Source organism: Dama dama, chromosome 6, assembly GCF_033118175.1.
Source record: "Dama dama isolate Ldn47 chromosome 6, ASM3311817v1, whole genome shotgun sequence".
NCBI classification, from domain to species: domain Eukaryota; kingdom Metazoa; phylum Chordata; class Mammalia; order Artiodactyla; family Cervidae; genus Dama; species Dama dama.
In genome coordinates, this window is record NC_083686.1 from 32,577,004 (window position 1) to 32,649,092 (window position 72,089).

General features: G+C 36.3%; 2 protein-coding genes across 3 annotated transcripts in view; both read left to right on the plus strand.

Moving 5' to 3' along the window:
* Nucleotides 1-2,471: 2,471 nt before the first annotated feature.
* Nucleotides 2,472-58,463, plus strand: LOC133058712 (transmembrane protease serine 11C-like). The gene is made up of 10 exons (XM_061145583.1): nucleotides 2,472-2,523; nucleotides 11,696-11,858; nucleotides 13,647-13,779; nucleotides 27,579-27,646; nucleotides 29,038-29,201; nucleotides 43,513-43,551; nucleotides 48,296-48,467; nucleotides 49,711-49,970; nucleotides 51,015-51,157; nucleotides 58,302-58,463. The coding sequence occupies exons 1-10, from the start codon at nucleotides 2,472-2,474 to the stop codon at nucleotides 58,461-58,463; spliced, it is 1,356 nt and encodes a 451-aa protein (XP_061001566.1).
* Nucleotides 58,464-63,272: 4,809 nt separating this feature from the next.
* The window catches only part of GNRHR (gonadotropin releasing hormone receptor), a 17,202-nt gene continuing 8,385 nt past the window's right edge, over nucleotides 63,273-72,089 (plus strand). For both annotated transcript variants that reach the window (XM_061145263.1, XM_061145264.1), the window contains exon 1: nucleotides 63,273-63,788. In XM_061145263.1, the coding sequence (XP_061001246.1) occupies nucleotides 63,273-63,788 (516 nt within the window). The remainder of the gene's footprint in view (nucleotides 63,789-72,089) is intronic.

The following is a 72,089-nucleotide window of genomic DNA, read 5'->3' on the forward strand; positions in this document are numbered from 1 at the left end:
ATTTAAATAGTTAAAGTGAGTTTTCTTTTTAAGTAAAAGGAAATATCTAAAAAGCTTAAAATTTGGACATTTATCTGTACCAGGGATCTAGTAAATATTTCTCCAGGGAATATTACCTTTCAGGGAATGACTGTTAACTAACTAAAAAATAAATTTCTGATAGATACTTGACTCTATTTACAAATTAAAAATCAAATTAATATGAATGCTTTTAAACTAATGAAAATTTAGTATAGTCATTTTAATGTATATATTTCAATGACATATATCAGCAATGTCTTTCACACATACAAGCATACCTGGAATATTATACATGTGGCTATATATAAAATATGAAATGTATAATAGAAATTAAAATGTATATTATATTATCAATATAAGTATGAAGTGTTTTATTTTCTTAAGTAGAACATTCTACAGCACAACTGACCCAATAACTTCAATAAGTCAATGTCACAAAAAATTTAAAAAGGAAAGCAGGATGTGAAAGGTAATCTTGATTAAAAGAGATGTAAGCAAAATAATAAACAAATGCAATGTGAGGGTTTTGATCTGATTTTTGTTCAACAACAAAAAAATGTAAAATATATCTTGAGGAATATGAACTCAATATTACAGTATATTAAAAAATATTACTAATTTTATTAGAAATGATGATTGTTTTTAAATGCCCTTATTTTTTATATAGAAAAAAATTTTAAATTTCTTTTCCATTGTTAATGTCATGATGCAATTATTTTCTATAATTATTGCTTTCTGTAACTAATACTTCAGAAAAATAGATGAAAACTTACAAAATGTTTTTAAATCTATGTGATGGATAAATTGAGGTTTATTAATCTATTTTCTATACTTTTATGTATATATTAAAATTTTCCATAACAAAATAAAACTTTTCTTGATCCTGTTTTCTTCACTATGTATATATTCCCATTTCTTTACTCCCTTTTTCAGCAAAATCTTTGAAAGTGTGGTCAGTGCTTACTGTCTCTAGTTCCTCTATTTACATTCTCTCTCAAACCATCTCCAGCTACTATCATACCCATTCTATTCCTAAAATTTCTTGCCTCAAGGTCACCAATAACCTCATAATGGTAAACCAATGATCAATTTTCAGCACTCATCAATTTTATGAGCCATTGGCAATCATCTGACACAGTTGATCCCCTACGCAATCCTTGATACACTTCTGTTGTCTCCCAGGACATCAATTTTCTTGGTTTTCCTCCTACCCGCATTGGTGGCTTCCTCTCCGTCTCCTTTGCTTGGTTGTCGTCTTCTCCCTGATCTCTTAAAATGGGAGTGTCCCAGTGATCATCTCTGGATCTTTTTCCATAGTTACACTAGCTCCTTTGGTAATTCCATCTAGTCCCAGAGCCTAATCTCTATGTTGAGGAGTGCCAAATGTATATCACCAACCCAGACCTCTATTCAAATCTCCAGACTTGTATATCCCACCTGCATCTTCACTTGGATGACTAGTGAACATCTAAAGCATAAAACTGAAATAATAATCATCTCCTCAAAAACCTGCTATAGCAATAGCCTTCCCCTCTCAGATGTAGACAACTCCCTCCCTCAAGCTCTCAAGCTAAAGAACTGGAAACAATCTTTCACATCTCTTTTCCATCCACTCCACCAGTTCACTGGAAACTTGTATCAACTCTGTATTCAGAATATATCCAACTCAAACCTTTTTCATTTTCTCCACCTCTAGCACTCTGGTCCAAGTCAACATCATATTGTGCCCCAATTATTATCATTTCTTATCTTGTCACTCTGCTTCCGCCCTTGCCATGTATACTTTCCACAAAGCAGTCAGAGGGATCTCATTAAGAAATTAGGCCAAATCATCATAGTCTTCCATTCAAAGACTTCCAAAGTTCACACTTAACTCAGAGGGAAAAAGAAAATTATTACAATGACCCACTTTCCCTATATGACCTGGACCCTGGTACCACTAAGAATTACTCTTACAACTTTCCCCCTCATTCACATTCCTGACGTAGCTCTACTTTTCCTACAGTACTTATTATCTTTTTACCAGTTATGTATCTTATTTACTAAATATACTCTATTGTCTATATCCCCTTAGTAAAATGTAATCTTTATAAGGAAAGAGGTTTTTATTCCTACAACTATGCCTAGTAGGCTATCTATAAATATTTGCTGAATGAAGTAAGTTTGATTTTAGTAATACATTGTTTATATGTGCTGAAAAATTAGCAGGTCAATATTAATTCACTAGTTCTACATATTGTTCCCCAAGCTCAGCAGTCTACTGAGTCCATAATTAATGTAAAACAGTGCACTTTTACATTTTACATCAAAGTCCATGTTTATTTCTGAGAGTATCCTATACTTTATTCATATTAACACTTGCTTCCCTATCCTTACTGCTCAAAAGAATGGATTCAAACACAAAAATGAACATCATAAGGTGTGGAAAAATTGCCCTGGGTATCTTAACGATGGTCATCGCCGCACTAGTCATCGGACTCATTGTCTGTTTTGTCACTTATGGTGAGTACTCAATATGTCTGACTTTCCGATCATACAGAATTATTGGTCCCATTATTGGGAAAAAGGAATTTTGAGAATGAGGGAAGGAAAGCAGTCCAATAAGATTACTAGACAGAGAGAATTTCCTGTGGTTAATAACATTTAATGAGATTGTTCTTTAGCAAACTTTGGTTTAGGGCATTCTGCATCTAAAGATTTGATGTGGTGGTTTCTGGGTAAAGATTTATGCTCTCAATTCAATGTATTATTGAATCAAGTAGTCAGAACCCCTACCTTTGCTGAACATAGAACTTTCTGAAGAGAAAGTCAGTGAGTTAACAAATAAACATAAGTCTATAACATGGGATTCTAAGCTTTCTTATCCCAAGGTCTGTAATTTTTTCTCTATACTAAGTTTTCTTCTCATAAAATTCTTACTTAAAAGTAGAATTTTCCCCATTTCTGAGGAATAAAATTTAAAAGGTCAGTACAATATTTCTCTATATTTTGCATACTATAGAAAAAAATGTGGAGTCATCCTGGGGGCTTTCCTGGTGGCTCAGATGGTAAAGAATCTGCATGCAAAGCAGGAGACCCAAGTTCGATCCCTGGGTTAGGAAGATCCCCTGGAGGAGGGCATGGCAAGCCACTCCAGTATTCTTGCCTGGAGAATCCCATGGACAGAGGAGCCTGGAAGGCTACCATCCATGGGGTCACAAAGAGTAGGACACAGCTCAGTTACTAATGCTTTACTTCCAGGATGTTTTTCTTAAAAACAGCTTTTTGTGCCAAGTTTTCTGTTCTATTCTTGTTACTGTCTTTAACCCACTCTTTCCTAACCTTTTTAAGAATAAGGACTTTTTATAGGGAAATTTTTTTCCTATGTTCCCTCAAGAGAATAAATACTTCTTGAATTAAAAAAGGCATAAACAATATAAATTTAGTAATGCTTTTAGTTAACCTGTTTAATTACATCTATATATGTTTGAAAATGACTGATATATATAAGAATCATTTTTTATTAAGTATAGAAAAAAATGCCTGGTGTATATATGTATATATATGTGTGTGTATTTTCTCCAGAATCATTTCTGCTGCCAACTTACCTCTACCCTGTATAATTCATGGCTTACAGGATGGAAACAACTGCTATAAAGCATAGCAGTATTTTCTTTAAAAGTATATTTAGAAAGAGGCTTTCTGGCTAAGTAAACATTCATTTCAGTTTATAAGAGGACAAGAACTTGGATAAAGAGAAATTGAGTTCTGTGTATAAATAAAGAGGAATAAAGAGGCCATCTCCCCAGTAACTGTGTGTTTTACTACCATATGTTTCATCTTCCAGAGACAGACACAATTGTGTGAACACCATCATTAGGTAGGTTATAATGCCAGCAGCTACCACAGCCAAAACAAGAGTCATAGTCATGGTACATGCCCGCAAACCTTTGAGTAAGAGGTGCTCACTCGAGACAGACTCGTTGCCTTTCATCAAGTGTGTGAAAGTGCCAGAAACTGCCAGATAAGGGAAGGATATTTGAATAGGTTATCTTTAGAGATAGGTGTGCTATAATTTCCCATACAACTACAACCACCCTGATATGTGAAGAACAGGTGATATATTTCCCTTTACATCAAGCTGAGAGAAGGAGTTTGAAAGAGACCAATGAGACCCTAAGAAGACTTGCAGATCCAAGAAGAGAGTGGACTGGACTCTGACTCACACGTGGACATTCTAAAAGGCAAGAGACGTGGTGCTTGTTTAGCAGAGTGACGAGAAGACAGTACCCTTGGGCCGTTTGAACAGCTTGCCTTTGAGACAGATAATGCATAATATGTTTCCTGTGAAACAGATATAGACCACCCCCAAAAAAAAGCCCCATCAGCTTAGGTCCTTTTCAAGAGCACACCTGGAGGGGTAATCAGATCTTCAGTTAAAGAATGGGAAATATCTCCAGCTACTTAAATGCTAAGGAATGAGTAAAGTCAAGCTGGAATTATGACATTTGTTTGCGTAAAGGAACTGTAGTTGAAACATCACCAGTAATGAGTAGAAAAATGAATGTCAAAATTCAGGGGGAAAAATACTAGAAAGAAGTTAATTTTAAATACAAACTAAGTTCCTAGAGCACAAGAGCTAGATGTCAAATTCTCAGCCTTTCAAGTAGGTACCTACAGGAGTCCAAATCCTGTAAATTAAGTGGAAAGGGAGGAATAGCCAGACTTAGTGGGTAAAGAAGTTGGGAAGGAAACTATCTCAACTTTAAATTAAGTTCAAGTTTTCATTATTAAATGGGCCTGGATATCTTACTTTCTGAATCGAGATCCTATTTTGTGTTTATAGTGACTGTAAGACTTTTTAATACTAAAGAATTAAATCAAATTTTTATGGTTACATCCTATAAAATATACTTGTTTGAAATACCAGTCTATATACATGTGTATATAGTACAAATATATGCATCATGTTGCATATAATGTATATATGAAAGTGAAAGCATTAGTTGCTTAGTCGTGTCTGACTCTTTGTGACCCCATGGACTGTAGCCCACCAAGCTACTTTGTCCATGGAATTCTCCAGGCAAGAATACTGCAGTGGTTAGCCATTTCCTGCTCCAGGGGATTTTCCTGATCCAGAGATTGAACCCAGGTCTCCTGCACTGCAGGCAGATTCTTTACCATCTGCGCCATTGGGGTAGCCCAATGTATATATAATACACATAGTTTATACATTATATGCATACGATATGCATATTGTATACATAATCACCACTTGCCATTTATTCTAAAACAATTAAATACAGATAATTTCAGTGGGCCAGGAAGAAACTACTCATGGGAGAAATCAGTATGAATTCTAATATATTTAAGATACACTCTTGGAGTTAGTCTTAGTAATACCTATTTCCCAGAAATTATAAAAGTTAATGGCTTATAAAAACTTCCACAAAGGAGAAAATCCAAAGTTAAATATCTTTGTATGAAAATAATAAGTAATTTTTTTTCATAATGTAAGTTTTCTCAAGTCATAGTACACCTGTAAAAACAAGAATAGAATATACTGATACTATGTAAAGTACTTTGATAGAGTTTCCAAAGTCCTAGATTTTATTTCTTTGTTTTTTTAAAGACCATTGGTTTTTAATTTTAGGCCACCTACCTGATTCCACAATACCTTGTATGAACTAAAAAATTAAGTCAGAAAGACCCTTTTAAGAATCTACCTGTTTGTCACTAAATAAACAAAATCTCAATCTGATTAAACAAATTTTATACTTTTTATCCAGATGTTTTGGTATCATTTAAAGGCAGTCTCTTAAATAAGGCTTCCATCACCATTTTAAGATCTTCTAGTTCACTATTCCAGATACCAAATCTGGAAGTAACTACCCATCTCCTCTCAATAAGGACTCATTCCCTTGGGCCAATGACCAGTTAAACAAGGACAGCTGGACAAACCAAAGCTCAGCACAGACATTAACTCCAAAAACCTACCTTTTTCTACTTGACATGACTCTATGCAATGATAATGCTGTGTTGTCTATTTGGTTAACTTTGTAAGAGATGATACACAGAGTGCCGCCTTCTTTCTCTCATTATATCTGAAGTCTTAGTCACTCAGTCGTATCTGACTCTGCGACCCCATGGACTATAAGCCCACCAGGCTCCTCTGGCCATGGGGATTCTCCAGGTAAGAATACTGGAATGGGTAGCCAATCCCTTCTCCAGGGAATCTTCCCAACCCAAAGATCAAACCCAGGTCTCTTGCATTGCAGGCAGATTTTTTTTTACTATCTGAGACACCAGGGAAGCCCATATATCTGAAACTGGATACAAATTCAACACAACAAGCCACTCACTAGGTGACTGGTGGTGGTGGTTTTAGTCACTAAGTTGTGTCCAACTCTTGCAACCCCACAGACAGTAGCCCACCAGGCTCTTCTGTCCCAAGGAATTCCCAGGCAAGAATATTGGAGTGGGTTGCCATTTCCTTCTCTAGGGAATCTTCCCAACCCAGGTCTCCAGTGTTACAGGCAATCCCTGCATTGCAGGCCAATTCTTTACCAAGTGAACCACCAGAGAAGCCCCACTGGGAGACTACTATGTACTTAATGCACATAGTAGGGTGGGTGCTCTAAAGGGAGCATACCAGAGTGGAGGAGAGTTTCTAGAATATCACATTAGTCCTTTCCCTAAAGTGCTCAGCTTCTAGTACAGGGTCAGCACCCTTTCCCTGTGAAGGGTAAGACAGTATACAATTCCCTCTCTGTAGGTGATAATAGTCTATCACAACTCGAGTCTAATGTTGTAGTTCTACTGTAGCCAATATGTAAATAAGTGGACATAGCTAATTTCCAATAAAGTTTTAATCATGGACATTGAAATTTGAATTTCAGGTAATTATCACATGACATAAAATATTATTTTCACTTTTTTCAACGTTTAAAAAATGTAAAAACCTTCTTAGCTCATTTGCTATGTTCAGTACCTCAACCATGTCCGACCCTTTGTGATCCCATGGACTGCAGCACACTAGGCTTCCCTGTCCTTCACCATCCCCCAGAGTTTACTCAAACTCAAGTCCATTGAGTCGGTGATGCCATCCAACAAGCTCATCTTCTGTCGTCCCCTTCTCCACCTGCCTTCAATCCTTCCCAGCATCAATATCTTTTCTAATGAGTCAGCTCTTAGCATCAGGTGGCCAAAGTATTAGAGTTTCAGCTTCAGCATCAGTCCTTCCAATGAATTTTCAGGGTTGATTTCCTTTCTGATTTTGGGTTTGATCTTCTTGCTTTCCAAGGGACTCTCAAGAGTCTTCTCCAGCACCATGGTTCGAAAGCATCAGTTCTTCAGCACTCAGCCTTTTTTACTGTCCAGCTCTCACATCCATACATAACTACTGTAAAAACCACATCTTTGACTATAGGGACTTTTGTAGGCAAAGTAACATCTCTGCTTTTTATTATGCTGTCTAGATTTGCCATTGCTTCTCTTCCAAGGAGCAAGTGCCTTTTAATTTCATGGCTGCAGTCACCATCCACAGTAATTTTGGAGCCAAAGAAAATAGTCTATGAGTCTTAGCTCATAGGCCATACAAAACTCAGCAGCAGGCTAAATTTCATAGTTTGCTCATCCCTGATCTAGAGTAATAAATTTTAGCCTTGACTGAACCTTAGAATCACCTGGAAAGCTTTTTAAAAGAACACTAATACAAAAGCCCAACTCAAAAATGCTGTCTGGAATGGAAATTTTAACTTTAAAAGCTCCCCAGATGGTTCTAATGTTCGGCCAGAGTCAGAACTACTGATCTGGAAGGTGACAGATAGTAGATTCAGATAGTAGAAGATTCAGAAGTACAAATAAGATATAAATAAGTTTAGAGGTCAGTGACCCAGGTTCAGTTTGTCACTTCAAGATTTCAGGGAGCCAATCTTGCTATGCTACCATAAGCTACATTGTCCAGACCTTAATGTTCAAAGTGATGGTGTCAGTTCTGACCATTAAGTTCTCATTCCAGCCAGACAGAAGGCAGAGTAGGAAGGAGATGAGCATGCTTTCTATCAATAAGAAAACATCTCAGGAGCTGCACATACCATTTTCCCTTTCATTCCATTTTTCAGAACCTAAGTGCACTCCATCACTCCTAGGTGGAATAAACAAGGGCAGAAAAATATAGATTTTTATTTTTGGATAGAATCTCCTCAGTTAAAAATCACAAACTATATTGCCATCGGAAAAGAGAAGGTAGAATATCAAGAAGTAGCACCTAATGTCTTCCTCAGGAAGTTAAAATTCTATCTAGGTTAGGCTGTGAGTAATTGATGAGGAAAGGAGCAGATGAAATTTCCAGGGAAGTTTCGGAATATGTCTGGATGATTTTCTCACTACTGGTAATTCAGGAAATTTCAAATATTCCTGTGCCAACTGTAAATGGAAACTGTTAATACCAAAACAGCAATCTCACTTTCAAGGAATAGGAAAAGAAAGGGAAAACAGAGTCAAAGCAAAAATTATTCCTCCTTGAACTGAAATTTATTTTCTTTGTTTTTGCTTTTGCTTCTTAGCAAAGAACAAAATGATATTAATAAATATGTGAGGTACTTTTCCTAGACTTTCTCTTCAGGGCTAAGTTTAATGTTAACTAGTAGGCTTTGGAAAAAAGCATTTCTTTGACTCTCCAGATCCTAGTCTAGAGAACTACTTTTAACAAGTCCTAAACATTGAGAACAGAAACCAAGGACCAAGCTGGTAGTATTTCAGGTGATTCATTTTTTAAGATAATAGCAGCCAAAAATGGGAGCAATTGGTGGCCACTGGAATCCAGTTTTGAGCAAGTAAGTCACCATGCGTGAGAATGAGCTAGGGATGGAAAATTCAAGGACAAGTACACAAATGCTGTTATCAGTTAAATTATAAGCCCACAGTATATGTATGGTCCTGACCACTGAAAGAATTCTATTTATCATAGGACAAGTAGAAAATTCAACATAAATCTATTTCCTTGAACAGAATTTTTTATTACTTCTCAGTAGTTTTGGAAAGATACAAAGAGTAGGGGAGAAATCTGGCCCGTGGACCAAGTGAATAACATCAGCTCTAATGGGACACTGATATCAGATGCCTAATATTTGCTGAAGGACATATAACTGTTGTGATATTTACTGGCAGAAAAATAAGCAAATCATAATCTAAATCTAGTCATAAAAAACATCAGTCTTATTCAAATGTCAAGTCACATAGAACTCCCACATTCTTTCTTTAGAATTCTAGACAGGCTGTGTCTCATAATTACTCTTCTTTTTTAGAAAAGTCTATGCTATTCTGGACCATTAATGCCATCCTCTGTAGATGTGCATTTTCTTAATCTTGGTCTACACAGAACTGATGGAGCATCCATACAGGAACTAAACATTTCCCTTCACTGATAATCCCAGGCCCCCACTTCATCCCACATAAGAATCTTAGCTATTACTAACTTCCCAAGTGATCTAGCACAAAGGGAAAAGTTTCTGTAGTTGCAAGTCATTAATTTGTGATGGGAGTTGCTAAAGGCCCATCAGAAATCTGAACAGAGAAAGAAAAGAAGAATGTGGGATATAGGAGAGAAGTAGTATAAAGACTTAACCTAATCACAGGAAAGAAGAAAATAAGTTGAAAAAAAACTTGCTAGGCAGGAACACCAGATGTACAAAAGTAAAATTTTTCAGTTGTAAAACCATGGCATTTCAAGAAGTAAGGGGGACATAACCCCTAACAGGACATTTACCTGAGAACCTGCTATGTCTTCCGCTTCTGCTTCCTCCTCTAGGTTTCTTCCTCAAGTGAAATAATGTGGAGAAATCACAGCAGCATCTTCAGAATATGCCTTTAAAGGCTTCAGCACAGACCCTTACCTGCTACCTACATGGCCACAGGCAGAAGGGCCTGGAAATTCAGGGACATCTATCCTTCCCTGTCTAGGGAGAGATTCAGGAAAGATGACTCCTACATGAAGAACAGACTTTGAGCTTCTCCTTCTCTGTCTTTGAGGACCCTCCCTTTCCACAGATGTCCCAAATTTTGCTACACAGTGACTAATGTGGGCTGCATCACTCTGCCTCTACCAAACCCATGCAGAACAGACCCTGTTATCTACCCTAGGACCAAAGGCTGAACCCAACCCTCATAAATATGCTCGGGAGCCCAGATACTTAACCCTGGCCTCAGAATCATCTAGAGCTCTTAATTAAAACAACATTCATGTTCCCACCAAGCCCAATAAACAGATCTGTAGGAGAGGACACAAAGAATGATAGTTCTTCAAAGTCCACATATGATCTTAATTGAAAGCGTGGGCTTAGAGCCACTTATCTAACCCTGCTTTTCAAGCTTTAATGTACATAAAAATCACTTGGAAGGATGTTAACTAGACTTATTATGGTGATCATTTTTCAATATGTATGTATAATTGAATCATTATGTTGTACACATGAAACTCTGTTAGCTCAGTTGGTAAAGAATCTGCCTGCAGGTGCAATCCCTGGGTCGGGAAGATTCCCCGGAGAAGGAAATGGCAACCCACTCCAGTATTCTTGCCTGGAAAATCCCACGGACAGAGGAGCCTGGTGGGCTATAGTCCATGGGGACATGGCTTAGAGACTAAACTACCACCACCACACATGAAACTAATATAATGTTGTATGTCAATTACATCTCAGTTTTAAAAACCACTTGGAAATCAAATAAAAATAAATAAAGACACAGAGAGAAAAACTGGTCAGGATAATAGTCCTCCCTGAAGCTCTTAACCCTAGCCCAGAATGTGACCTGGAACCTGAAAAATATGACTCTTTTAGGAAGGAAAAACCAATCAAAATAATACTTAGATCATAGACCATAGTTTTTCTTGCTCAATGTCTAGGTTACATTTGAAGGACAGAAGCTAATCCTTTAATATAATAGTCTGATAGTTCCTTTGAATGCCAACTGTGGCACTCAATTTACCACTTTACCTTCTAATTCAGGACTCAGAGCTCTAACAGGATAACAGACCCAGGGAATGGCTTTCCTTTCAGTGTTTAAAATTCTTTTAGTAGTTCAACATATTAATAAAGCCTAATACTGTCTTAATGGCCTAGATTTTCAACTCTGATATCCTAATGGAAAATTAAGAAGTCATACAGTATTTACGAATAAAAATATATAATGATAAAAATACTATGTTCCTTTGAAACTTTCTTTTTCCAGCTTTACTTAAATATAATTGACATATGATGTTAATGTCAGTGGAAGGTATATAACAAGTTGATTTGATATACTTATATATTGCAAAATGGTTGCTACTATACACTTATATATTACAAAAGATTATCACAATATGCTTATACATTATTTCAGATGTTTCATTGTTAGTGTACAGAAATACAACTGATTTTGTATCCAACAACTTTACTGACTCAATTAGTTCTAACAGTTTTTTGGCAGAGTCTATAGGACTTTCTAGGGCTTCCCTGGTGGCTCAGACGGTAAAAGCATCTGCCTACAATACGGGAGACCCAGGTTCGATCCCTGGGTCGGGAAGATGCCCTGGAGAAAGAAATGACAGTAGGACTTTCTGTGTATAAGATCATCCATGTGCAAATCACAATTTTCCTTCTTCCTTTCTAATTTTGATGCCTTTTATTTCTCTCTCTTACTTGATTGCTCTGGCTAGGATTTCTAGAACTATGTCGAATAGGAGTAGTGAGAGTGGGCACCCTTATCGTGTTCCTGACATTTCAACCTTACATCCTAGATTATCATGCTGACCGTGGATTTGTCATGTATCACCTTCGTTATGTTGAGGCTTGCTCCCTTAGGTTTTTACAGTGTGAAAGGTTGTATTTTGTCAAATGCTTTTTCTGCCTCAATTGAGATGATCAGTGATTTTTATGTCATTCTATTAGTATGGTGTGTCAAATTTATTGATTTGGGTATACTGAACTATCCTTCAGCTCCAGGGATACATCTCAATTGTGGTGTATGGTCCTTTTAATGTGTATTAATAGTTACATTCAGTCTGCTATCATTTCATTGAGGATTTTTGTACCATATTCATTAGGGATTTTATTGCAGTGTCCTAATCTGGTTTTGATATTAGGGTAATACTGGCCTTGTAAAGTGAGTTTTAGCTTCCCTGGTGGTTCAGTGGTAAAGAATCCACCTGCCAATGCAGAAGACTTCAGCTCAATCCGTGGGTTGAAATATACCCTGGAGAAGGAAATGACAACCCACTCCAGTATTCTTGCCTGGGAGATCACAAAACAGAGGAGCCTGGCAGGCTGCAATCCATGGGGTTGCAAAGAGTCAGACATGACTTAGCAACTAAAGAACAACAAAATGAATTTAGAAGTGTTCCTTTCTCTTCTATTTTATAGGTGATTTTGAGAAGGATTAACATTAATTCCTTAAATGTTTTGTAGAATTCATTGGAGAAACAGTCTGGCCCTGGGTTTTCCCCTTTGGGGAAGTTTCTGATTATTGGTTCAAACTCCTAACTCATTGTTGGTCCATTCAGATTTTCTGTTTCTTCATGATTCAGTCTTGGCAGGTTGTATGTTTCTAAAAATTTATCTATCTCTTCTAGGTTAATCAACTTTTTGGTGCATAATTTTTCATAGTAGTCTCATGATCCTTTGTATTTCTGTAGTATCAGTTACAAAGTTTTCTCTGTAATTTCTGATTTTGAATCTTCTCTCTGTTTTTCTCAGGCTATCTAAAGTTTTATTGATCTTGTTTAAAGTTTCAAGAAACTTTGATCTTTGCTTCACATTATTTCTGCTCTGATTTTGTTATTTTCTTGCTTCTGGTAACTATGGGGCTTACCCAATTGCTCAGTGGGTAAAGAATCCAACTGCAATGCAGGAGATGAAGGAGAAAAGGGTTTGATCCATGGGTCATGAAGATTCCCAGAGAAGGGCATGGCAACCCACTCCAGTATTCTTGCCTGGAGAATCCCATGAACAGAGGAACCTGGGAGGCTATAGTCCACAGGGTCACAAACAGCTGGACACAACTGAAGTGACTACACACACACATACACACACACACACTATTATTATATCATTGTCTTTTTCTCCCTTTAGATCTACCAGTATTTACTTGATGTATTTAGGTGCTCTGATGTTGGGTGCATATGTATTTAAAATTTTTATGTCTTCTTAATGAATTGACCCCATCATTACATATATTATTATGTTATGATCTTATTTGTCTCTTATTATTCAATACTATTTTTAGCTTAAAATCTATTTTATCTAAGTATAGGCACTTCAGTTTGAGTATTATTATTTTTGTCACTTTTGCCAATACAATTCAAGAAAAATGCTATCTCATTTTACTTTGCTTTTTTTTTTTACTGTTAGTGAGTATATAAGAAAGATCTTTTAAAATAATTAGCTGCAGTCACTCATATGAAGAATTTTATTAGAATGCTAAAATGTGACTTACATTCTTTGACAAGGTTAAATTTAAGATACATGTCAAAGTCATTTCAACAATCACTAGGAACTAATACTATTTAAATGTCAAGTTACCTGAAATTTCATAGGAGTGTTCTATTTCACAACATTTTTCTTAATAATGAAAGCAGTTACACAATGAGCAAAATAAAAACTTTTTTCTTTTTTCTCCTTCTCAGGAAAGACATATTTCTACCATCATATCAGCTTTAAAGTCACTAATATTGACTATGACAGCAAGTTTGCAAAACCATATTCACAGGAATATACGGACCTAAATAATAAGATAGTATCTTTGGTAAGTTGAAACTCTTTTCTTAGCATTGTTTTTTTTTTTTAATGCTATCCTCCTTTAAATGCCTGACTCCTAGCGGTCACCTTCCAAGTTGAAAATGATTTATAATTTTATATTATTTCTTGCCACTACCTCAGTTCTAGATGAACATAGCCAGCCCTTTCAGAAAATCAGTTAGAAAACATGCATGGGAGGAAACATGTAAGAGAGACATATTTTGAGAACACCTGACAAACACCTAACTTGTGATAGACACTCAAAGAAGGTTTTTAAAATTAAAAATTAAATGAATGAGACTTATTCTATATCCAAGATACCTGATGAAGGCCATGCTGTTTCTCCTTCTAATTTAAAGTTATTCAGGGAAGAGAAATGGCCAGTGTAGAAAAGAACATACAACCCCAAATAAAGATCTTCTTGTTAAACCTCAGTGTATGTAAACATCATTGTCTACTTAAGAGCATGTTGCGTTATGTGCGCTGTGCTATGCGTAGTCGCTCAGTCGTGTCCGACTCTTGCGACCCCATAGACTATAGCCCGCCAGGCTCCTCTGTTCATGGGATTCTCCAGGCAAGAATACTGGAGTGGGTTGCCATTTCCTTCTCCAGTATTTTGCTATAAGTTAAACCTAATGAAGAGTCTTAACTACCCCTTTAACATTAGCTTCCTTTATCATAGATGCCACTTTAACTCATAATTTTATCTACCAAACCAAATTCTGCAAGAATAGTGGTGGCATCATTCATCTCCCAATTCCCTGAGCAGATTCTTGACAGCACATTTTCAGACCTAACTCTCTCTGACAAAAGCTTGTAGTTTTTCTACAGAATTTCAGTACCTCCCAGTTTCTAATAAATCCAAAGACTTTAAGAGTCTTGGTATACTTTTACCATTATACTGAGTTAGTATATTAAAAAATGAAAGAAAATTCCTGCTTTTAGTTTAGCTTTATGATAAAGGAGGAAATTACATGAAAGTAATCAATATAACTCACTGATTAATAAATAGGTTTTGGACTCAGAGTCCTTGTTCAATTCTAAGTTTAACCATTTACTCACTGTATGACTTAAGACAAGTTATTTCATCTTCCCACACCTCAGTTTCTTCAACTAACAATGAGATGGCAAACATAGATACAATACCATGGGAGTGTTCTTGGCATGACACAAGGTTAAATATGTCATAATCTTAGCAGAAGTTCTATTAATCTGTAAGCCCTTAGAATTGGAATAATGGCTAAAGTGAGTACCATTAATAGATAATAAGTTATAAGTACATAACAAAGCTAATGTATAACTTTAAAATAACTCCAAATATGCCTGCACTAAGAAATTCACCTTTTATGCTATAAATTCAAATCAAGATATTCAAATAAATTAACCTATGTTTACTTCACAAATGAATATTCCAAAACTATCAGTCTGATCTATTATTATATCATCTTGGTTAATCAAACACTAAGATGCCCTGACATCTTGTTTCAGGCTTCTTTTGCAACCCTCATTCCCAGTTTCTAACTACCTGTATTAAGACAATCATCAAATATTTCCCATACTTTTCCATTTGCCTGGGTCAGGATGCCTGCTGTTACATGCCACTCTCTCTATTTTCATTTAATCCAATATTCTTTGTATTATAAGTATTACCATATACACAACATCCATAAGTACACTAGTAACAAATGGAGACAGAATGTACCAAATGGAGTTCTGAACATTCATCAAACTTGGCTATTAGTCACAATTACAATGTACACAGCCTGTTTTTCTTCTGATTTCCATTAAATAATTCTTGTGATGCTTCAATCTAAAAGAAGAAAAGGAATAAAGAGAGATGTTGCTTTACTATGAATGATAGTCTTTTAGTTTTTACTACCGAGAATAAATGTTCCTTCATACAGAACATTTTCATGTTTTAGATATATGGTTTTCCAGTGGGAAACTTAAGAAATATTTGTAATTTCTTATTTTTTGTAGCTCCCCAGCAGATATGATGCCCAACTATAGTGAATATAAATTCTAAAATTTAGGAGTGAGGTAGTACCTTAACAAAAATTAACTTTACTAATTGTCCATACTGATCTAAGCACTTTATGTATTAACTTATTTGATTCTCCTGACATTCTCATTTTCTATATGAAAAAACTGAGGCACAAAGAGGTCAATTTACCTAAAGTTATACTGCAAGTATACCTGCATCTTCTTTATGATGTATTGCCCTATAATTAATGAGCCTGTGAACATTATAAAATGTCAAGCGCACTTCAGATTACATCACCTTTCATATGACCAGTCATATATTCCAAAATGTTTAAGCAACTCTCATGTAGTTTTCACACATAAATGCAGTGGATTATAGGTGACCAAAATGATACCTAGCATGTGTAAGGTGTCTAAGATAATACATAGGAAACAGGTCAGCCAAACTTACATCAAACCACTTACCAGAGTATCCAAGAGCAGAGAGCATCTTTGGTCATTATATAACTATAGCATTTGTCAAATAACAAATATTCGGCTGAGCTAACCTAAACCTGGTATGAGCATATACACCTTTATGCTTATGACTCTTCTTGCAGTCTACCAAATGATAGATTATCTATGGAATTCATCAAACTTAGAAGTATGTGATTTTTGAAAGGTAGCAAAGTGAAGGATAATATCCAGGATTCCTGTTCCATCTAATACAGATTAGCAATGTCTCAGGTTGAGTAAAAATTAGGTTAGTGTTCATTCAGTTTTATGACCCTCAACACTTAAAAGTTTTATGTACTCTCCAGTATAAGCTATTGAGAAAAGTGCTAATCTGATATATTGAATGAAAATCATTGTGCATTAAGTTTCTAACATGAAGGAACTGAGATGATCCAAGGTTTATCAAAAATGCAACCAATATTACAGACATTATTCATATTTCAAATGGTATGAAGAAAACTTACAAAACTTACTGATGCACTAGCTTTCTTTTGTGCGATTGGAACATAAGGAAAGAAGAAATAAGTACTAGATGCTCAGGGCAGGATGTCTGCAGACATGGTTGCAGGGGTAAGGGGTGATAATGACCACTAACATAAGTTAGTGAGAAACTAAGTGAGTTTCTGAAGCTTGGCATTTGGTTTCAGGTCAAATATCTAACAACCTTTTTCCTACAGGGTGTGCCAAGAGTCTGAGGCTCTTAAAAATAGGAATTGTGTGACTGTTACTGGGGAAACTCTCATAAATCCACCTTACAGCTTCTTGGAACACCCCAAGCCTAAAGTTACTATTCACTCGAAGGATGGGTCTACATCACCCATCTATACACACCTTATTAAACAAATATTATACGCTAAGCTTGGGTGTCTGAGTTCATTCTGAAGCGATTTTTTAAAGGATCATTTAGTAGGCATCATTTCTGATCTTGAGTCTAGCCTCTTTCCATAGTTTTAATTCATGGTATTCCCATTCTCAGACTCACCTAGCCCCCATATCTTAAGGTCAATTTTGACCTCTCCTTCTCCATTATCTAACCATTCACTACATTTCATTACTTATTCCTTCAAAGTGTTTCTAGCCTGACTTCCAAAGCAAAATTGCTGAATAAAAAGTGAGAATTTATCCCTCTCTCTCCTCAAACTTCACTAAAATGGCAGAAAACAAATAAAAACAATGTGTCTTATAATGAAAGAAGTGTTGCCACCAAAAGAGTGAGGAGTTTTTGGAAGATAAAAACTAGAGAGTAAAACCTCAGCATCACAGTTGCTGACAAATAACTCCCTGGAGATAAAAATACTGGCCTCCAAGAAAGTGAGCTGTCCATCAGAAACTTGGAATAACCTTGAGATCAGAGAAAGCAAAGGTTATGAAAGAAAGTCACGGTAGATAGCTAATTAATTAACCAATGTAAGGTATTAAGTATTTCTACAGGAAATAATATATTGTCAATTAATTAAAGGACTGAATCAAATATTCTACTAGAAATCTATTCCAATGCAATTAGAAAAAGGAAAGGAAGTAATATGTGTACGTTAAAAAGAATGAAGGAAAAGGTCATTATTTACTGATAATGTTGTTGTTAAGACACTAAGTCGTGTCCAACTCTTCTGAGATGCCATGGACTGTAGCCCACCAGCCTCCTCTATCCATGAGTTTTCCTAGGCAAGAATACTGGACTGGGTTGCCATTTCTTTCTCCAGGGGATCTTCCTGACCTAGGGATTGAACCCGTGGCTCCTGCATTAGCAAGCGGATCCTTTACCGTTAAGCCACCAGGGTTAATACTCAAAAGACTTAGCTGAAAAACTATTAGAATCAGCAGTAGAGTTTTGTAAGGTGGCCAATTACCAGGCCAACATCTAAAAAGTAATATTTTTCTTAATTACCAAAAGTAACAAAATATAACATTATTTTTAAATTCCACTTAATAGCAACAAAGTCTATATGATATTCATGAATGAAACTAACACAAATTATAAACAATCCATATGAATAAAAATATGAAATCTTGCTAAACAATGTGAAAGAATAAATAAGGGGAAAAAACATGTAACTTTATGTTAATTATGTCAATCCTGTGCAAATTAATCACAAATTCAGTAAAATCCTTTAGTTTATGACAAAGATGTTATTTCAAATTCAGTATTGTTAGGACAATCAGCTAGCCATCTGGAAAATATAGGAAGTAATATAGCTTGCATTTCTGGCATAATCACTCCATTACATAAGTAGTTAGCGTGGGCAAGATTCTGTTTACTTGTTTGAAGAACAGGACCAGTTAAGATTAAGGCAGTTTATAGATTTAAATTTCATGAATCTGTGGATTTATTACTATCAATTCTAGGATGCTATTAACTAACCACTCCAACTCAAAATGTTGTCTGCCATCTCTGAATATCTACAGAAATCACAATCTGTGGTATGAATTTTGTCACTGTGTCTTTTCTTTGTAGCTACAGGTATGCTCCCCGTACAATTGCCCTGAAACGTTCCCTCATATTCAAATAATATTTGGGGAAATAGGAAAATAAAAAGTCAGGAGGAAGGGGGTTAGGAAGGAGTGAGAGAAGAAAAATAATGAAATAGCTCAAGTAGATCAGCAGAAATATTTCTGCAGCCTAGGAAAGCTGACAACAGGTGCATTATTCTGAGTATATAAGTAGTTGCATTATTCCCTCTTTTCATAGGATTTTCTTTTGTGGCTCATTTGGTAAAGAATCCACCAGCAATGCAGGAGACCTAGGCTCGATTCTTGGGTTGGGAAGATCCCCTGGAGAAGGGAAAGGCTACCCACTCCAGTATTCTGGCCTGGAGAATTCCATGGACTGTATAGTCCACGGGGTAGCAAAGAGTCAGACACGACTGAGCGGCTTTCACTTTCACTTTCTTTTCTACGGGAAACAAGATACTGCTCTTCCAGAGTGCAGTACAGTATTTCATGGTCTTTTCTTCAGAGATATCAGTAGCTAGCTCACACACCCTCTTCTAAAAATGTTGCTCTTGACTCTGTGTTCTCCTCCAGCAGCAGTTTCCTGCTCCTCTTCTCAGTAAAATTTTGTTGAAAAAATTAGATTCGTGTGCTGTTTCCACCTCCTTGTCACCTGTTCTCACTTTAACCCTGTCCAGTTAGAATTTCTTTCTCTCTACCCCATTCAATTACTCTTACAGAGGTCACCAAAGACCTCACTGTTGCCAAACCTGATGGTCACTTCTTACTTGAGCTTAGCCCCATGATTATCTTCGTCCTTCTTCCTTTTCTCTTTTTGGTGTCCAAGACACTTCCTTCTTCATTTTTCCTTCTTCTTCACTAGCTGCTTTTCCCAGCAGCCTTGAGTGGTTCCTTATCATCTGTAGGGCTTCCCAGGTGATGCTAGTGGCAAAGAACCCACCTGCCAGTGTAGGAGTTGTAAGAGATGTGGGTTCAATCCCTGGGTCGGGAAGACGCCCTGGAGGAGGGCATGGCAACCCACTCCAGTATTCTTGCCTGGAGAATCTCATGGACAGAGGAGCCTGGTGGGCTACAGTCCACGGGGTCACAAAGAATTGGACATAACTGAAGTGACTCATCATGCACGCACACTATCATCTGTAGATCTCTAAATATAGGTGGTCCCCTCTGCATTTTCCAGAGAATCCCCACCTCCTCCCTTCTCTTTCTTACCTCTTCCTTTCATCTTCTCCTGTCTTCTCTTTCTGTACTCCCTCTAACTTCCTCATCCAAACTTTCTGTTTAAAAGCCAACAACACTGATGACTCCAAAAAAGGAACTCTAGATCTTTACCCCAAGACCTGTTTCTCCTCCTGCCTTATACTTCTCAGTAAATAACACCAAATCAACCCAAACACTTAACAAAGAAATGCTTTTCTCAATCAACAAATTAGTACATTCTATTGACTCCACCACCAAAACACAACTTAACAAAACAACAAAACAAAACATAACATGTATTTTTCTCCTTAATTGCAGCCCCTATTATTTTTCTTGCCTAACTCCTACACTTGCCTCCTAACTGGCTTCTTTGCTTTCATATAATCTCCCTACAATCCATCCTTCACACAGGAGCTAAAGGGATCCTTTAAAAATGAAAATCAAATCACATCACTTACCAGCTTTAAAACCCTCCAAAGATGTTCAAGTTCATTCATATTTATATAAAGATGTAAACATAAAAAATAAAATTAAGACTTATGTAAATGGAAGGAGAGGGTAAAACACATAAATGGATTTTTTTTTTTTAAGTTCAATCTTCCTTTTGCTTTTTTCCCTATTTTTTCCCACTCCTTCCTCTCCCTCTACATATATCCCCAAACTCTACCTCCGAGTAATTCATATCGACAAAATGGCATATATCCTTTCTTATTCTCCTCCTTGATTAATTAGCCTACATAGAAAAGAAAATCCATAGGAGTGTTTATCAGTATTTTACTGAAGAGGGTTTATATTATACACAATCTTCTGAAATTTGTTTGCTTTTCTAAGCAATATCTCACAGATATTCTCCAAGTCAATGTAAAGATTTAACCTTTTCTGTGACTGCATAATATTCATCAATATGGATGTAGCACAGTATATTCAATTTTCACCATATTTTTAGTTATTTACTTTGTTTTCAGGTTTTGACTAATATAACCAACATTGCAAAAATTGTCCTTCTATATACATCCTTATATTTATAAACATTTGATAGGTTTCTAGATTGAGAGTTCTTAATCAAATGAGAATTTTTAATTTTAAGAAACATTGCCAGATTGTTTTCTAAAAGATTGAAATAATTCACACTTCACTAGTTGTGTATTTGACTACTCTTCCTCTGCCAAACCCCCCACCCCACCCCAGCAACAGATACACAGTTTTCACTTTGTGCTAATTTGATAAGTATATGTTATTGTGAATTTAATTTGCATTTTCTCTAACTAGTGATGGGATTGAGAATCTTTTTCTCTACATGGTGACCATTTGGGCTTTCTCATGTGTGAATTTCCTGTTCACTTTCTTTGCCCAGTTTTTCTAATGTGTCGTTTGCTTATCCTTGTTAATCTGTAAATATCTCTGTAAATTATAGATGTTAAAACTTTCCTTACTATTCACATGCAAATATCTTCCCAAATGTACTTTTTACCATCTGACTATATATGTGGTCTTATGCTGACTTTATTTTAATTTTTTGAATTTTTGGTCTTGATTCAAATGGACTTCACAGCCCATGAAAAGAAGTGTATCCAATTTCCTTGGGAGTTTTCCCCCCCTACTTTTAAGTCTTTATTCACACAGAAATAATTTAGTACAAGGTGATGCTTAGTCACTTCAGCCGTGTCCAACTCTTTTCGACCCCATGGACTGCAGCCCACCAGGCTCCTCTGTCCATGGCATTCTCCAGACAAGAATACTGGAGTGGGTTGCCATTTCCCCTTCCAGAATTAGTACAATGTAGGAGCCCCAATTTTTTTTTTCAAGTATAGAGAGCCAGTTGAGTTGGCAGTACTTATTAAATAATTCACCCTATTCCTGTGATTTAAAATGCTATCCTTTCATAAGAAGAAGCACAACATTCTTCCTTCACCAAAGCAATCACTGGTGTTTCCACTGCTTCATTAAAAAAAGAAAAAATTCTACAGAATGAAGTATAAGAAAGAGGCAGGAGAGATTTATTTGCCAGGCTCTATCCCTAATCCTGGGTTTTCCCAATGGCTCAGTGGTAAAGAACCCACCTGCAATGCAGAAGATAAAGGAGACAGGTTCTATGCCTGGGTTGAAGATCCCCTGGAGGAGGGCATAGCAATACACTGCAATATTCTTGCCTGCAGAATCCCATGGACAGAGGAGACTGTAGGCTGTAGTCCATAGGGTTACAAAAAGCTGGACATGACTAAAGGGACTGAGCAGGCACACATACCTAATCCTACTTCTCTATAGGATTCTCCAGAACCCAACAAGATGGTCTTCTGGCACTTTTGTTTCAACTGGGATCTATGTCCTGAACCAAATCAAATTTCCTTCTACTTCACATTTTGCATGTATCTCTGGGTGTTTATTTATTTATTGCTCCAGATCTTTGCCTTTTGACCCTTTGGTATTTGATCTAACTTTGTCATCCCATATCTGATGCTTGATGCGTGTTTTCAAATTCTAAACTCTGGCTTTCCAGTACTCAACCCTTAGTTTTATTTAACAAGCCCTTATACAGCTTTTTTTTTTTTTTTAAGAACAGTGTCTGTCACTGTTTTAAGCATAATCATCATAACAATTCATAAGCTACATATAATTACTAGCCCATTCACAAAATGCTTGACGTATGAAATACTGCCAACACCCACAGTGAATCTCATACAAGTCTTAGGGCATCTAGTGTAATTGCTGGGGGACAGTCACCAGTCGCATAAGCATGGAGTGGCCACATGACTGACCTTAACTATTTAGTCTATAGGCCCTCCAGAGGTGAAACTGATATACCCTGACCAGGGCCCCAGGCAAACAAAAGCAAGCATCCCGCACAGATCACTGTGTTAACTTGAAGTCTGGTGTGGCCCAAAGCCTCAGATTTACAAGACACTTCTCAGGCAGGATAATCCAAGGTTCAAAGGTTATCTTTCAGTAACCGCTCAAGGGTCTCTCTTTTCCTTCGGCATGTACAAAGTTCCTATGCCAACTGAGTTTACTCTTTACTGCACAGATAGCTTCTAGAACTTACGCATCTCATAGGAAAATTAACACTGTTATATGAGGAAGAGGGTCAGGGCCCTAAAATGATGATGAATGCATCGTCAACATCAACACTAGAAGTACGTGGCAGAGGAGGATAAATTAGTCTTGGTATTATGGAATCAGAATCCAGTATGTAGAAAATTTTTCCAGTCATTAGACATGCAAAGTTTTTAAAGGTTTCAGTTCTTTCTTTTTTTTAGATGTAACTGATATTTAACACTTTCAACATTGTGTTGGTTCCAGGTACATAACATGATTCTATGTATATATATATTGTGAAATGATCACCGCAATAGGTCTGTTTAAGATCCATCAGTATTTATACATATTTCATTTACACATATTTCAGTAAATGGTCAAATGGAAGTTCCCTTGTACTTGGAACATATTTGATAAGGCTGTATATAAAATCATAAATATACCATTACATTTTTTCTCTTATAGTGGAAATCACACAAAATAAACTATATAAGAATTTCTGTGTTTTAGAACTCAAACCTGTGGTCTTTAAACAGTGAGTACACAGGTACAAACATGAAATAAATCTAGATCTTCCCTAATTTAAACTACATTTTTCCAAATAAAATTTTAATGTTAATTTGAAAAATAAATAAAATAAAATGCCATCCTTGTTGTATCCTAAGTCCCTATATAACCTGGGATCTATTTTTGGATTCTATATTGTGTGCCACATTAGTTGTATAGCATCTCTTTCTCATAGCTTCTTTTCAACAGTCTTTTATCCCTTTATTTACAAGTATGATTCTTTTTAACTAATAGATAACTAGGTTTTAATTTTGAATGCAATTTGATAGATTCTTTAATAACAAAGCTTTATTCTCATTAATTGTAGCAGGTAATATACCTGATTTCATTTTTTCAGTTGACTTTAAGTAAATAATGTATTGTTTTTTGTCTCTTTTCCTTATCCTTGCTGATTTTCATTCTTTTTCATTCTATGTTTTTCTTCTTGAAAATTTCAATGTACTTAGTTAATAGTTATCTTTCCTGAAACTCAGTTAGATGAATATTTGTCTATTATTAAAAAAATTACTAGCCCTAACAAGACATTATTTTCCTTACCTAAACCCTAATGCAAGAATAGGAGGCCTTTGACATACTTTCACGTTTCTTCTCTCTTCACATTCCTGTTTCCCACTGATAGGGCTTTGAAGCATTGCTTCCTCTCCTCTTCTGCCCTCCTTTCCTATTCCTAGTAAGTAGGTTTGCTGAGGTAGCACCACAACTGCTGAAGTATTGTCAGCCTGTTTCTTAAAGTACGCTGTCTCTGGTGCAAGCATTTCAATTTTAAATTCATTGTATTTCACACACACCCCTCAGGTTTCACTGCTGAATTTGTTCCCTCTCCTCTTCATCTCTCCCCCATAAAGACCCCAATTCTGGCTTAGATTTTACTTTCCTAGAACCCTTAGTCATATATTTTTCTCTATTGAGATATGTGAAAGCTATACTACTGGATTTTCAAGTATCCATAGATATCTTTCTTTTACTCTAAAGAGAGAGTATGTCCTCATTAGGAATAGGATTGTTGAATAGTCAGTTTTTTCTCTCAGGTATGAGGCTATTATTCCACCAGCTTCTATCTTCAAATGTTACAGATGAAATTGATTCTGTTTCTTCTATTAATATATTTTAACTGTCGCAATGACAAGGAAGAAAAGAGGAATGAGTTGTTTTCTTTCCTTTCCCTGGAATCAAAGAAAATAAAGAGAACAGTGAGCAGGCCAGAACATTCCTAGTTTTTTTATTTTTTATTTTTTTTACTTGAACTTCTCCTAACTTTGCAAGTCTGTAACTAAATTAGCTTTTCTGCCTCCTAACTTTGCAGGCGCTACACTTCACACCTATTTTCCTTTGACTCTGTGCTAAACACAGCCTATATCTGCTGTTTACCCTTACAACACCCTTCCTCTTGCAGTTACATATCAGAAAGTAGGCCACAGAGCCAGTGAACTGCCAGATTCAATTACAGGGTTACTGACACAAGCCTGTGACTGTTTTTGACAAGATCTTAACACATTTGTTCCTCATCACTGACTCCTGACTGTGAGCCTTCAACTAATATAAGCCCCTCGACTCCTCATGGATCGGGGCACAGTTGAGGCATGAGCTTACCGTATTCCCCTCTCGGCCAGCTGAGAATTAAAGCCCCTTTTCTATTTCCTACAAACCCTGTCTCCATATTTTTTTATCCAGCTTCAGTGGGCAAATAAGCCAAGATTTTGGCCAAGAACATAGCTTCAACATGGAAGTTGGTAGAAGTGTTTCTTTGTATCTAAAATTTGAAAATATTCCTCTGATATATCTAATCTGCCTGAAACTCAGTCTCTCTCTTTGAATATGCAGATTTTGATCTTTCTTTAATTCAGAACCTCTTTGTCCTACTATTTGTATTACTATAATTTTTTCTTTCTTCAAGATTCTATTATTCATATCCGCTTTTGGAATCATGATCTAAGTGTTTTGTTTTGTTTCTCTTTGTTTTCTTCTTTTTAAATTTTACTATTTTAAAGTAGAGTATATATTATTTTTGGCCTTATAGGCCACGTATTTGTATCTCAAGAATGACACTCACCTTTTAAAATTGACTTACCAAATATTTTAACTTGAAAAGTGTGCTTCTTAATACTATATTGTCTTTTTTTTACCTACCTGAATGTTGGCATGTGTGCTTTTTTTGTCATTGTTGTTTAGGTTGCTGTTTCCTCCAGAAGTTCTGTTTTGATGAGCACCTAATCTGTTATTTCCTTTCTCTGGCTTCTGGGTTTCCTTATGTGTGTTATCATTTTTCCTTGTTGGTGTATTCAGGCCACTGCCTTGTTGTTGGAGACAATCCTACAAGATAGAAGGTGAGATGTTCTTAAATCCCGTAGGCTGAAGTTGGGGCAGCAGGCCTCCTGCCTCACCAAGGGCCCAGGAGGAAGTCTTCCAGCTTCCCACTTTCTACCCAGTACTCTCCCAGCATCAGGAGCAAAAAAACTTCAGCCCCCTTCCCAGTTGCTTCTTGACCTCTGTTGGTCCATAGAAACACACTCTCACGGTCCAGTGTCAAAATTATCCCTGGATATTCACAAACCTCTGTCAGCCAAGATCTTCCCAGGGCCTGTTATGATTCTCTCCTTGCACAGGACTCTCAGATGATTCTCTAGGTTCTTCCCTGACTCATGGAAAACAAAGTTTCTCATCACCTTCCTGTTTGTAGGACTTCTATAAAACCCAATCCCACCTGCCCTCCCCCCATTTTCCCCGGAGTGGCAGACTGGAATAGAGAATTGAAGAAAAGTACAGGATAGTTTAGTTCCCATGTTGTCAGGATTCCTCCATTTATTATATTTAGGAATAACATCCAAATTTATTACCAAATCCAAATTTATCCCAATAGGCTCTCTGTAATGGCATTGCTATTTTCCAGGGCAACCTCAGCTTACACACTCTCCCTCAAATACTAATCTCATTTTTATCTGGGATTATATCACCTGCTGTTCACTCCATCTAGAATATTCTTCTCCCCTTGCTTATCAACTTTGCATCTTTCAAGTCTCAATCCAATCTCTTAAAAACTATCTTATTTTATCATTCAAATAGTAGCCCCTGAATCACTCCATTATGTTATTTTGCATTTTCAATATCACCTAACCCTATCTCAAGTCATCATATTTATATATTGATTTCTTTGTAAGCTTATTATCTCTCTCCTTCATTGAATCTCCTAGAAAGTATGGATCTATCTAATTAATTTGTACTTTTATTTCAATAGATATTATTGAATAAATGAATACTTCCAATTGCTTTGGAGCCAGAGAAAAAAGACATATTAAATCTCTGCAATTCCAATAATAAGTGATTGTTTTTGAAGGACTATCTTTGCCAAAATAAAAGCTATGGACAGTGCAAATTTTGTACTCTGTGAAGACCCTGTTGTAAATAATTATCCATTAGGTTAAATCCAGAACAGATGAGAAAATGACTCTTACATAAAATTTCTCTGAGAGATTTGAACCCACCAGTAGCACATAACTGAAAGATCAGGGAAAATGGTTTGCAGTCCAGATGTGAAGAAAGAGCTTCCAAAGTAAAAATAAATTAGAAACATTTCCTCCTTCTGGGAACACTTCTGTTTGGTGGCACTGATGTTCACAAGAAGTCTGAACATGGAAGATAAACTCTATCAGGTGAACCTTTGAATTTACTTCTCCAAAATAAGAGAAAAATATTCTTTCCTTTCATACTGTTAGGGAGGAAGCAAATATTTTTGCCTCACTGTCACACAATTTATTGATTTAAGAATATTCATGAATTAGTTGAGTCAGTATAAAGGTAATTCTTTTAAAAAATACATGTTTAACACACATTACATCTCTTTTTTAAATGAGATCCTGAGAAATTTGAACACTATGTATTTTTTATGATATTAAGTAATTGTTTAATTCCTAGGATGTGGGTAGTAGTAAAATTAAACTGATTTAGTCATTTATTTATTGATATTTGGTGAAGCTGACTAGTGGGTACATCAGGTTCATTTTTCTTTCTATACTTTCACATATATTTGAAGTTCTCCACAATGAAAATTTAAAAATAAGTTACTATTCATTTTACTTTTAACAGATAAATGAAACATTTCATGGGTCCAGACTGAGAAGACAGTATGTCAAATCCCAAGTTGTCCAAGTAAGGTATGTAAAACAGCCTGAAATGCACAAAAAATAAAGTTTTCCTTTGCCTTCCTATCTTATATTTAACAGACTATCTTTCTATAGTATATAATCAAAAGGTTAAATCTAGGTCTTCAAAACCACTAGCAGTTTCAAATGTAAAAAATATATTCAAAGTCTGCTGGAAAATTATTAAACCGGAACCAAGAGTTCCAACTCATGGAGAGTATCAGGTTAAATGGATTTGTTTTTCATTTGAAGGTACAAAGCCAAAGAGCAAATTTTAAATGAGGTGATTATTTCAATACAAGGAAGAACAGATAAGATAAGAGAACCAGGAACAGAATGTCTGACACAGGAGTAGCTAATATCTCAAAAATATACATCATCTGACCTGATATGACCTGGCTTCTCTCTGACTTCATCTCGTACCCTCATCCTCATATAACACTTGATATCCACGCAGATCTGCTGTTATTCCTCCAATAAACATGCCAAAATTGTTCCCATCACAGGGCTGTCAAAGCACAAATTACACCGGACAAAACTGAACAGACAGGGAAGACAATGTTCAAGTTTTTTGCAACAGAGAAGAGAAGCCAGAACTGTTTTAACTTCCCTGAAACAAAGCACCATAGGGTTTTTAAAGGCTGGGGTGAGAAAGAGACCTCAGGCCATCTGTGTTTGTGATTGGCTTTGCCCAAAGAAAAGTAAGCTTTTCACATATTCACAGGAAGAGAACTTGACCCAGTCTTGCAATTGTGCCTCCACCAATAAAGAAAAAAAAACAAAACTATAAATGATTCTCTCATCTTTACCTGTTACATTTCATTTCATTATTTGCTATTGGCTCTTCCTACAAGGTCCATAGTGCATTTATGAAACATAGATACATTTATGTTAGTAAATAATTGTCCCATAACATTCTGAGATTTTTCCAAAACACCTTCATATACATTATCTTATGTGGTGTTTACAATAACCCAGTAAATGAAATTATCATCACCATTAGAGAGATGGAGAAGGAAACAGCAACCCACTCCAGTATTCTTGCCTGGAAAATTCCATGGACAGCGGAGCCAGGCAGGCTACAGTCCATGGGATCACAAAGAGTCCGACACAACTGAACGACCAAGCATGTACACGTTATAGAGATGAACAATATGGAGTACAGTACTCCTTGCTATAATCAATGAACTGGCAAATGATAGATCTAGAATATAAAGTCATTCCCATGAGTCTAAATCACTCTTTCTTTACTGCTCACCATGCCAAAAAAGTACCATTTTCACTCCCTTTAAAGGAACTGGAAAACTGCCAGGAACTCTGCTAACCAAAGAATAGAATAACTCCACTAAAAACGAGAGACTCCATAATAAAGTATAATTTCTTTGTCTTTTTCTGTTTTGCAGCCGAGCCAAAGGAAAAGTGATAATACACACCGTGCTTAAGTTTAAATCTTATTATACAAATACTTCTGCAAAATTTCGAGATAAGATCGAAACCATTTTACATCAGAAGCTAAAGGGCGAAACTGGGTCTTTATGTATAGATTATTCTTCATTCAGATTTTCAGGTAAGTCTTTCTATTGTACCGGCCAGAATAATTTTCATCTTTTAATTTGAGTGTGGTTCTTTGTTGTGCAATTGAAAACAATACTGCTCTCTTTAATTATCATTTAATAGATAATGGTTATTACTTTTAACCACTGTTAAAGTAATTAAGGTTTATGTTACCAGTTTTTAATATAATATCATTCCTGTGTTCTTGAAATCAAACTTTACTTAACAATAGATTAAAAAAAAAAAAAACTATCATAGTCCCAAATTATCATGGTCCCAAATATGGGTCCCAAGTTTTCTTTGCATGGAGCCAAATATCAGGGTGCCAAATAGTACTGTTTCTTTACTATGTGAGCTCATGTTTTTAGCAGATGAGTTTCCAAATATATATTCTTGGTGGTGAATTTTCTATAAGCTAGAGACCTGCTTTATTTCTTTGTGGTTTTGTTTTTGAGATCATCAAAGGTTGGATAAGCTACATGAGAAGGAAGGCTCTATGACAGAGCATCTAATAGTACCCAAGGAGAGTCACATTGGGTCCCAAGTTTTCTTTGCAAAACAAGACAATCTTAAACTCGAACTCTTACGGCTTGTTCTGTGGGTCATGATTTCTCCATAAGTTCTTTTGGATGTCTCAAGAATCTAGACTCCCAAATTCCAGAAATTGAGTTTAAATCTCCTTAACAGCAAATTTATTCCTTGATAGGCCTTTAATGGACTTCATTTCTTTCACTCCTATATATAATCTAATTCTTATTCTTGGTCATGTGACAATATTGTGGAAGACAGCTTCTAAAAGACAGGGACACACATTCTCCATTCCCAGGATGATCAGTGTTTCTCTGGTCTTGATGAAAGTACAGCCAATGCCTGGCACATCTAAGCTAGGCTTTCAGTTCTCCACTACAACTAATATGATCAAGGGAAAAAAAGTATCCCTAGCCTACAGGAAGGACTAAATGTTTGTGGAAAAAAATCTACTCCAAGTGTTCATTTGTCTGGAATAGCAAAAGGATCAAAAAGCAAAACCTGAATATGCTTCTCCTGAATAAAAAGCTGTCATGTTGTTGAAATGTGACTCTCCTCAGGTTATATTAAATGCTCTGTTGTAGAGCCTTCCTTCTCATATAGCTTATCCAACCTCTGATGACCTCAAAAAAAAAAAAATCACAGAGAAATAAAGCAGTTCTCCAATTTATAGAGAATTCACCACCAAGGATATATTTTTGGAAAGTCATCTGCTAAAAGCATGAGCTCACGTAGTAAAGAAACAGCATTATATTCCTGGTATTCCTCCAGACTTTAAAAACATTACATAGGATCCCAGGAAAATGAACTTGCTGAAGGTATTTTCTAGGTTTATGGCTTTTCTCTGTAGTTTTATTTATTACAGTGCATCCTACAAGTTTCTGAAGAATAGTGAATGGTAAGGGCAATACACTTAAGTACATATGGTGCTTTGGTACTGTCTTAGCCTCCACCTGTTGCCTAGAAACTCCCTCTCTCTCCTCCATCACCTCTCATCAGAAGCTAGATGTCTCATGAAACTGACTGGGCGTTCACAGGTGCAGGATCAAACTCAGAAGCTAACTGGGCTAGGCCTCCAAAATCACAATGAAGTGACTTAACACAAAGCTCACATTCAAGACAGTTCTTACTTAAAGAGATTATGAATATTCACTGGTCACCACATAAATTGGTCTCTGGTTTAGGGATTTATGAAAGCTTATTTAGGTGCCAAGGTTGCTGTCATAGCATCTTACTGAATAACCTGACCTTATTGCTGCCTGCTTAGTTGGGTTGCTTAGCACCCACTAAGTATGTCAAGGTTGTGGATTTCATTTTCATACAAGCTGCTAACATAGAGGAAAAAGACATCACTGACCAGTGCTCTAAGCTACAATGAATTGCTGAATACAGCTTCCAGTGTTCCTATATTATTATGCTTAGAAGAGTACATGTAGAATAACAATATGCATAAACTCTGAATCATCTGGATTATATTTTAGGTGCATAAAAGTTTCATCAAAACAAAAGCCACATAGGATTTTTGAGCTTAATCCCCTTCCAGAACCCCAATTGAGAAAGGATGATGGCAAGTTTGGCACATATACACTCTAGCAAACATTGTTATCCCCAGATTTAAGATGTAAAGAATGCCTTAATTGCTAAGAACTGTGAGCATAACATGTAATTTAATTTCCCACTCACTCATGAATTCCAAGAAAATGACACTTGCAACTACTGTCCTAGGTACTAACAGTATTTATGTGTATTCTTCAGTGAGAGATCAACATTTTCTCCATCAATTATAAACTCACTAGATCAGAGGATTTTTCAAATTGACCAGTGAGCATAAAACCTAGAAAACAACATATAGTTTTCTGAAAAATCTCTCATGTGGGTTCAATGGTAAAAGACTTTAAGCATTCCCAAACCCCTAAATTTATATTCACTTATGCTTTATGCTTAAACAATATTACATTCTTTTAAAAATAGAGATGTTAACCTCAATAGTTATAATTAGTTAACACAATTTTTCTTTTATAATGTCCTTTATAAATTATAAGGTCATGGTTACATGATCTTGTTATTTCATAGCTTAAGAATCAAAATAGAGCATACATATGATATTTCAGTTCAGTTCGGTTCAGTTGGTCAGTCGCGTCCGACTCTTTGCGACCCCATGAATCGCAGCCAGGCCTCCCTGTCCATCACCAACTCCCGGAGTTTACTCAAACTCATGTCCATCGAGTCGGTGATGCCATCCAGCCATCTCATCCTCTGTCGTCCCCTTCTCCTCCTGCTCCCAATCCCTCCCAGCATCAGGGTCTTTTCCAATCAGTCAACTCTTCACATGAGGTGGCCAAAGTATTGGAGTTTCAGCTTCAGCATCAGTCCTTCCAATGAACACCCAGGACTGATCTCTTTTAGGATGGACTGGTTGGATCTCCTTGCAGTCCAAGGGACTCTCAAGAGTCTTCTCCAACACCACAGTTCAAAAGCATCAATTTTTCAGCGCTCAGCTTTCTTCACAGTCCAACTCTCACATCCATACATGACCACTGGAAAAACCATAGCCTTGACCAGACAGACCTTTGTTGGCAAAGCGATGTCTCTGCTTTTTAATATGCTATCTAGATTGGTCATAACTTTCCTTCCAAGGAGTAAGCGTCTTTGAATTTCATGGCTGCAGTCACCATCTGCAGTGATTTTGGAGCCCAAAAGAATAAAGTCTAACACTGTTTCCACCGTTTCCCCATCTATTTCCCATGAGGTGATGGGACCAGATGCCATGATCTTAATTTTCTGAATGTTGAGCTTTAAGCCAGCATTTTTCACTCTCCTCTTTCACTTTCATCAAGAGGCTTTTTAGTTCCTCTTCACTCTCTGCTGTAAGGGTGGTGTCATCTGCTTATCTGAGGTTATTGATATTTCTCCCGGCAATCTTGATTCCAGCTTGTGCTTCTTCCAGCCCAGTGTTTCTCATGATGTACTCTGCATATAAGTTAAACAAGCAGGGTGACAATATACAGCCTTGACATACTCCTTTTCCTATTTGGAACCAGTCTGTTGTTCCATGTCTAGTTCAAACTGCTGCTTCCCGACCTGCATATCGGTTTCTCAAGAGACTAGTCAGGTGGTCTGGTATTCCCATCTCTTTCAGAATTTTCCACAGTTTACTGAGATCCACACAGTCAAAGGCTTTGGCATAGTCAAGAAAGCAGAAATAGATATTTTTCTGGAACTCTCTTGCTTTTTTGATGATCCTTGGTAGTTGGCAATTTGACTTATATTCATGTAATTAAAATTTTAATGTAAAGAAAGAAAAAACAAGTAAAGCATTGCAAGTGATATATCACCCAGCAAGTCGACCTCACAATATGATGCACTTGACTATCACTGCCGTAAACTGTTAAGCCAAGAGCTAAGAAGAAAACATAATGCTAGATGTACCAACTATACAACTGCAAGGATGACCATATTGTGTTTCTCTCCTGGAAACTCTGGAAAGAAAAATCAAAGTCATTTTTTGTAAAAACAAAAAAATAGCCTCATAAGCTGAAGTGAGGTTTTTAATAAAATGCCTTATAAAGTTGAATGCTCATGACTTTTCGATGGGCATACTTAAGGGCGTACTTAATGGGCATACTTAAGGATATGACTGTAACTTGTTTTAAAAAGTAATTATTATTTCCTGCAGAAAAATGCTTTGTACATACTGCTATACTTAACCATCTACTGATTAAGCATGAAAAATATTTTAAGTGCTTATGCTAAATCATAATTGGTTAAAGTAAAAACTCAAATTATGTAGAACTAATATAAATTCATACACAAGGATGATCATCCTGACCCACTATTAAAGGTTTTACAAGAAGACTGAAACTCTGGTCTTGCACTCATTTGTGAGTAACTGGCTAATGCTTAGATATAAATCATGTTAGTAGAACACACCTTTTTCATGTGGCTTGATCCTGAGATGCTGCATAGGTTCATTTGTAACACATTTTAAGAAACTTTATCCAATAATTCTTAAATTCTAGAGGACATTTTTTCAAAGTATGCTGCCCCCCACAGTGTCCTTTTTCAACCAAGAACCCATCTTCAGCTCCACAAACATGTTTTATCTGCAAAGTATCTCTTAAAATAATCTCAGTAGTATAAGACCTTGACCACAGACAATTCTTTAAAATACGTCTTTCTAAATAAGCAAATTTCCTGAAGAATCTATATTTCATCTTTTTAACAAAACATAAAAATTCTCTTTAAAATTATATTTTTACAAAAATCTTTCTCAAACCTACCACCTCTTCTTTGACATTACTATGGACATCCACTAATTTAGAGTGGATATTGTAGTGCCCTCAGAGCATTTAGGGAATGAAGAGATATTAATGCCTTCACCAAATGAACCCCAATATTGCAGTTTTGAGCTCTCATATTTGTTTATTTTCATACTTCAATGTCAAGTCGAATTCTTGCTGTCACTTTTATTTTCTCTGTTCTTTCTCCTACCTTCTTCAAATTCATTTCAAATATCTTAAAATATTTTATAGTAATTTCTATATTAAAATTGGAAAAATGAAATAACCTTTCAGTAAAGGTGTGTTGAGCTTCCTTGTTCAGTTATATAAGCTTTAGTGAGCTGATATTTTTGATATATCTTTTTATATATCTTTGATATTTTGATATATCTTTTGATAGCTTTTGACTTCTCAGATATCCTTGTTTCCTGATTGTTGACTTTATTGCAGAAAATATGTTTCTAGGTTTACCAAGAGATATGGAGCACTATTCCTGTTGGCAATTCAAAATGTCTTTCAATAAAGCCAGGAACTTGTTTCAAATAATATTTAAGTTATTTTACAAATGCAAGTGTGAAATTTATATTATTGAATGATACAACTATTAGACATTGTCCATATATTTAAAAGAATTTAAAACTTATTAATAGTCATTTCATTAAAAGACTCACTATCAATAGGGCCCACAAGAGACACTGCCACAAAATTGTCCATGAACTAAGAATGATCTTCCAAATGAATCATCCTTATTTTCTAATCTTTAAAAAGGAAAAAACATAATTTACAACAGTTATTTTTGATGGTTAACACTAAGTTTAAATGATTAATGCTAAAACACTATATCTAGTGAGCCAATTCAGTTACTTGCCTGAACTACCTGTTAGATTAACTAGAATGACTGACACTCTAGACCAAAAGAGGCATCCTATTAGCTGACCAGACCCCACAGATTTTTCAGTGAAGTTCTAAATTCATCTTGCCAATTTAGATCCAGTATACCTGAGATGAATCCTGAATTTCTGCCCTATGCTATCTGCATCATATCTTTCCCTTGATACTCTTGTGACTGAATTCCCAATCTGCTTCTCTATTCTGTATTGTACAACAATTTCTGTTTTAGCAATTTGTAGTTTTTACATTTTCATTCTCAAGCTGAAGTTTCTCTTAGAACCTTAGCCATTTAGACTGGTGTCTTAGCTCTCGTCACCTACCCATAAAATTACTGGAATCTTGTACTCATGGCTTCCCAGGTGACACAGTAGTAGAAGAATCTGCCTGCTAATGCAGGAGACACAAAAGTCATGGGTTTGATCCCTAGGTTTGGAAGATCCCCTGGAGAAGGAAATGGCAACCCACTCCAGTATTTTTGCCTAGAAAGTTTCATGGACAGACCAACCTGGCAAGCTATGGTCCATGGGGTCACAAAGAGTCAGGCACTATTGAGCACACAGTCCTTGTACCCATGGCTTTTAACATGTGCAAACCAGAAACTACTGTCCTGACTAAAGCCTGGCATTATTCATCTGAGGTTATATGGTGGTAAATTTTGTGCCAACTTGGCTGTGCCATTCCACGTGCCCAGATATCTGTTTAAATGTTATTCCTGGCTTCTGTGAGGATGTTTTCAGAAGACATCAGCATTTGAATTGGTGGACTGACTCATTGCCCTCCCCAATATAGGTGAGCATAATCCAATCCATTGAGGGCCTAAACAGAGCAAATGGATAGAGGAAGAGTGAATTCTCTCTCTTTGAATGGCTGATTGAAATGGAGCATTGGTTTTCTCCTGCCCTCAAACTGACAGTGCATTTCTCAGGCCTTTGACTGGAATGACAGCACTCTCTTGGTCTCCAGCTAGCAAATGGCATATTGTGGGGTTTCTTAGCCTCCATAATTGCCTGTGAGCCCATTCCTCACAATATATTTGTTTCTCTAGAGAACTCTGACTAGTACAGACTGCCAGAGAGCACTGTAAGCTATCATCAAGCCCAAATAAACTCAGATTTATTATGGGCTTTTGGAAATCCCACTTGCCTTACATACTCCTAAGAGTCCAACTGTGCATATAGCTAGAACAACTCTCCAATCTCTTTTCAAGTCTGTCCTGGCTGCCTTTCATTTCCCAGGAACTTAAGCCTTTGAAGCCACAGAATTCCACATGCTTAGCTTGAGTGTGTTATAATATAGTATATATTAAAAGTGATTAGTTTTAGGTTAGAGTTTGTGCTTTGGTAGTTATAAAGGGTCCATTAAAATCCATTAAATCATGAAAGACATGTAGTCAAAGCTCTCTTTTCTAAATTTTTTATATGATAATATTGTGTGAGATGAACTAGTGGGGAGAGTCTTTAAGCAAAGAGATCAGTTAGGAAAGAGTTACAACTGTCCAAGTGTGAAGAATTAAAAACCTGAAATATAATAGTGAAAATAATATTAGAAATAATAAACATGTCAAGAGATTATATTTATAGAATTGACAGAACTTAAGACTGGATATGAGACATAACAGTGAAAAGAATGGAATACAACATCCAAGTTTTAAGTCTGAGTAATCAGTGAGATGATAACTTCATCGAGAACAGATGAAAAGGTAGGAGAAAAAAAGGTTTATAAATATTTAATAAAGGATACATAATGTTACCTTCTAAGAAGATGGAGTGGATACACTTTTCCATATTTCTCTCACTAAATACAGTTTAGACCCCTAAGTATTACAAATAAAACAGATATAAGAAGAGCCCAGACTGGCTAGTGACCTCAGGGCTCAACAATGTGGTGAGACTCCTGGGTTTGTTTTATATATCCTGAAATTGGAACTGAAGAGGCCAGCAGTCCCCAAACTTCCAAAGGTACAGGAGAAATCATCTTCACATATTAAAAGACTCAATTAGATAGCAACTGTCTCCAAATTGATATACAAGATCATAATTTTTAGGAAAAAATATGGGAGGAAATCTTTGGCATCTAGGGCTAGATAGAGTTCTTTAGACTTGACACCAAAAGCATGTTTCATAAGAAGAAAAACTAATGAGTTGGACTTCATCAATGTTCAAATTTTGCTCTGTGTAATATAACCTGTTAAGAGGAGGAAAAGACAAACTACACACTTGGAAAAAATATTTGCACCTACACATCAAATGACTAGAGTCTAGAATATAAAAAGAACTATCAAGACTCAGTGAGAAAATAAACAATCCATTTAGAAAATGGAGAAAAGACATGAAGATACATTTGGCCAAAAGGAATATACAGATGGCAAATAAAGACATGAACAGATGCTCAATATCGTTAGCAATTAAGGAAATGCAACTTAAAATTGCAATGAGATATTGCTACACACTTATGAGATGGCTAAATTTTTTAAAATAATGACAAAACCAAATTCTAGCAAGAATGAGGAGAAACTGAATCACTCATACAATGCCTGTGGGAATGTAAAATGGTACATTCACTCTGGAAAACTCTTTGGTACTTTCTCAAAAAAAAGCAAGCATGCAACTACCATATAACCCAGCAGTGGCACTCCTTGTCATTATCTCAGACAAATAGTGAGTTGTGTTCAAACAAAAATTTATGCATGAATATTTATAGGAGCTTTATTCCTAATAGCCAAAAACTGAAACAACCTAGGTATCCTTCAACAAGTAATGGTCAAATAAACTCAGGTACATCATGACATGGAATACTTCTCAAAAAAAAAAAAAGAAAGAAATTGAATACTTAAAGAAGCCAGTCCAAAAAGTTACATCCTGTATGTTTCTATTTATATGAATATATGACATCCTTGAAGCGACAAAATTACAGAAAGGGAAACAAATTAGTGTTTGCCAGGGACTAAGAAAGGAGTAGAGTGGGAGAAAACAGGTGTGGCTATAAAAGAGCAATGTGATGAATTCTTGTGGTGATGGAAATGTTCTGTAATTTAGCACCATCAATGTCAATATCCTGGCTATGATATTGTAGTATAGTTTTGAAGATGTTAACCTTTACAACATCTTTGCAAGATATCACCTTTGGTAGAAATTGGGTACCAGAGTACATAAGTGTAGTTTATTGCATCTGCATCTGAATGCACTATTATAACAAAATGATCATTTTTTTAATTGCACTGATGAGTTTGGCTCCTCTCTCTCATGTTCCTAGGTTCTGAGTTGCTGCATAACAAATATTATTTAAATGAGTCATATTATGAGTTTTGATTCATAAAAAGACATAAAAAGTCTTTTATGAATAAAAAGACATAAAAAGTCTTTTTATGAATAAAAAGACATTCATAAAAAGTCTTGATAAAAAAAGACATTTTTTTTAATGTCTTTGAAAAATTTGGACATCTTTTCAAACTAGCATAATGGATTACTCCTACTAAAACATAATAATATTTTATCTTCTGTTCCAGAAGCCTGAAACATTTTGACATTCATAAACACTTTATGTAAGATTGTGAAGGTACTAAAATTATGTGCAAAGCCAGTTTGATTTTTTCTTTTTTATTACTGATAAGTTGCATATGAGTCTTTAATTCCTGCATTAAATAGCTGAAAGTACCATATACCAAATGCCAGTTTTAATGTTTTCTTCCCCTCAAATTGATTTCTGTTTCTGATAAAATATGCATTGAAGAGCCTTTATTAAAGCTCATAATGTGAGATAAAATCAATCAGGGACAATATAAGGCATTAAAAATATTAAAAGCCCTTTTTTAAAAAAAAAGAAAAATCTTTCTCAAGTTTGTCAATTCAGGCCACAAAGAAACTTAAAAATTTCAGAAATTTCTCCAAAACCAATTTTTCTATTCTTGTAAAATAGAGTATCTTTATACTCTCTGCATTTTTTGTCCCCTATGTAGAATTTCCAAAGAAACACACGAGTCCTACATGTTCTGAGTAAGAAAAAAATAGTTGTGGTTTGTCTAGAATGACAGCTCACTTGTTCAACTTCAAAAACCATGTAATTGTCATGGATTTACTCACAAGTAATGCATAAAATAAGTCTATAAATTTTGTCATAGTTGTAATTGAATCTATTAATCACTGCCTGAACATTATTTCTCTGTATTTTTTTAATGTATACAGTTCCCAGAAGAATTTTTACTTTAGGAAAGATATATTTAAAACAAGAAACTTGAAATAAGTTTCAGAGAAAGAATTTAGTTTGTTCAGAATGAACAAGTGAATATTACCAGGTGATGGTTATTTTGAATCAAAAACTACTATATCCAAATTGGCAAGGCAATATGAAGCTAAGGAATTATTTGAGAAGAGGGAGATAAGAAGGAAAGCTTCATGGAGAAGCTACATCTTAAGATGAGTCTCAAAGAAATAAATGGGCATGAAATGAAAGAAATCCACAAAGTCATTCTCTGTGGGATGCAATATGAGAGCTATAGCATCAAAACGCGAACTCCACCAAGTGTGTAGGTATGTGGGAGAGCCAGACTAGAAACTCTCCAAACTGAAAATGCTCATCTTAAATATTAACTTCCTGTCCAAATTTATCCACTGAGTCCTACATCAACATAATTGTCTAAAGATACTTCTCAGTACATGTACTGTCCTCTCCTCATTATGGCAATCTTTTTTACTGCTTCCAAAACAAAACCAATAGTCATTGGAGAAGCATTTGTAATATCCAAATAAAAATAGATGCTTCTTATCTTTCATATTTCCTTCAATAAATAGTTCTACCTTTCCAGCTACCACCTGTGTATATATCTGGTAATTTAATTGATTTATAAATAATCATTTAAATATAAATAAAATAGTTTTAAATTTTATCTTCAGAGTCAGAATGGCAAACATATCGAAGACCTGTACTGTGAATAACTAATCTACACCACTTTGATAGTATTACAAATGATATATAATATCAAACCACAGAGATAATTTTCAGTCTATTAGCAACATAAAGAAAAGGATTTATTGAGGCTAAATATGCAGCCAAGTGACTATTCAAAACCTGCAGTGAGTGAATGGGGGATTCAGATTTTGTTCAACCACAATCCAGGTCCATGCTCTCTCTGTTCCTTTGCCTTTCAATGTAGATCAGTCATATTAATGTTCCAGGGTAGCTTTTTTGGTGAATATATTGTGAATAAACTTACATGGTAGGAGATGATCATTTCTGTGTCAAAAAACAATTTTATTTGTAGCATTATCTTGCTCAGTAAGATCCTGTATATTTACAGGTTTTCAGAAATTTACTACATCAATATTTAAAAATAGCTCATAAAACACACTTTGTAAGATAATTCAGCTGATCTCCTCTATATTTTTACTGCTGTAACCCTAGGAAAACTATCTGAAAAGTAGGGTTAATCAATTAATTTAACACTGGATTCATGTAAAGTAATAACTTTACCTGCATTCCTGCTTAGTCACTCAACCATGTATGACTCTTTGCAATCCCATGATCAGCAGCCCACAGGCTCTACTGTCCATGGAGATTCTCCAGGCAAGAATGGTGGGTTGCCATGCCCTCCTCCAGGGGATCTTCCCAACCCAGGGATCAAACCCAGGTCTCCCGCATTGTAGGTGGATTCTTTACCATCTGGGCCACCAGGAAAGCCCCATAAATTCACCTAAGTGGAGTTAAAGCCCATGATATATGTAAAATTTATATTATAAATGTATCCACTGCTACTGTAAAATTCTTCCTTATTGGAACCATATAGCTCAGTTTTCATTATTATTATGCTTCAGACTTCTTTCTTAAGAAATAAAATATTCACTGGATAGCAGACTTTTAGAGTCCTCATTCTTACCAGTGCATCCAAAGTTGCATTTCTTACTTCCTAACCTCAAAAAGACACCAAATATGAAATAATAGTCATGGATTTGTAACATTTCATGGATTTGCAACACTACAGATCCAAAAGTCCATTTAGAGAGCACTTATGAAAGTGAAAAAGTAAAATTGTTAGTTGTTCAGTCATGTCCAACTCTTTGTGATCCATGGACTGTAACCCACCGGGCTCCTCTGTCCATGGAATTCTCCAGGCAAGAATACTGGAGTGGGTAGCCATTCCCTTCTCCAGGAGATCCTGATCTAATCTTCAGTAGTAAGTGAATTATGCTTATTTTGCTCAAGTAAAATTAATTCTTTGACTCCTCCCCAAAAGAATGTTTGTTGTCAACTGTTCCCATTCTCCCCATCATCCCTCTATGCTAGGTGCATCCAATTTTCTATGCATACATCTAACATAGTACTTATCACATGATATCATCTATTTAATTGTACATCTCTTCCACAGCACTCCAAGTTCATTGAGGACAGGGTCCACGTCTCTTCTTTGATTCCTGGCCCACTGGAGAAGACCAATGTTAAAATTAGCTGAGCTGCTTTTTGAAACTGCTTTGTCATATTCTTTGCTGGAATCTCCTCCTTAGCAAGGGCAATGCCATTGTTTTTCGTCACTTCCTTTATGTGGTACATTGTAAACAGATTATCTTAGGTTACAGCACTGACTCCCTGATTCAGAGGTAAATCCATAGGAGTCCCAGCCCTCAAGTGTTGAGCCAGGGGCTCACGGGGTTAGGATAGAAACACGAACAGCCATAGCGGTGACTCAGTCAAAAACAATGATGGCTCCAGTCATTTACCAATTCATCATCCTGTCTTCCACCTACCCAAGATATACTTGTTATTTTAAGCTCTAAAATAATACAGCTATTAAAAGTAAGTTCTAATTTAAAGACATTTCTTCTTTTTAGAAAGTCATGCATTGAAAAGTTGAAATCTGTAATTAATCTGTTAATGGAATAAAGAGAATAACAGGAAAAAAAAAAAGAAAGAAAGTCATGCATCAATAAAGAAAATCTCAAAGAAAGTCTGTCAATAAATTAGGATTTCTAAACAATTAATTCTTAAGATGCAGGAATAAACATTTTTCCAATTGAATTATGGGAGTTTAATTATTTCCCCAAATATTAATACAGTTTGATATATTTTACCAATCACATAAAGCTCAGAATCAAACTGCAGAAGTATAATGTTGAGTAAAAATTCGTTTCTGCAAAGCAGTCATAAAGGATTAGATGGAGCTATGCCACCTGTTTAAGCAGGTGTGGCTCATACTTATTCATAGTCCATCTAACTGCTGAATTGCTCCTGCCTTTTTGTTCAGGCTGGTTGACTTTCTGGTAAAGAATTCTTTTGCCTCCCTGATTCATTGTGCAACCTAATATAAGAGTGTAATTGTCATTGGCATATATAACTAGATACTCCCTCTGGATTTATAGAAATCAAGAGCATAATAAAAAATGAACCTGCATTGGCATTATACTATTTAACTCATAGAACACCTGGTGATTTCTTTTTCAAGAGCAACTCTTAAGAAGAAATGCCTCATAGGTTTACAGTTCTCTGCATCTGAAACTTGGGATATAATTGTAATTCATTTACTCACCCTCTCCTCACATAGTTTGCACATGAATTAAACAGGTTTGCAATTCTGCAGGAATTGGAGAGGCATAACAAAACTATCTGGAGTAAATCTTACTCTAGAGTATTCCCTAGATATCTAGGAATGAGTAGGAAATTGTTGTTAAAATATATTTTTATCCAAAATGAATGAGAAGTGGAAAGGCACACCTAACTGAATGTTCTGAATAATGGAAACTTACTATACAAAATGTATTGATCTCTAAATGAGCAAAATACAGCAAAATGCATGTAACACCAAAAAATTCACTAAATGTAACAACATATCACTCTTTCCTGGTTGCAAGCATTATTTATTCTGTTATTTAGTTATTTTAGTGTCATAACTTGCTTTCTCAAAAAAAGAGCCTGAGACAGAGACTTGCATGCAGTAATTGATTTGAGAAAGAATAAAGGACAGGAAGAGTAAAATGGGGAGAGGAAGCTGACCATTACTAGCAGCAACCCTGGCTTCATCTCACTGGACGTTATGAATTTTATTTCCCCTGTGATTAACGGGGGAAACATTTTTGCATCAGCTTTCATCCTATTCTGACTCTAACAGAGTTACTGCCCCTCTCTCCTATTGTCCATCTGGGAATGTCCAGTGGTTTCCTTCTAGCAGAAACTGAACAGTCCTAGGCACTGACTTGGGAAAGTCATTTGCTACTCCTGAGATGAGCAGATCCAAATCTGTGTGGAACTGGTAACCATACTGTGGCCAGGATAATTGGGCCAAGAGCATTCAAAGTGGCACCAAAAAAAAGTGTTAAGTGCATTTAGTATTTGGTGATTTGTATTCAAGATGTGGTGAAAGATCACCATTTTTCATATATTTTAGTATTTTTGAGGACCCAGACTTCTTTCTCAAATAAATTGTAATGGGGGACTTGAGAGTCTTTTTAGAAGCAGAATAATAAATACTAAGATTTTATTACTCTCTATGCTAACCTATGAACATAGAAATTGCATAGTCAAGACTGACTAAAATTATTATGCCTTTAGAATATGTTCCCTAAAGCAAAATAGTTAATATTAATATTTTTAAATGTGTTCATAAATCTAACTGTGTCCATTTTCTTCTCCCTTGACATTTAGATATTGCAATGCCAATGGCAGAAAATCTTCTCCATACATGTAAGTTCATTAATAAAGAGTTATTTTCTAGTAAAAAATTTCTTAGCTGGCAAAAAAAGAAAGAAGTTTCACTTGAGAGTTAATGTGGTATGCATAAAGGGGCAATGGGAAGCCTTCTTTTAAAAACTGTATGAAGGTGATTGTAGATGGTCTTACATTGACTGATACCATGGATTTAAAATGAGGAACGCATCATCTCATGCCATACTGGCAGAGGGAATCTAAGCAGTGGTAATTAAAAACTCAGAATCTAAACGTAGCTACACATTAGTTTTGAGCCCCAGTTCTGCCACTTCCTAACTGGATGAATTTACACGGGTTACTTAACTTCTCAGACCTTCAGTTCCAAGGTATTGTGATGATAAGGGGAGGTACAAGTCAGTACTTAAAAAGAGTACACACTCCTAGTGAGTACTCAAAAGATGTCAGCTATTTGCATTTTCTATTCTGCCAATGAAAACTTCAGGCCTAAGAGCTCGCTGTGGAATTCTGATCCTGGAAGCTAAGTCCATTAGTGTGCTGAGAAGTCAGCTGCCTTACATACAAGCAGCTCCTTGCTGGCTAAGGCCTTTTGCTCCCACTCTTCTGCTAGGCGCTTTAAGAAATGTGATCCCCAAGGTTACTAGAACCTGGAGCACAGTCTCGGGGAGAAGCACTCCTCTTACCTGAGGCTGACTGTAGCAGCTGGATTAGAGGAATCGCCCTCCAGAGCGAGGTGACACCAACCCCAATGGCTATCCTTCAGTCACAGCGTGGTCATTCCTGAGCAACCTGGGTAATATTTAAACACAAATCTGTATTAGATTGCTTTCCTCGGTGATATATTTTGATGAAACAATCATTTAGCAACTAATAAGACATTTAAAGCTCAATTATTCCTATTCAAAACTTCAGTACTGATACAACCAAAATCCAAAATTAGGAATCTGTCAGTTTGGTAGAGAGAAGTACTCAACATAGGAATAAAAGCAATGATAAGAAAGAGATCAGCCAATCTGTGCATCCCTCTGACTAGAACATTGAACAACCATCTGTGTCAATATCCATATTTGATTTGGTTTGTCTGAGATTTTAACTCGACTTTAAGTAAAAGGGGAGAATGGAGAAGCAAGAAAAATCAAACAGGGTTGAAAAGAGAATAGAGTGGCGTGTGACATAAAGTGACATATTAAAGTGCAGTAATAGGATAAACAACAGTGTCCTACTGTATAGCTCAGGGAACTATATTCAATATCATGTGATCAACCATAATGGAAAAAGGATACTAGATACTAGTATAACTGAATCACTGTGCTATATAGCAAAAATTAACACAGCATTGCAAATCAACTATACTTCAATAAAAAAAAAAAAAAAAGTAAGTGTAGTAAAAAGTGATGGAGTAGAAGTTAGAAGGGTAGAGAGGCTGTTAGAGCTTGGTAGATTATCTGATGTTTCTGAAACTATCACCCAGAGAGCCTTTATTGTATTCTTTAAATCCTTGAAATTTGCCATAAGACTTTTTTAGACAGAACAAAAGCTCTAAGGTGCCAGGTAAGATTTTGCAAAGATAATAACAAGATAATACTGCAAAGGTGGCATCCAAAAGCTTAACCGAAGCAATTATGAATAAGTAAAATCTTGGAATGAAAATTGGTACATGGATGTAAATTAGATTAAAATTCTGAGTAAGAGCGGAAACAGGGAAGTAGAGTCACCCAGGCGAGGTTCTACTAGCCCAGAGAGCATCTTTGTTTTCACATTCCTCTGAAAGACATTGAGTAAAAGCCAACTTCCTTTTAGGAGTTGTTCAAACAGAAGGGAGGATCCAGAGGAACCCTTATAGTTTTAGGTTCTGCATTATTTGCTTTATCCTCAGTAGCGTCCATGGTAAGGGAGTGGAAAGAAAGAGGGAAAGAAAAAAGAGTCATACTCAGTGAGTCAATATGAGGATTCTCTCATTCAAAAATAACAACCACAAATGTCCTGATTCAACTCAATGATGCTTGTGAAGAGGATGCCTTAACAAACTGAAGTTTGTGTCTCATCAAAGAGAACAATCTAGAATCAGAAGCAATATGTAAGCTTAAAGATTTCAAGAGGCTAGTGAAGGCCTTTTAAAAGTCTACATGTCCCTCCTCTGTGTTTCTAATCCTTTCCACACTCAGGAAAGAATATCTCAAGATACATCTTGTCACATATAATGCATAACATCTCTATGAAACAATTGCCCATCTAACCTTTCTAATAAATTTAAATATTCCCACTTTTGATACAAATACCTTTATCTAATTCAGAGTTTTTCAATCTTAACTACTAATATTTTGGGCTAGAAAATCTTTTGTTTCAAGGACAGTTCCATGCATTACAGGATTTTTAGCAGCATTCCTGGCCTCTACCCACTAGATAGCAGTAGCCAAACACTGCCCTCCTTCCAGTTATAGCAACCAAAAATGTTTCCAGATATTGCCAAATTACTTCTGGGGATGGGAGGAGCATGTAAAACTGACACCAGCTGACCCACTGCTTTAATCAATGATCACTGCATTGATTTTGGCAGGTTTTATTTACTCTCCAAATTCTTATGAACAAACCTTATACACAAAAGGGTTTTGTAGTCAAATATTTTTATCTTAAGATGTCTCATGAATTACACTATATAGACTTCATTTCTACAAACATTTGAGAACTTGTTTGAGCTTCTTTTATGTGATGAGTTCTCTCCATTAGGTTCTGGATATATATATATATATATATATATATATATATATATATATAATTTTTAAAGGTATGGTTCTTGCACTCTAGAAATATTTATTAATGAAGCTGAGAATCTCTAGCAAAAGGTACCATAAATTGTTAAGGGACAAGCTCAGTGCTTTAAGTGGAGTAAGACAAGAGGATCAGAGACAGGATCAGACGGGTAGGATAATAGTGAAGTTTATACTATTACTGAAGATTTGCTTTAAAGACTTAAGAGTCTAGCAGTTTCTCTGGACCTAAATTGATGCTAAAGCACAGTCTTGATACTGGAAAGTATATAACTTTGGGGAAAGGGTTAATTCTCTTCATGTATTATTCCTTTTATCCTAGTAAAACACATTTCTGTCTACTCTCTCATCAGTACCTCATTCACATTCATTCACATTTTCTTATGAATGCTTCCTAGCAATCATTGCTTTAAACAACTGTTCACAAATTTTAAAAGCACACATTTTTCCATGTAACTTTGTAATTTGTTTTACAATTATTCAAAATTTAATCATTTAATTCCACCTACCTGACCCACCTCCCAGAATATTGGAAATAAAAGCAAAACTAAACAAATGGGACCTAATGAAACTTAAAAGCTTTTGCACTACAAAGGAAACTATAAGTAAGGTGAAAAGACAGCCCTCAGATTGGGAGAAAATAATAGCAAATGAAGAAACAGACAAAGGATTAATCTCAAAAATATACAAGCAACTCCTGAAGCTCAATTCCAGAAAAATAAATGACCCAATCAAAAGATGGGCCAAAGAACTAAACAGACATTTCTCCAAAGAAGACATACAGATGGCTAACAAACACATGAAAAGATGCTCAACATCACTCATTATTAGAGAAATGCAAATCAAAACCACAATGAGGTACCATTACACACCAGTCAGGATGGCTGCTATCCAAAAGTCTACAAGCAATAAATGCTGGAGAGGGTGTGGAGAAAAGGGAACCCTCTTACACTGTTGGTGGGAATGCAAACTAGTACAGCCGCTATGGAAAACAGTGTGGAGATTTCTTAAAAAACTGGAAATAGAACTGCCATATGACCCAGCAATCCCACTTCTGGGCATACACACTGAGGAAACCAGATCTGAAAGAGACACATGCACCCCAATGTTCATCGCAGCACTGTTTATAATAGCCAGGACATGGAAGCAACCTAGATGCCCATCAGCAGATGAATGGATAAGGAAGCTGTGGTACATATACACCATGGAATATTACTCAGCCATGAAAAAGAATTCATTTGAACCAGTCCTAATGAGATGGATGAAGCTGGAGCCCATTATACAGAGTGAAGTAAGCCAGAAAGATAAAGAACATTATAGCATACTGACACATGTATATGGAATTTAGAAGGGTGATGACGATGACCCTATGTGCAGAACAGAGAAAGAGACACAGAAATACAGAACAGACTTTTGAACTTTGTGGGAGAATGTGAGGGTGGGATATTTCAAAAGAACAGCATGTATATTATCTATGGTGAAACAGATCACCAGCCCAGGTGGGATGCACGAGACAAGTGCTCCGGCCTGGTGCACTGGGAAGACACAGAGGAATCGGGTGGAGAGGGAGGTGGGAGGGGGGGATCGGGATTGGGAATACATGTAAATCCATGGCTGATTCATATCAATGTATGACAAAACCCACTGGAAAAAAAATATATATATAATAATAATAAAAAAAAAAAAAAAAAAAGTCTTCTCCAGCAAAAAAAAAAAAAAAAAAAAAAATTCCACCTACCTCTTTCAGGAGGTCATAGCAAGGACATACACACACACAAAGGGGATGAGGATGGGGGAGAAAGATGTCCATCTGTTTTGAATGAATTTTCAGGAAATCTCATGACATCAGCAAATTAGGATTAACATCTCCAAGACTGTGTTTTTTCTCAATTAAAAGTTAATAGTGACTTATTTGTAGAAAGGTAGATTGTTTAAGAATGCATGCATAAGTGGTATCGATATCATTATGTGCTAATGACTCCATTTTGGAGCAGGTTGTGGACATCGCAAAATTACTCGCTCTGGCAACAAGATAGCTGGGGGCATGGATGCTGAGGAAGGAGAATGGCCCTGGCAAGCTAGTCTTCAACAGAAAAATGTCCACCGATGTGGAGCCACTCTGATTAGTAACAGCTGGCTTCTCACTGCTGCTCACTGTTTCGTAAAGTAAGCTCTGGACCACATAAAGTTCTCAAATTCACTCAAGTACCTAAAAGTCTGATAGGTATCTTTCAAGAATACAGCCATATAACTATGCTTCCAACTGTCCAGTATTGTGAGATATAGCTCAAAATTACTCAATGAATTATCAGTTAAAAAAAAAAAAAAAGATATATTCAGACTTAGCAATGTTATCAACAGCGGCACATTTTGGACCAAATAATTCTTTGTTGTGGGGAGCTATCCTGTGCATTATAGAATGCTTTCGAGCATCCCTGTCCTCTAGACACCTAATGTCGGTAGCATCCCCTCAAGACTGACAGCCAAAAACCTCTCCAGACGTTAGCAAATGTCTCTTGGAAGACAAAATAGCTCTCAGTTGAGAGTCACTAAGGTGAATCAATTTCATAAGGAAATTAGTTCAAATTTCATAAATTAATTCAATTTCATAAGGAAACTATAAAGCCCAAGTTGAATACAGATCTTCTGTTTCTTTCTCATCTATTACATTAGGTCTAATTTACTTCAGTTCAGTTCAGTCGCTCAGTTTATAAGTATTTTAGTCCCTTCTGCAACCTTCCATACATATCTCTGTTTGAAATGATTATTTCTTTAAAGGATATATTATTATACCAAAAGTTTACTTTTTTATACCTAAAAGTTTTTTACCCTTTTGTTTGAGGGTTCGTGTCACCAATTTCTGTTGACTTTACATAATGCTTACTGGTTTTATAAACAAACAAAAATTCCTCTCAGACTTGAGAGTTGTAAAGTGTCCCAGCAGCACAATTTTTCAGTGCTTAATGTATTGAATACAACCCTTGATTAACAAGTAATAGCAAAAATCAGAATTATCTTTCTATTTATAGTTTTTAATGATTATAAAAGAGAATTTTGACTATATCCTTAATTTCCATAAATTTATTCTGTTTCATATCCTTGCACACTATTTATTAAATCTTATTTATCTTGTATTGTTATATTTATCTTTCGAAATCCTCTTGAGTCTTTTCTGTACAAAAAAAAATAAAATGTAGTTTCTATGAGTTACTTTTTAAAATAGAGCTTATTATTCAAAATCTATTCATGCTATCATTATTTTAACTTTCTTTCTTACATACAGCTTTGCTTTTGTATATTTATATGCCCTGTGGAATTCAAAATTTATCTATTTATTTTTGCAAGTATAAGATTAATTCCTACAACTCCAATATATAGGACTTCTAATAAATAAATCTATTTTCTTTAGGGCCAGGGATCCCAAACAATGGAATGTTAGTTTCGGGCTCCTTTTAAGTGATCCACAAATACAGCGAAGTGTCAAGGATATTATAATTCATGAAAACTACCACTACCCCTCACACAACAATGACATTGCTGTCGTGCGTCTCTCTTCACCAGTACTATACACAAGCAATATCCGAAGAGCATGTCTTCCAGAAACTTCTTATGCATTCCCACACAATTCTGATGTGGTGGTCACTGGATGGGGAACATTACAGTCTGATGGTGAGTTCCTAAACTTCTATCATTATATGGTTTGGGTTTTAGGAGTTTTAAAAAAATACTCAGAATCACAGCTAAACCTGAGAGGTACTCTCTCTAGGTCATTTTAAAGGAGATTAAAAAACCAACCTCAATGACATTCATATAGAAAATACAATTTCATAGCATTTTTTTATGTAACTTCACTTCCCTTAACAATGGCAGTTTTTACAGAAATGTAATATTTGAATGAATTGCTTATTCAAGTAATAAGCAATTCATTCACCTCCATTTCATTTATTCATTTACTCATTCAATAAATGTTTATTTTGATCACAGCCTTTATTCCAAGTACTTTCCTGAGTCATTTAGATATATTAGTAACTAAAATAGGCAAATATTTCCTGCACTTACAAAGCTCACATTCTTGGCAAAAGAAGACAGACAATAATCATGAGATATAATAAATAATATTATACAGCATATTTTCTGTAGGTAAGTACCATAGAAAAAGTAAGCACAACAGAAGTTTGGACATTTTTGATGGGGTAAAATGAATGGCCTTCTGTGGCAAAGCAATACTTGAGCAAAGACCATTCAAACGTGTGCATTTACATGAGCCTAATAATGTAAGCGTGTTGTGTTTGTGTTCATAAATGCATTTAAAAGCAGAAAAAATAAACCCCAAATTCCAAGATAGGATTATAGTAACAAATAGCAGAAAATCTGAAAATGACCACAAAATGTATATTTCTGGAGTATGAATTTTTCATTTTGTTTTCTAAAGTATATGTGTAATAAATATAAACTTCCAAAACAATTCAAAAGTAAAAAAATTCCATCAACATGGATGGACACACTTAGTATTTCTAAATATGGTCATTTTTAACAGTAGCTGGGTGTGTTCATAACATTATTTCCTTGTTGATAAGAAAGCACACATATACAAGTTTAAATAAAACATATGTTTTACATTGATTTTGAAATTGTACACAATGTTAGCTACTAATAACCTAGCCAGGAAGATTAATATTGACTTTAGAAAAAGTTATATAATTTTTCCCCTAGGAACAAGTCCTAATATACTCCAAAAGGGATTAGTGAAGATTATTGATAACAAGACCTGCAACAGGAGAGTGGTATATGACGGTGCGATCACACCTGGGATGTTGTGTGCTGGGTTTCTGGAAGGAAGTGTCGATGCCTGCCAGGTAAATCTGCTTATTCTATTTTCAAACAGATTTTTTTGTATGGTTTTTAATTTCCAATTAATCTGTTCAATGGTCTCAAAAGACTGATACTCTTTAAGGACTGAAGTATGTATTATAGCCAAAGTAGCTGATTAAAATTATATGTCTTATATAAAATAATAGATCTCATTAAAGTATTAAAGGGCTAAATAACCCTTACTGAAAGGGGATGAGAATCAAGTTCAAATAAGCAATGAAGAGATGCAACTGAATATTGGTAACTTTAGTTCAGCTGGTCCTCTTTCACTGGGAAATACAACTGGATCTGACAACAGGACTAAGGATTTAGAGATTTTTCATTTAGGCTGGCTCCAACACCTTAAATATTTGATTTATTTAACATTTATATAGATTCTTCATGAGCTAGCCACTGTTTTAAGCTCTTTAAAAATAATTTAGTTGGGTTATGGCAATCTTGTGACAAAAGAGAAATCTGTTTCCTTTACTATTATAAACCCTGTTTCTCAAATTAAGAGACTGAGACAAAGAGATCAAGTAATGTCTAAACTAACACAGGAATTAAATGACAAAACTGAGATTAAGTTCAGGAAATTAGATTCCACAGCCTCTAGTTTGAATGCTGCACCAAGCTTCCTTTCCATATGCTTAATATCCTTCAAACACTTCTGATGCTGTTTATAAGCAATAGTTCTAGAACCAACAAAAATACTACTGTAGTTATCTGGGCAGGCAGAATCAGTGATAAATCCAAAAGGATCCCTATCCTATTCATTCAATTACTCATTATTCTCGCACTCTAGGAGCTAGATGACATGCAAACAAGAACTTATAATACATAATTATCATTTCTTATTATTTATTCCCATCTTCCCAACTGTCCCATTAAACTTACTCTTCAAAGTCATTACAAACTTAAATTCTGTTTCACTCAAGTTTCTCCCAGTCCATCACCCTCAACCCCATGACTCTCTTCTAAATTGGTGCAGCCTAGAATCCATGTTTTATTATTTCAACCACTCCATTGACAGCACCATCAATGATTTCATCATCTTTTGATTCCCCCACACCCATCTCAATCTCTGAACACAAAGCAATCTATTTGCCTTACTTGCTTTTATATATGATCCACTGTTCATGAGGTTCTCAAGGCAAGAATACTGAAGTGGTTTGCATTCTTGTAGTGTTTTGCTTACAAGAACTTTTAGAACTAATACCCCAAAAAGATGTCATTTTCATTATAGGAGACTGGAATGCAAATGTAGGAAGTCAAGAGTAATGGGCAAATTTGGCCTTGGAGTACAGAATGAAGCAGGGCAAAGGCTAATAGTGTTTTGCTAAGAGAATGCACTGGTCATAGCAAACACCCTCTTCCAACAACACAAGAGAAGACTCTACACATGGACATTGCCAGATGGTCAATACCAAAATCAGATTGATTATATTCTTTGCAGCCAAAAATGGAGAAGCTCTATACAGTCAGCAAAGCAAAACCAGGAGCTAACTGTGGCTCAGATCACGAACACTTTATTGCCAAAATCAGACTTAAATTGAAGAAAGGAGGGAAAACCACTAGACCATTCAGGTATGACCTAAATTAAATCCCTTACAGTTATACAGTGGAAGTGACAAATAGATTCAAGGGATTAGATCTGATAGACAGATTGCCTGAAGAACTATGGATGAAGGTTCGTGACATTGTACAGGAAACAGTGATCAAGACCATCCCGCAAAAAAAGAAATGCAAAAAGGCAAAATGGTTGTCTGAGGAAGCCTTACAAATAGCTGTGAAAAGAAGATAAGCGAAAGGCAAAGGAGGAAAGGAAAGATATACCCATTTGAATGCAGAGTTCCAAAGAATAGCAAGGAGAGATAAGAAAGCCTTCCTCAGTGATCAGTGCAGTAAAATAGAGGAAAACATTAGACTGGGAAAGACTAGAGATCTCTTCAAGAAAATTAGAGATACCAAGGGAACATTTCATGCAAAGATGGACACAAAAAAGGACAGAAATGGTATGGACTTAACAGAAGCAGAAGATATTAAGAAGAGGTGGCAAGAATACACAGAAAAACTGTACTAAAAAGATCTTCATGACCCAGATAATCATGATGGTGATTCACCTAGAGCCAGACATCCTGGAATGTGAAGTCAAGTGACTCTTAGGAGGCATCACTACAAACAAACCTAGTGGAGGTGATGGAATTCCCATTGAGCTATTTCAAACCCTAAAAGATGATGCTGTGAAAGTGCTTCACTCAGTATGCCAATAAATATGGAAAACTCAGCAGTGGCCACAGGACTGGAAAAGGCCAGTTTTCATTCCAATCCCAAAGAAAGGCAATGCCAAAGAATGCTCAAACTACCACACAATTGTACTCATCTCACATGCTAGTAACGTAATGCACAAAATTCAGCAATATGTGAACCGTAAACTTCCAGGTGTTCAAGCTGAATTTAGAAAAGGCAGAGGAACCAGAGATCAAATTGCCAACATCTGCTGGATCAACAAAAATGCAAGAGAGTTCCAGAAAAACATCTACTTCTGCTTTATTTAGTATGCCAAAGTCTTTGACTATGTGGATCACACCAAACTGTGGAAAATTCTGAAAGAAATGGGAATACCAGACCACCTGACATGCCTCTTGAGAAATCTGTATGCAGCTCAGGAAGCAACAGTTAGAACTGGACATGGAACAACAGACTGGTTCCAAATTGGGAAAGGAGTACGTCAAGGCTGTATATTGTGATCCTGCTTATTTAACTTATATGCAGAGTACATCGTGAGAAACACTGGGCTAGAGGAAGCACAAGCTGGAATCAATATTGCCGGGAGAAATATTAATAACCTCAGATATGCAGATGACACCACCCTTAAGGCAGAAAGTGAAGAAAAACTAAAGAGCCTCTTGATGAAAGTGAAAGAGGAAAGTGAAAAAGTTGGCTTACAGCTCAACATTCAGAAAACTAAGATCATGGCATCCAGTCCCATCACTTCTTGGCAAATAGATGGGGAAACAATGAAAACATTGTCAGACTTTATTTTTTTGGGCTCCAAAATCACTGCAGATGGTGACTGCAGCCATGAAATTAAAAGACGCTTTTTCCTTGGAAGAAAAGGTATGACCAACCTAGACAGCATATTAAAAAGCAGAGACGTTACTTTGCTGACAATTGTCCGTCTAGTCAAAGCTATGGTTTTTCCAGTAGTCATGTGTGGATGTGGGAGTTGGACTATAAGGAAAGCTTAGCGCCACTGGAGAGATGGTGCATGTGATACAGAGGCAGGTTGAGGAGGGTAAAAGTTCCATTTGGGATTTGCAAAATATGAGGTGCCTATGGAATATCCAGGTACATATGTCCAATATATCATTGTAAATAAAAATCTTGAGCTCAGGAAAGAGTTCTGGCTACAGAGATATACCTAAAAGTCATTGTCTTCTGGACAATAGTTATATTCATGAGCATGGATTCAATAACTCAGTGTATAAAATAAGAAGCAGCTAAGTAACAGAACTCAGGTATACATGCTTTGAAAGGGCTAACAGTAAGAGATAAGAATGATCAGAAAAACTGAAAAGCACAAGAAACTGATCTCACCAGAGCCCAGGGATCAGAAAAAAAGGGGATGGTTAATAGTATGTTATGTGATGTTAACACACAACATCAGGTCAAGTTAACTGCTGGAAAGTGTCTATCAAATTCGACAATTGTTTACTGGTAAAGTTTGGAAAACTGCATTGGTAGAAAAACCATTTTGAATTTTTCTACCAATTGAATAAAAGATTGAGTAAGTTGTATAAGAGTATTAGTTTAATATAGTCTCATTTATTTTTTCGTTTGTTACTCTTGCCTGAGAAGACATCCAAAAAGGTATTGCTAAAACCAAAGTAAAAGTGGTTACTGCTTACATTTTCTTCTAGGAGTTTTATGATTTCAGGTCTTATATTTAAACCTTTAATCCATTTTGAGTGTATTTTTGTATGTGGTATAAGAAAATGGTTCAGTTTCGTTCTTTTGCATGTAACTGTCCAGTTTTCCTGAAAGTGAAAGTGAAAGTCACTCAGTCGTGTCTGACTCTTTGCGAATTCTCCAGGCCAGAATAGTGGAGTGGGTAGCCTTTCCCTTCTCTAGGCGATCTTCCCAACTCAGGGATCAAACTCAAAATCCACATGGCAGGTGGATTCTTTACCAGTTGAGCCACAAAGTAAGCCCAAGCACCATTTATTAAAGAGGGTGCCTTTCCCCCATTGCCTACTATCCTTGCCACATGAAAAGATGCTCAACATCATTAATTATCAGAGATGTGCAAATCAAAGCTACAATGAGATATCACCTCACACCTGTTAAAATAGCAGTTATGAAAAAGAAGATACAAGTGTTGGTGATTGCAAAAAAAAAAGGGAATTCTTGTACACTGTTGATGGGAATGTGAATTGGTGCAACTGTTACCGATGACAGTTGGAAGTTCCTCAAGAAATTAAAAATATAACTACTTTATTATATGGAAGCTTCCTAAGTGTCCATTGATAAGTGAATGTATAGAAGATGTGGTGTATACACACACACACACACAGACACACAGACACACAATGGTATATGATTCAGCCATATAAAAGAGTGAAGTCTTGCCATCTGCAGCAACATGGATGGACCTGAAGGGTATTGTGCTAACTGAAACAAGCAAGACAGAGTAACAGTTACTATATGATTTCACTTATATGTGAAATCTGAAAAACAAAAGAAAACAGACTTATAGGAACAGAAAAGAATCTAGTGGCTACCAGAGGGGAAGGAGTGGGGGGACAGATGAAATAAGCAAAGAGAATTAAGGGGTACAAAATTCCAACTGTAAATTAAATAATGAAGTAGAACATAGAAATATGTCAATAATACTGCAACAACTTTGCATGGTGACAATGATACCTAGACTTATCATGGTGGTCAGTTCATAATGTATTCAATATAAAAGATCAAATTACTATTTTATATACCTGAAAATAACATAATATTGTATGTTAATTATAACTCAATTTAAAAAAAAGGAGTGAAGAAAAGAATGAGAAACTGGAAACTTCAGTATAGACTACTACATTAAGTTTGGGCTTCCCAGTGGCTCGATGGTAAAGAATCTGCCTACAATGTAGGAGACCTGGGTTCAATCCTGGAAGATCCCCTGGAGAAGGAAATGGCAACCCACTCCAGTATTTTTGCCTGGGAAATCCCATGGAGAGAGGAGCCTAGTAGACTACAGTCCATGAGGTTGCAAAGAGTTGGACATGACTGACCGACTAACACTATTACTACGTTAAGTCCCTTTTATGAAAGGAAGATAATTAGAACAATAGAAGAGCTTTTAAAATCCAGAAATATTGTGATTTTTTTCAGGTAGACAAACCAAAACAAGCAGACAAAAAAGTATATATGCCTACAGAGAAAAGGCAGTGAAGGAAATGAAGACATAGTGGAAAAAAATACACAGAACAATTACTGATAGAACAAAGTTCTTGATTCAAAGAACAGATGAGGGGATTAACCCTGGAAAGAACCAAATATATCCATTTGCCTGAAAAGGAGAGTAAACATAGATGTGGGCTGATGTAGGTGAGCTGGGAAATCAAAAGGGACAAGGACAAGGACAAGAAATGGAGAGATTGCTACCTGTTGCTCTCTACTTATTCCATCAATTTGAAACTAAGTAAAATACTAGGTTCCAAGTGAGAAAATCAAATTTTTAAAAATTCTGAAATGAACCTTGTATGTTGCTGGTGTGAACATAAAACAGTGAGCCTATATGGAAAGCAGCATGGTAATAATTTTTCAAAAACAAATAAAAATAGATGAACCATACATTCCAGCATTTCCATTTCCCAGTATTCACCCAAAAGAATTAAAAGCAGGAACACAGATATTTGTACATCCTTATTCATAGCAGCATTATTCACAAGAGCCAAAAGACTGAAGCAACACACCTTTCCATTGATGGAAAAATTGATAAACAAAATGTGATATACGCATAAAATTACATATTATTCTGCCTTAAAAAGACGAAAATTCTGAGACACTCTACAACATGGATGAAACTTAAGACATTATGCTAAGTGAAATAAGCCAGTCACAGAAGTACAAATACTATACAACTCCATTCATATGAGGCACCTGAAATAGTTAGATTCATAGAGACAGAAAGTAGAATGGTGATTGCCAGGACATGGAGAAAGGGGACAATGAGGAGTAATCATTCAATGCTGGATGTAGTTTCAGTTGTCCAAGATGAAAAAAGTTCTGGAGATGGGTGGTGATGATGATCACACAATATGAATGTACTTAATGCCATTGAATTGCATACTTAAAATGGTTAAAGTGGTAATTTTATGTGTATTTTACACAACTGAAAAATAACTTTTTAAAATTATGAAATGAGAAGAGTTTTTATTGGCTCTTCTTAACAATGAGTATGAAATATGTCTTGGGACCCCTAACTAAAGGGGAGGAGGTGTTGGTTTAAGGATGTAAATTTGTAACAAGATTTTCTTTCACAGTGTATGGTTGGCGCAGATTGTAGTGGGGAGGAGGATAAGAAGCTAAGAATCTTGTTGGCAGAGTAGTGGTATGGATAAATCATGCACTATAGTCACATAAAGAAAGAAAGTAGGAGAAAAGGGAGGAGTCAAAAATTAGCTTTCTTGAGACGTTGAAGAGCAGATGTAGGCTGAAAAGGAATAGAGTGAAAAAACTGCAAGTATAATGCTGGTAATAGCATTTCAAAAGTGGAGCTGATCCACGCGTTTCCCCAAGGTTGGAAAAGCAATAGCCCAGTGCTGGTAGTAAATATAAACTACTTCTTTTTCAACATCTGTGTGAAAATGAGAGGGTTTGGGGAGATAATCAGAGAATTCCTCAGCATATTGAGTTGAAATTTTCCAAATGTATTTCTTATTATTATATGGTTGTATCCAAAGACATATATTGATGTCTTTGATTTAAATACATGATTATAAAATCAAAAAGTGTTCTTGACTAGAATCATTTTAATATTGAAATACTTAGCTTTTTTCATTCTGTTTCTCCTGTCTTTACTACAGGAGAAAAAAATTAGCAATATTCATACTTAAATTGTAGTCATTATATATATCCTTTTCTCTCTAGGGTGACTCTGGTGGACCTCTGGTTGGTGCAGATAATAAAGGCACTTGGTTCCTTGCTGGTATTGTAAGCTGGGGAGATGAGTGTGCCCTTCCAAACAAGCCTGGCGTCTACACTCGAGTGACACATTATCGAGACTGGATCATGTCCAAAACTGGGCTCTAGTGCAGAAGCGCTTTGTGCATTAAAGTTCAAAAATTATGCCCTTGTTAAATATGTTTGTAACTTCAAACCATATTTAACTTAGTACCACCTCTCTTTATGCGCATTGAATGTTCCAAATTTAAATATATCTGTATAATTTTAGAATTATGAAAACTTTTTGTGTATTAAATTTTGACAAATATTTAGTGATAGCAATGGACCAGGACACAGAAATCTCCTTTCACCCCTCTCTAGACTGAAGGGAATTATTTGAGTAAATATGGATTGCAGTTTACTAAGGATATCTTCTCTCTTGATTTGTAGATCCAGATCCCTTGGGAAGTCACAGATTAGGTGTTATCAATAAACTCCCTTCTATTGCATATAAACAATCTCCTCCTGAATCACATGGACTCCTCCAGATTCACATATAGGTGGGTTGTAAGCTACTGAGTTGCAATAATACCACCTATAAAAATTTTTTCAGGAAAATTTGTCTACTTGTTTTCTTTCTAGTTTTTGTACTAATGCTAATCCCCTATTGATGGCTTCCTTACCTTGAGTGACACACAATAGCATGATAATCCCATGAACTATCCCAAGTCAATAGATTCCTTGACAAATTCTGATGTCCCTACTATACTGTTATATGATATAGTTGTAACTAAGTATCTACCTAGCATAGTACTCTAAAATGAAATATTTGTTGTGAAATTTTTGCATGAGTTAGCACAGTAGGTTTATTATTTGATTGGCCTTAAAATATTCTGCTATATCTTGAGTCATACATGTGTAAAAATTAACATTTCTATGCCCCCCAAAGTAGTGCTGAAGTCCTGGCCAGTGTTCCTGGGCCCAAGAAGGCTGTAATGTGTCTTATGGAGAAAATGTATAAGTGAGATGAGCCTTGTCAGGCATAAACTATAGTGTTGTGTCCATGAGTTCAATGTTAATGAATCAAAAACCTTGTACATCCAGAAAAGGGAAGAGGAAATTTGCTGATCTGTACATCAGGCTGCTTCAGAGAGTGCTAAGCTGAAACCCACAGTATATGACGAAACCATAGAAAAGCTGCACAATGGTGAAATTTGTGGATTCATGAGATGAGGGCTGATTTGTTTTTAAACAAGTCAAAATAATTTTAATCGGCAAAATGTTACAACTTCAAAAGGTATTTACACTGACAACACAAACATCATCTAAAAGATCTTAACGAAATAGTTTAAATTCACTTTTCCTTATTCCATCTTCAGAATCCATTGTGAATTTTACGCTCAAAGCACATCTCAGTTCAGCTAAGCCAAACTTCAGATGGTCAGTTGCCACCTCTGGTTGATGGCTATAGTGCTGGTCAAACCCATGTCTCATCCATTTCACCAACTCGAGTCGAAGCTAAGTGATAGATTGTCTTTCATTCTAACTAGCATCTCAAATATCAGAAGTTCTAGGCCAAGGGTCAATTATTTGTATTTTTTATTACAGTATAATTGCTTTACAATATTGTGCTAGCTTCTGCTGTACAACAAAGCAAATTACCTTTCCATATACATGTATCCCTTTTGGACTTCACTCCCACCCTCTCCATCCCACCCACTAGGTCATCACAGAGCACTGAGCCAGGTTCCTGTGCTATATACCACAGGTTCTCACTAGCTGTCTATTTTACACATAGTAGTGTATTTATGTCAAATGCAATCACCCAATTCATCCCACCCTCCACTTCTCACCCTGTGGCCACACGTCTGCTCTCCACACCCATGCCTCTATTCCTGCCCTGGAACTAGGTTCAGTTCAGTCGCTCAGTCGTGTCTGACTCTTTGAGACCCCATGAACCGCAGCAGGCCAGGCCTGCCTGTCCATCACCAACTCCCAGAGTCCACCCAAACCCATGTCCATCGAGTCAGTGATGCCATCCAACCACCTCATCCTCTGTCTGGAACTAGGTTCATCTGTACCATTTTTCTAAACTATATGCACATGTATTAATATACAATTGTTATGCCCGATGTCCGAATCCCCGAGCGGGAATAGAGAAGGCCTCCAAGACAATGCAACTCGCAGAAAGGGAAGTTTATTACTGACTCGAGCCAGGACTCTCTGACGCAACCAATGCAGTGGTGTGGGTCAGAGAGCCCCGAGCTCAAGCTGTTACACAAATTTATAGGGTGAGAAGCGGATTGGTTACACGTTTGCAAAGCAATTTCATTGGTCAAAACTTTCGCGCGCACGGGACTTTCCTGGGGGTTTCCGCCCCGTTCCTAATTTCCTAATTGGCAAACAGCGGTCAGTATTAAGCGAAAGTTAATTGGTCCTAATTGGCAAACAGCGGTCAGTGTTAAGCGAAAGCTAAGTGGTTGTATCCAGGTGGCCTGATAATCTTACCAAGTAGGAAGGCCTACTCTCGCCTCACAACAATATCTATTTTTCTCTTTCTGACTTACTTCATTTTGTATGACAGCCATAAATGGAATGAAACTGGGTCATTTTTAGAGATGTAGTTCGATCTTAAGGGCTGATTTTTTAAAGTATAGTGGACAGCATTGTTGTGAGGCTGAAAATCAAAGAAACTCATGGTAACTAGTTTGCACGTTTCAAACTAGTTATAGTGTGATACTGTGATATAGTGTTATAGTGTGGAAAATGTTGAACTTGCAGGTGAGGCAGTTTCTGCATATCGGGGATTTGGGGAAGAATTTTTAAAGATGTACAGTTGATTTATAATATTATGTTAAAGAATTTTTTAAAATATCTGCTATATATTATACAGGAAAAGGCTTGTGTAAAGACCAGGTGTTCAACACTGATGACTTTTGGCTTATTTTTATAAGGATGTTGGCAAATGAACCGGTGTGATGCAAGTGATATTTTTGGCTTGCAGAAATCTAACAGTGTATTTTCACTAGAATCAGTGGTTCGGTATTCACTAATTCAGAGTTCATGGCAACTTTATAGAATATAACTACCACAAATAAGTAAAGTGAACTGTATATTTATGCTATATTTTTGTTTAAAAATGCATGTGTTACATTTTTCTAAGAAAACACACTCCTCTTGATTTCTTTTTATTTTTTTACTCCTCTTGATTTCTAACTCATCTATCTCCACCACTAATTTTCCTAAAGCAGTCTATTTCAGAACCAAAACAATCTGTTAGAAAATATTTCCAGATCCTTCAGAAAGGCACTTAGGAAGTAGATTTCACATCCTATGGTATAATATTTCATCCAGGTCTAGAAGTAGGGAGGAAGCCAGTATTTCTGAGCATATAGTGACAACAAAAGGGAACCCAGATAAGCAACTGGTCTAAGCTGCTCAAAACCCAGGAGCTAGGACAGAAGAAACGAAGGGGTCCATAAGGTAAGTCCAGCCCTCTTATCTGTCCTTATATAATACCAGATAGAACCCTTCAGGGCCTGGGTGGTGCTATGTTGTTGGTGGTGGTTAGTCTCTAAGTCATGTCTGACTGTCTTGTGACCCCATGGACCACAGCCCACAAGGATCCTCTGTCCATGGGATTTCCCAGGCTAGAATACTGGAGTGGGTTGCCAGTTCCTTCTCCAGGGCATCTTCCCAATCCAAGGATTGAACCAATGTCTCTGCAATGGCAGGTGGATTCTTTACCACTAAGCCACCAAGGAAACCCAGATGATGCCACACTCATGTTTCATTCACCTGCCAAGAGAGTATATATAGCAGGTATTTAGTAATTATTTATTTAATAAATGAATGTAAAACAACAAACAGATAAATGAAACTACAAGAATGGGTCATCTAAATTAAAATAGCCACCCTTACTTTTAACATTATTGTTTCTTTGGCTGCTACAGAAAGCAAACCTTTTGATAATAAGACAAATCAACCTGGTGATTTAATAAATTCCAGTCTAAGTCCTACCAGTAGTAGGACACAAGATCATCAAGCACTCAATGGGCAAGATACAGCAACACCTCAGAGAAGTTTCTAAGTGGCCGTAATGTGAAATGATCCAATTACAATATAAAGGGATGTATATTATATATGAACATGCGTAGAAGTGATTAAAGCATTTATGCAGTATTCCCTCTAATACCTAGCTACCCTGCAAGTACAATAATTAGACAATTATAAAATTAAAGCAATGACAGAAAAATTATTCATGAAGTTAATGATTTTATCTAAACATTAAGATTGATTGATAAATTTGAACGCATCTCAGTATTAGATCAAATTGATTCTAACTGTTTAGGTACTAGTTTGATGTTTCATAGAGGACAGTTCTGAATAAATATATTTATCTAGTGTTTGGATGCTCAGCATTGTGTGATTGAAAAGAAAACAAATTTTTTGAGAAATTACAAATTTATGATTCTTTAAATTACAAATCTTAGCTGGATCAAGTTTTTTTTAGTATTTTCTTCTTTTTCATTTTGCATCTATTAAACAGAACACTTAACATTTTTTTTTTTTTTAGAAAACATCTTCACTAGAGTTACTTGAATAATATCCTAAGTGAATTTTAAACACAAAATTAAGTGTCAAACGTCCTTCTTCACTTAGGAAACATGTTGTGAAAACCAGGCCATCTGCTGAAATACTACAGTTACATTTGGCCCTCAGAAAGTGTTTGTCTGCTTGCTTTAGCACCCTGCTGGATTACAAGCCCACAAAACAAGTTCACCTTGATCTTTCCCTTTAAATACAAAGCATCTCAGGGACAAAATTTGACATAAATATAAACCTGTGACGTTACCAGCCAGAGAAGGCTGAAATAAAATAGGACTCCAAGTGCAATTACAATAAAACATCAGAAGTGCCAGAACACGAGTTTTGAAGCTGTCTCAGCCATAAAGGATGGCAAACTCTCCTGAACAGAACGAAAACCACTGTTCAGCCATCAACAGCAGCATCCCATTAACGCTGGGCAGCCTCCCCACCCTGACGCTATCTGGGAAGATCCGAGTGACAGTTACTTTCTTCCTTTTTCTACTCTCCACAATTTTCAACACTTCTTTCTTGTTGAAACTTCAGAATTGGACTCAAAGGAAAGAGAACAGGAAAAAACTCTCGAGAATGAAGGTGCTTTTAAAACATTTGACTTTAGCCAACCTGCTGGAGACTCTGATTGTCATGCCACTGGATGGAATGTGGAACATTACTGTTCAATGGTATGCTGGAGAGCTCCTTTGCAAAGTCCTCAGCTATCTGAAGCTTTTCTCCATGTATGCCCCCGCCTTCATGATGGTGGTGATCAGTCTGGACCGCTCCCTGGCCATCACCAGGCCTCTAGCAGTGAAAAGCAACAGCAAGCTTGGACAGTTCATGATTGGCTTGGCCTGGCTCCTCAGTAGCATCTTTGCTGGACCACAGGTAAACCAATATTGCAAACTTTTTATGGAGATACAGATTTCCTATCTAAATCTGAATGAAAGTGTTGTCAAAGGTAGTATTGTATTATCTCTAGGAATTTGGGCTCTGGAAGTCAGAGTGTGGAATTTAATCATGACTCTGCTCTGTTACCTTTGGCAAATGTCTTAACCTTTCTGGGTTTCAGGTCTTGCATTTATAAAATGGAGGTAATGTCTACTCGATGTACCTTTGTAATGATTAAATGGATAATTTGTTAAGTTTTCTATCATACTCTCTGGTACACAGTAAATGCTCCCTCAAAATGAAGTTATTCTCAAATTTGAACTCATCCTCATTTGATTCTTCCATCTACATTTTCTTTTACTCTGGTTGACATGGTAAATTGGGAGAATCTTTAGGAACAATAAAATTTGCATAGGTAAAAAGTATGCATAACTTGTTTTATTTGGAACTTCACCATAGAAAGAACTAGACTTAATTAGTATGTTCTGCAGTTTGCAGCTGGGTGGGATTGAATAAAGAGGAAATGTGGGGCATCTTAGACTTTTGGATATTTGAACATTTCCCTGAGGTTGACTTGAGCTTTTTCTGGAGGTAGATGAGACTGTAACAGGCTGTTAGCAAAACTCTACGACTGTTGGTGCAGGCAAGGCCCTCTCCTTCAGAAAGCAGGTAGACCTCCAGACTGTCTTCATCAGAGGCACCCCGGTTGATGGATCTTCAGAATCTGCCTCTTCAACAGTCAAATCTCTGAAGAAGATGACACGTTCTTGAAAACGGCAAAGATGAACAAGTTGTCTCTATGTGTGTGAATGTGCCCTGTGATGAATCCAGGGAACAGGGATGTGTCAAGAAGTCAGAGTTTACCATGATCCTCCAAAAACTTGTCACTAAAAATAGAAATTTATCTAGAGATTCTAAACTAGCCAGCTGGTGTAAAAACAAACAAACAAACAAAAAAATAAATAAACAAGAGCTGCCACACAAGATGCACTAAATAGTTCAAGACACTATTAAGTTAGATAACTATGTTTCCCCAATTCCTCACTTAACATTTTTTGTATATCAGTGTGTGTTTTATGGCAGAAAAAACCAAAATGTTTTGATTTCCCTGAGAAAAGTATATTAAAATTATTCTCACAGTGACTGCATATGCAAGAATTAATTTAGCAAATATGTCACTTAAATGAGGTTACTTAGCAAAGATTTATGCTCTGAAATTTTCCACTTTATTTCTTTGAACTATGAGTGATGTGTATTTGTGTATTGTTCAATTTTCTTAGAGAAGATAAACACAGGGGCTCCTAACACTGAACCAGGTACTGATGAGACAGACAGAAAATGTCATTCAGTTATAGAAATAAAACCTACACAAAATGAATACAACTATGTACAAAAAAAGTTTTCAAGCCTATTACCAGTGTAAGAAGAGAGAGAGATGGATTATTAGAGTTAAAATGGTGAAGGAAGGGCAAAAGGGTAAAAGTAGGATAAACTGAGTTTTTAAAGATGAATGTATTTGAATGGAAAAAATAAGCCAAGGATCACATGTATTTTTCAGCAAAAGTTGTAAAGTGATTAATTTTCAAAGGAGAACTGTTTGGCTGAAGTGACAGATTGACAATAGCAGGAAATTAGATTTCATGGTTGTTGCCTTTCCTTTGAGCTCAGGGCGCACTGTTTCTTTGTCAGAAAACACTGTAATTATGTACTTGTTTGTCTTTGCCATTATGATATGTGCTGCTACAATAGTGAAAACTGTTGTGTTCAATTTAATTCATATTCACAATACCTAATGAGACACCCAACAAAAATATAAATTTAAAATGTTTGGATACTCTGGTTCCTCTTCAGATCAAATAAACCTTTCACCTTTTACTAAAATGAAAACAGAGATTGGATAGATGAATCAATGAATGGAGGTGGAATGGATGTATATAACAGAAGATAGCTGGGGGAAATTCTGAGAACAATGTGGAAGCCATATAACTTTCATGAGCCTTATGCAAGTATTAAAGTGAATTTTTTGTTTTTGTTTATTTTCAGTTTTCTGAGAAACAGTCTGTATACATCACCATGTAGGGGTTTTTTTTTTCATTTTTTTTCTTTTTTTTTTCATGTATTTTTATTAGTTGGAGGCTAATTACTTTACAATATTGTAGTGGTTTTTGTCATACATTGACATGAATCAGCCATGGATTTACATGTATTCCCCATCCCAGTCCCCCAATGTGTACAGCATGATAGCTTGATTTACACATAATGTGAAATGATTAACACAATAGTTTCAGCTAACTCCTTACATCATCTCATATTGGCACAATGAAAAGAAAAGAAAAAAGTTTTCTTTCCTTGTGATGAGCACTCTTAGGATTTACTCTAACAACTTTTCTAAACATCATACATCAGTGTTAACTGTGGCCAAAATGTTGTACATTATTAAAATGATGTGCATAAGAAAATTTACATATGAGTCACAGAATATGGTAGAATTGACGCTATTTCATTTTGTTAAACAAATGACTCATCCTTGCTTTCAGCAGCACTTTAAATTGATAAAGCACTTTGCTGAAGTTTCCTGAAAGACCTCACATTCATAATCTTACTTGGTATTTACATTGACTCTGTGAGGTACATAAAAGCTACACTATTATCCCCATTTCACATAAAAAAGACCATTCAAAGAGAGCCTTTGGAATCAATGTCCTTCAAACCTTCTTGACAGAAATGGAAAGAAAGAAAGACACACTACATAAAGACTTAATTGATGTCTCATAGACCTATAATTGAGAAAAGTTTTCATAAAATAAATACTCTATTCTGTTCCATTTCATTTTTTATTACTGATTACAACCAACTGATGGGTACAACCCGCAGTTTGAAAAGTATTCACTTAAAAGGATTAATTGTTTGCCCAATGCCACTTGACCTGTTGAACTTCTGTCTTTTTGTTAAGTCCAGTTTATCTTTTTATTATAGCTCTCTGCTCTTTGTCTCTGAATAAAAGAGGCTTCAACCCTGTGACTAATGTTATGTGTGCGTGATGGGGAAGACAAGAGACAGGAAAGGCTTTTGATTTGAAGGCTGTGTGACAAAGTGGGTACAGCTCACGCTTCACCGCGCTCCACAAAGCCCATTGACAAAAGCACATCCTGTCGTAGCTAATTTAAAAGGAGTTTGAAAGGATGACTTTTAATTTTCATCCTTTGGTTGCTGTTGTTCAGTTGCTCAGTTGTGTTCAACTCCTTGCAACCCCATGAACTGCAGCACACCAGACTTCCCTGTCCTTCACCAACTCCCGGAGCTTGCTCAAACTCATGTCCATTGAGTCAGTGATGCCATCCAACCATCTCATCCTCTGTCATCCCCTTCTCCTCTTGCCTTCGATCTTTCCCAGCATCAAGGTCTTTTCTAATGAGTCAGCTCTTCCCATCTGGTGGCCAAAGTATTGGAGTTTCAGCTTCAGCATTGGTCCTTCTAATGAATATTCAGGATTGATGTCCTTTAAGATTGGATTCATCCTTTGGTATATACATGGATATATATATATATATATATATATATATATATATATATAATCATCACTTGATTAACTCATGTAGGTTGGAGAAAGGAAAAAAAAAAAAACTAACAAGCTAGTTGTCATGTTCCCAGGAACCTGAGAATTTATGACATTTTGCTAGAGTTCAGAATGACCAACTTTCAAACTGACCACCTTGCTTTTCCACCTTGCTGATCACCTCAAAGTTCTGTGATGATTTGGGGATATATTTTCAGAACTTTCAGTGTACTGTGACCAAAATTTTATACTTTTGCTTGTAATTGAATTTTATTTAAAATGAAATTCTGTATGGAGCTTCAATAAATGAAACAGATACAAGTGGAGTTGCTCTGGTCAAATGGGGATAAGGGAGCCCCAGTCCTCTGTTTGACCATTCACCAGCTCCAGTCCTAGTCTCTGAAGACCTCAGATATCCCTGCAAGTCTGAAAGGCAGTGGGATTTAAACAAAGCTGGTTTTAAATCTCAGTGCTTGTTTATAATAGCCAGGACATGGAAGCAACCTAGATGCCCATCAGCAGACAAATGGATAAGGAAGCTGTAGTACATATACACCATGGAATATTACTTAGCTGTTAAAAAGAATTCATTTGAATCAGTTCTAATGAGATGGACGAAACTGGAGCCCATTATACAGAGTGAAGTAAACCAGAAAGATAAAGACCAATACAGTATACTAACGCATATATATGGAATTTAAAAAGATGGTAACGATAACCCTATATGCAAAACAGAAAAAGAGACACAGATGTACAGAACAGACTTTTGGACTCTGTGGGAGAAGGCAAGGGTAGGATGTTTCAAGAGAACAGCATCGAAACATGTATATTATCTAGGGTGAAACAGATCATCAGCCCAGGTTGGATGCATGAGACAAGTGCTCAGGCCTGGTGAACTGGGAAGACCCAGAGGGATCGGGTGGAGAGGGAGGTGGGAGAGGGGGATCGGGATGGGGAACACATGTAAATCCATGGCTGATTCATGTCAATGTATGACAAAAGCCACTACAATATTGTAAAGTAATTAGCCTCCAACTAATAAAAATAAATGGAAAAAAAATAAATAAATCTCAGTGTTGTCTCTTACCAGCTATCTGAGTAAATTACTCAACCAAGTTTAAAAGAGTAATTGTAAAAAGTGCTATAAAGAGTAAGATATACACAATCATATATAAGACTTCAAGGATAAAGTTAAAAACGCATTACTATTCATTCCTTCCCCTTTTCCTACCTTAATTACTTCCTTCATAATAGGATTTTTGAAGTCAGGAGAAAAAAGTATTAGGGAAATATGAATATGAAAATAAAATAATTATTTAAGAAACAGCAAACAAAATTGCTTATGTAAAGATTGCTTCATATTTCTCAAAATTATGACATTTATTCTGACTGATAAGTAAATTTGGCCGATGTCCTCCCTAGTCACTAAGCTGTATTATTCACTCTAAAAGCTTTATATGCCAGAGCATAATGATTCAAGTCTTGGAGGTATTGTTTCTAAAAGTAGGATAAGAAAGGAAGAAAAGTAGGAAGGGAGAGGAAGGCAAGGCAAGACAGCCAACAGGACTTGAAAGGATATCTGACTTAAGACTTTCTGTGGTTAGGCTAGTAGGTGCACGTTAAGGAGAAAACATTTCCTGAATTTGGTGTGTCCATATCCAATTAAAATACGAAAGGTTTCTGATGACAGTCATCTAAGACCACAAGAATTCCAGAGCAGCAGATTATTTGCAGAGAGAGTTCACATCACTAGTTTCTCTGTGCTACTAGGGACAATTATATGTTGACAGCTTTTTAATTCTGTAGGTAACCCAGGCCTGCAGAGAAAATGCAGTCACCCTCGACATCCCCAGGGGATTGTTTCCTAGACATCCTCCTTCCCCACCATGGAGGCCTCAGATAAGAAATTTCCCAGATGCTAAAGTCCCTTCTAAAAAATACGGTATAGTATTTGTCTATAACCCATGTACACCCTCCTATATACTTTAAATCATCTCTATACACAATACAATGTAAATGCTCTGCAAATAATTGTAAATACAATGTAATATTATATAGACAGTTGCTGGAGCTTTCCAAGTTCAAGTCTTGCTCTTTGGAACTTTCTAAGAAAAATTTCCTGAGTATTTTTCCATCTGCAGTTGGTTGACTCTGCAGATGTGGAACCCACAGATTTGGAGGGTCTGTTGTATATGAGTATTCCTTTATGCTTTGGTGTGAAGATGTGTGGTCTGAATAAATGTGGAGGCTTGCCTGTTACACACAGAATTTACAATGCTGGCAGGCTCTTCCGAACTTGACAGGCAGCTTGTGTACGCTCTGTCCATGCTGTCGCTTCAGTCGCGTCTGACTCTTTGCGACCCCATGGACTGTAGCTCACCAGGTTCCCCTGTCCATGGAATTCTCCAAGCCAGAATACTGGAGTGGGTTGCCATGCCCTCCTCCAGGGAATCTTCCCGACCCAGGGATCGAACTGGCATTTCTTATGTCTCCTGCATTGGCAGGAGGGTTCTTTACCACTAGCGCCACCTGGGAAGCCCCACAAGCAGCTTAAATTCAATAAATACTCATTACATGTGTACAATATGCCAAAAATGTTACTGGAACATAGTAATAGCATACTAGTAGCAGAAATAACAATAATGGTGATGATGATTTTGATAAATAATATTCAGTACATAAATATCTGCCAGGAATTGTGTTAAACACTTCTGTGTTGCTTTTTGTTTTTTTGTTTGTTTGTCTCTGGTCATGCTGTGCACCTTGAAGGATCTCAGTTCCCCTAGCAGGATTGAATTCGGGCCTCAGCAGTGAAAGCCTAGAATCCTAACCACCAGGATTTCCAACCCACTTGGAAAATTACATGAATAGAAGAGCCTGGTAGGCTATAGTCCATGTGGTCACAAAGAGTTGGGCACGACTGAGCTAGTGAGCATGCATGCATATCATTATATCACAATGTGCAATACTGTCTCTGTTTTCCTGTAAGAGGCTACAGAAGGAAAAGGCAGGAAAATCTTCAGGTGAGAATAAATAGTCAAGTGAAAAATATGGCATAAATTTATAAATATGCAAACATATGCAATATATATTTATAAATTCTGTGCCTCAAAAAAATTTTCATAATGGCTATGATTTATATAGTGCTAACTGTGGGCCAGGCATTACTCTAGGTGCTTTGCAAGTATTCACTTGTTAATTGTCATGACAGTCCCTAGAGTTAAATACTATGTATATCTCCCTAGCCCACCAGGTTCCTCTGTCCATGGAATTCTCCAGGCAAGAATACTGGAGTGGGAAGCCATTCTCTTCTCTAGGGCATCTTCCCAACCCAGGAATTGAGCCCGGGTTTCCTACTTTGCATACGGATTCTTTACTGTCTTAGCCACCAGGAAATCCCAAGACGAACCTAAAGCACAACATCTAAAGATAATCACCTTTGGAAGGATTAAGTCATGGTGTCACTAGCACAGGGTGAGGCAAAGGTTAAAAATTATATGCTAAGAGGAACAGCATCTGCAAGGGACTGCAAAGGTGGAGAACAGGCTGCTATTGTTTAGGGCAAAATAAAGGAAACACTGATGAGAACCGGGGCCAGGCATGAGAGAGGAGAAACAAAGAAATTTTTAAAATAACATCCAAGTATGAAAGAATCACCGGACGTAAAGTGTATCCCTATATTAATCATTCAAATGAACATGGTCTTGGAGTTGAAAATAAACTGAATGAAGCCTAAAACAAATTAGTTTGTGGGTGAGTAAAATTCTGAATTTTCACAACACTATAACTCTCCTTCAGAACTTGTCACAGTGTATTGAGAATTACAGTTGTCACATACATGGGGTATCTCCCCTAAGAAATATTTAATTCTTTGATAGCATGATATATTTAGTTCACCTTTCATGACAGAGTGTACCTAGTATAGTTTTATGACCAAGGAGTTGCTTTAAAAACAAGCATTCATTACATAAAGATGAAAACCAAATTCAAATCATAGTACTATAATGTCCGTTTTATTGAAAGATTCATCATTATAACTTAAAAATATGAATTATTAAAGTGAAAATGTGACCCAATGCAGAGCAGAAAATCAAATTCAGATTATCTGGTTCCAAGGCTGACTAGGGAGGTGGAAAGAAAAAAGGATTTTTAAGAATTAGAAGACTCTCAGGGTCTATGTGAGAAAACCCTTCCAAAGATTTCAATTCACACCTGTTGGGTCAAATTCAAAACTCAACTTTATATAAGGTCAGTTTGCAAAGAAGTATGGAAAACTGAAAGGGTCACTTTGTAACATGGAAAAAACTGACCTGGATCATAAAATAGAATTAGCTGAACTTGCTTTTCTTGACTTTAAGATCGATAATATGATCCTTCGGAGAAGGCAATGGCATCCCACTCCAGTGCTCTTGCCTGGAAAATCCCATGGACGGAGGAGCTTGGTAGGCTGCAGTCCATGGGGTCACGAAGAGTTGGACACGACTGAGCGACTTCACTTTCACTTTTCACTTTCATGCATTGGAGAAGGAAATGGCAACCCACTCCAGTGTTCTTGCCTGGAGAATCCCAGGGACGGGGGAGCCTGGTGGGCTGCGGTCTATGGGGTCGCATAGAGTCGGACACGACGGAAGCGACTTAGCAGCAGCCGCAGCAGCATGATCATTGGGCGCCCTCTAGTGGATTAACTTAAAATTCTTGTTTGCCCTTGAAGCTGAAAAGATCAGAAACTGAAAATCAGCATT

What these genes read in the sequence shown, in the direction of transcription:
- LOC133058712 (XM_061145583.1), top strand. Translation starts at nt 2,472, where the DNA reads ATGGTCATCGCCGCACTAGTCATCGGACTCATTGTCTGTTTTGTCACT. An exon ending in GGGAACATTACAGTCTGATG is followed by an intron (nt 49,971 to 51,014) that starts GTGAGTTCCTAA and finishes TTTTTCCCCTAG; the next exon opens with GAACAAGTCCTAATATACTC. An exon ending in GAAGTGTCGATGCCTGCCAG is followed by an intron (nt 51,158 to 58,301) that starts GTAAATCTGCTT and finishes TTTTCTCTCTAG; the next exon opens with GGTGACTCTGGTGGACCTCT.